A 72,089-nucleotide genomic window follows, 5' to 3' on the forward strand; every position below is an offset into this window, starting at 1 on the left:
TACCAGCAGATACTGTGTTTCTGTTACGGTTTGAGTGCTGAACACTCGACGGTCCCACGGTTGGCAAGTTGGAACTGTGAGATTCACTACGTGCACCACTGGTGTTTTGTGGAACAGCACATGTAAGATTCTGCAACAGTCTCTGCTGATACTCCTGCATGCGTGCATCCCTTTCTATGGCAGGAATAATTTCTGCAAATTTACTTTTGTACCGGGGATCTAACAGTGTAGCAACCCAGTAGTCAGGATTATTTCTAATTCTCACAATTCGAGGGTCATGTTGCAGGTAGTGCAGCAAGAAGGCACTCATGTGTCTTGCGTATCCAGGAGCACCAAGTCCCTGTTGTGTTGGTGGCAAGGTAACAATCATGCTTCCTTCCTCTGTCCTCTCCCCCCAACCTCGCACAACCGAAATGTGATCAAGGTCTCCCTCATCTGATGAGTCTTCCATCAGTTCGTCCTCCACTTCTTCCTGGGCTCCTGCATCTTCCTCACTAGTTTGGCTGCTACCATGCACCCTGGTAAAACCATCTCCCCCACCCTCACATGCCTGCCGCCTTGGTGCTGCCGACCGTCTGGACCTTGCAGATGTTAGCCCTTCCGCATACAACTCCTCCTCCTCTACTTCCTCCACCTCCTCTTGTGCCACTACCTGACTCCGAATTCTGTTTAACATGTGCTCCAGCATGTAAATCACCGGAATAGTCATGCTGATAATGGCATCGTCAGCACTAAACATCTTCGTCGCCATTTCAAAACTGTGCAGAAGGGTGCATAGGTCCCTGATCTGAGACCACTCCTCCAGCATGATTTGCCCCACCTCTGGATCTCATTGTCCCAGGCAATACGTTAGAACGTATTGCACCAGGCCATGTCGGTGCTGCCACAGTCGCTGCAACATGTGCAGAGTTGAATTCCACCGGGTAGGCACATCGCATTTTAGCCGGTGAAGTGGCAAGCCCAACGACTTCTGTAGAGATATAGGTCGCTGAGCTGCGGGATGCGAACGGCGGAAGTGAGCACACAGCGACCGTGCCCTCTGCAGTAGGCCATCTAGTCCGGGATAGTGGGCTAAAAATTGCTGGACAACCAGGTTCAACATGTGAGCCATACAAGGCACGTGTGTGACATTGCCCCGGCGAAGGGCCGCACCCAAGTTTGCAGCATTGTCGCACACGGCCTTCCCTGGTTTCAGGTCCAGTGGAGACAACCATTCATGAAATTTGTTCTCCAGAGCTGACCACAACTCCTCAGCTGTGTGACTCACATTTCCCAGACATTTCAAAGTAAAAACCGCCTGATGACGTTGAGCCCTACTGCCAGCATAGTAAGGAGGTGTGCAGGATCCCTTCTGCGCAGTTAGAAAGCTTGTGGCATGACCAGACAGGCTTTGGATGCAGGTGGAGGACGAGAGGAGGTTGAGGAGGCAGAAGTAGTGGAGGAACTTTGAGATAAAGAGGATTGACGCACAACTCGTGGGGACGGCAAGACTTGGACAGCAGCCCCTTGTCTTACTGTCACCATAGTTACCCAGTGCCCAGTCAGCGACATGTAACGCCCCTGTCCATGCCTACTCGTACAAGTGTCTGTGGTTAAATGCACCCTGTCACACACAGAGTTTCTCAAAGAAGCGGTGATGTTGTGTGCGACATGCTGGTGGAGCGCAGGCACTCCTTTCTTTTAGAAGTAGTGCCAACTGCGCTTCTGGTACTGGGGCACTGCGACGGACATAAGGTCTCAAAAATCCTCTGTGTCCACCAGGCGGAAAGGCAGCATTTCTGTAGCCAAGTGCTTGCAGATGGTGAAATTCAACCTCTTAGCTTTCTCATGGCTAGGAGGAAATGGTCTTTTACTTGTCCACATCTGAGGGACCGAGGGCTGGCTGTTGTACTTAGACGGGGTTGATAAGGGTGTCCCTGGCAAACTGCCAGTCTGTGAGGAAGATGCAGGCGGACATGTTAGGTTGCCTTGATCCAAAGGTGGTGCTATCGATGTCGGACAGCGCTCAACACCAGCTGGTGTTGCCACCTCCGAAGAAAATGATGACCTGCCAATCACGCTGGCTGTTGCGGGTAAAGAGGTGGCAGGTCTGCGTCCCAAAACAGGTGTGACTGCTGTCCCCCCAGTCACAGAGGATGAAGAGGCCGCGGATGCACAAGATGTGGCAGATGGTGGCTGGCCCGGCCGGCTAGGCTGCATTGTAGCACAGTGAGCTTCCCACTGCAACTTATGCTTCATGTCCATGTGCCGGTTCTTGAATGAAGTACTCAAACTATGTATTTTTTGGCCTCTACTTAGCTTTTGCTGACAAATGTTACAGATAACACGAGTTGGGTCATCTTTATCGATCTGAAAAAATGACCAGGCTATGCAAGGCTTAGCACCCATGCGACCTGAAGAGCCACTACGACTTGTGGTGAGAGGCAGAGTTGTGTTTGAGGATGCAGTTGTTGACGTGCTTCCAGTACTACGTCTCTGTCAAGGAAGGCGCAACCTGACCTCGTCGTCACTAGAATTCTCCTCCACCTCCTCTGCTGACCTCATCTCTTGGCTGACTGTGGGTTGACAGTAAGTGGGATCTCCATCCTCATCATCATCACCCTGTGTGTTATCACACCCGTTGTCCTCAGAACCAACCTGTTCCTGCCCTGACAAAAAACTAAAGTTGTCGCTCCAATCAAGCATTTGAGTCTCATCATCGTCTTCTTCATTGTCTCCACCAACAGGAGTTACAGTTTGGGAATGAGGGTCTACACTATGGTCAGAACATTCTGCGTCTGGTCCTGGATCCGACACATAAAGATTTTGGGCATCAGTGCAGATCATTTCCTCGTCTGGATTCACAGAAGCTCTGGAGCCGACCTCTGATTCCCAGGCTATAGTATGAGTAAACAGCTCTGCAGACTCAACCATCTGTTCTACCTCATACTCAGACGGGCAGCTGGAGATTTGGGAGCTGTGAGGAAGCAAGTGCGATTGGGGTGACACCTCTGAGGACTGGAGTATTTGTGATTTTGAAGTTGAGGTGGAGGAGAGCCCAAATAAAGGAGCACTTGATATCCGTTGAAGCACCTGCTGTTTTTGTGCCTCATCTGGAATTTGTAGCGATTGGCGTAACCATAAGAAAGGGATCTTATCACATTGTCCACTAAAAGAAGTAGACATCTTAGTTTGGCTGGAATATGGTCTTTCTTCTGCAGATGTTACTGTTGCTTTAACACCTACTCTACGGATAGAACCTTTTTTCCCCTTCCCAACATGCCTATTCCCCTTTCCATCAGCAGCATGCCTTTTTCCACTCATTTTGGTGGTTAACTAATTCACAACTCTGGAGTGCTTGCACAAAAAAACAATGGATGGGAACAGAGCAGAGCTGAGTATCCAAACTGTGGTATTAGGCCAAAAGTATTGGCTGGGTTAGATTCAGAAAAAAATTATATTGAATTTGCTACCTGATGGAGGTCAGTATAGATGGACTAATAGACCAAGTCCCACACACTGCTAGAAGCCCAAATATTTTTTCAGAGCTAGATGCAGAAAAAAATTATAATGAATTTGCAATCTGATGGAGGTCAGTATAGATGGACTAATAGACCGAGTCCCACACACTGCTAGAAGCCCAAATTTTTTTTCAGAGATAGATGCAGAAAAAATTATATTCAATTTGCAACCTGATGGAGGTCAGTATAGATGGACTATTAGAACAAGTCCCACACACTGCTAGAAGCCCAAATATTTTTTCAGAGCTAGATGCAGAAAAAAATTATATTGAATTTGCATCCTGATGGAGGTCAGTATAGATGGACTAATAGAACAAGTCCCACACACTGCTAGAAGCCCAAATATTTTTTCAGAGCTAGATGCAGAAAAAAATTATATTGAATTTGCAACCTAATGGAGGTCAGTATAGATGGACTAATAGATCAAGTCCCACACACTGCTAGAAGCCAAAATATTTTTTCAGAGCTAGATGCAGAAAAAAATTAAATTCAATTTGCAACCTGATGGAGGTCAGTCTAGATGAACTAATAGACCAAGTCCCACACACTGCTAGAAGCCCAAATATTTTTTCAGAGCTAGATGCAGAAAAAAATTATATTCAATTTGCAACCTGATGGAGGTCAGTATAGATGGACTAATAGACCAAGTCCCACACACTGCTAGAAGCCCAAATATTTTTTCAGAGCTAGATGCAGAAAAAAATTATAATGAATTTGCAATCTGATGGAGGTCAGTATAGATGGACTAATAGACCGAGTCCCACACACTGCTAGAAGCCCAAATTTTTTTTCAGAGATAGATGCAGAAAAAATTATATTCAATTTGCAACCTGATGGAGGTCAGTATAGATGGACTATTAGAACAAGTCCCACACACTGCTAGAAGCCCAAATATTTTTTCAGAGCTAGATGCAGAAAAAAATTATATTGAATTTGCATCCTGATGGAGGTCAGTATAGATGGACTAATAGAACAAGTCCCACACACTGCTAGAAGCCCAAATATTTTTTCAGAGCTAGATGCAGAAAAAAATTATATTGAATTTGCAACCTAATGGAGGTCAGTATAGATGGACTAATAGATCAAGTCCCACACACTGCTAGAAGCCAAAATATTTTTTCAGAGCTAGATGCAGAAAAAAATTAAATTCAATTTGCAACCTGATGGAGGTCAGTCTAGATGAACTAATAGACCAAGTCCCACACACTGCTAGAAGCCCAAATATTTTTTCAGAGCTAGATGCAGAAAAAAATTATATTCAATTTGCAACCTGATGGAGGTCAGTATAGATGAACTAATAGAACAAGTCCCACACACTGCTAGAATCCCAAATATTTTTTCATAGCTAGATGCAGAAAAAAATTATATTGAATTTGCAACCTGGTAGAGGTCAGTATAGATGGACTAATGGAACAAGTCCCACACACTGCTAGAAGCCCAAATACATTTTCAGAGCTAGATGCAGATAAAAATTATTTTTAATTTGCAACCTGGTGGAGGTTAGTATAGATGGATTAATAGACCAATTCCCACACACTGCTAGAAGCCCAAATATTTTTTCAGAGCTAGATGCAGAAAAAAATTATATTCAATTTGCAACCTGATGGAGGACAGTACAGATGAACTAATAGAACAAGTCCCACACACTGCTAGAATCCTAAATATTTTTTCATAGCTAGATGCAGAAAAAAATTATATTGAATTTGCAACCTGGTGGAGGTCAGTATAGATGGACTAATGGAACAAGTCCCACACACTGCTAGAAGCCCAAATATTTTTTCAGAGCTAGATGCAGAAAAAAATTATATTGAATTTGCAACCTGATGGAGGTCAGTATAGATGGACTAATAGAACAAGTCCCACACACTGCTAGAAGCCCAAATATTTTTTCAGAGCTAGATGCAGAAAAAAATTATATTGAATTTGCAACCTTATGGAGGTCAGTATAGATGGACTAATAGAATGATTCTATGCCCAAAAGGTTTTACTTCACTAGGTGTAGTAAAAAAATTGGTATTCTATACACAGGTGGTGTAGCTTGCAACACAGATAGGCTTCTCCACTAACTAACACACTCTGCAATAGGCCAAAAAGGATTAGCTTTGCTAGATTTAGCCAAATGCTGTGAAAAAAACTTGCACAGCACTGGCACAGACCTGCCTGGCAAAAACTGATAGGAACTGATGTAACTTAGTCCTGAAAAGGACTGCAATTACAATTAGTCTTTACTCCCAACCTATCTATTTAAGAGCACAGACCTGCCTGCTAAAAGTCGTAGGAAATGCTGTAACCTAGTCCTTAAGAGGCTGCAATCACAACTATTCCCTACTCCCAAGCTATCTGTAGATTTGTGCGAAAATTGGCTTGAAATTAATAAGGTATAGTGCACACAGCAACAGCGGTGCTGTCTAACACGCAGCTGCAGCAGTGAGAAAATGGTGGCGACGGGGAAAATGGCTGGGTCTTATAGGGCAAGGACATGTGACATACACTGCCAATGACACATGCCCTTGCTTGTGTGAAAAAAAGCACTTCGCTCCGTGTGTGCGCTGCTGAGAGGCTGACAGATTGCACCTCCCCACTGTAAATGCGGGAAAGAGAAAAAAAAATGGAGATCTTCATTATTCCTGCAGAGATCCATCCCCTGCCCCTCCCCCCACCACGCTGTACACTCAAACTGCGGATTAACATTAATTTTCATCATTACTGAGAAAAAATCCTGTTATGATTTTGGTGCACGAACAGTTATCGAACATAACCTCGAACAGCCGAATTTTTTTCAAATTGTTCGTGTTCGCCGAACTGCTCGAACACCGCCCAAAGCAGCTCGAATTTGAGATTGGCGAACAGTTCGAGTCGAACAACGCTCATCTCTAGTCACGTGATCTGTGGGCGGACACGTGGCCTGCAAGTTTGGAACCTGGAAGCGGTAAGCACGAGCGGCTGTCTGCAGCACACGGCACGTGGTGTGCCAAGCTACCTGTACCTTGCGGTGAGACGTGCCTGCTCCTTCCATTTTCACACTAACACCGGAGTTGTGCAGGGGTGCACAACTCCAACAGGTGAGTGGCCTTTTGGCTGTTTCCGTCACATCTACCTATCAGGTCCTTCATATAGCACGCTTTTTCTCTTTTTCTCATCCTACAATTGTAAGCATTCAGATTGGTTCTTAATGTATTTGCGTTGTTTATGTCAGATATTTGGTGACAATTTTTCAATATTGAGTAATTTTTGAGTGTTATTATTATTATTATTATTATATATATTTTTTAAATATATGGTTATTGTCAAGTCGACCATTACTAGATTTTACATTGGAATATTGATGAATATTGATGTTCTGTGTTTTAAACAGACAACTAGTTATATGTTATGAATGGTTAGCTGCTGGACCTACAGCTAATGCTTAATAGATTCACTAAGAAGTTCTGGTTCTAAATAATTGTGATGTTGCTAACAGTTTAATTGGGAATCTTGGATTGTATGTACATTTGTGATCCGGGATATAAATCATCATGATCCATCCCTTATACTGCCAAATGGACTTAAGTTGCAATCACAATAATAAAAAAAGTGTTTACCAATAATTGACATGATTTATGAGTAAATAAACTAAATGTCAGTGTGAAGTAAGCAAGTTGTCTGCTTTATGTGTACCTTTGGAGGAACCACTATGCCTCCAAGGCTGACCAAGTAGGCTTATTGTAAAATTCTTTTCGCATGGAACATCTAGACAACTCCATTGTGTTACTGACTACGAGCACAAATTAAATGCAAATATATAAAAATTCCCAGGAGCTAAAGTCTTAATGGTCATAAGATAACACCCTGGAACAAATTGTTCCACCATCACCATCAATCATCAATGTTTATTCATCTCCTCCCTAGTTGGTGAGAATATATAAATCACTGTTATCTAGCAGAAGGCATCGCTATTGAGAAATCTCAGAAGTACAGGATTGCTCAAAGTGTTCAGACTCAGCAAAAAATGAAACCCGTTATAATCAGCATCTTTCTTCTTTCCTTCTCACTTCACATTGGTAAGTCTGATCCAAGAGCTTTAGTTGTAACGCTTGTTTTACAGTTCAGCCAAAAAGAACAAAGAAATTGAGCTGTGGAATTGATTACATTGTTAAGAGTTTCATGGGTTAATATTCTAATTTGGATTAAGGAATTAAAGATTTCTTGCTAAATATGTATAGTCTACTGAGAGACGAGACATTAGATAAAAAAGCCGGAATAAGCCAAATTGATAACAAGAAGAAGAAATATTCCAATTTTATTTTTTACTTTATGCCATGAGCATCAGGCACAACACTAATGCAAAGATTGCTAAAATTACCAATGAATTAAAAGATGTCCTCGAGATGTGATGAAGAAGGTACTGGTGCTTTTTAGTATTGATTATGCTTCTAAACAAAAAAGTTTGTAAATCTACAATGTATTTGCAATTTTTGTTTTGGGAAGATGTTGACGTTATGTAAAGCTTCTGAATGTAACATGTTGATTCTTTAAAAATATGAAGATATTATCTGGTGGAGTTGTGTTGGTACCCATGGCAGTGCCAAATCTATGATTGATTTTCATTCAATAGTTTGTAAAATGATATTGCCACTCTGATCATAGGCTCTTTATTTTCTTAGTTTTTATTTTGTCTTTACTTGTCACGCTTTCTTTGGTAGATAATATTATTTTATTTTGAATCCTAGCTGCTGCTCTCAAATGCTTCCAATGTCGAGCAAACAACACAGATACGTGCCAGCATGAAGCAATAGATTGTCCAGAGGGTGGACAATGTGTAACAGTTTCTGAGGAATATAAATACTGTGAGTATCAATTTGTGCACTTTGGGCATAATTGCTCATTTTAGTTACTAGTATATCTTTTTAGTCTGTTCATTAAAGCTTCATTTCCAAGTGCAAGTTGCCCTTTAGCAAATATATTTGCAAGTTTTAGTTCCGCTTGTTGTTGTTGCTATTTTATTTAATAAAGATAAATTAAATTATTTAATTTCAAATATTTTTTGCAGATAACATTTATCCCTCAATTATGAAGGGTTGCTCTTCTTATACAACGTGTAATACGACTGAATATGGTTGGGTGAATGATGAGCTCTATGTTTTGAATGGCATAAAGTGCTGTTCTACAGACTTCTGTAATGAAGCAATGTTTTAACGTAAGTACTTTAGAAAAGTATTTGGATATTGAAATATTTGAAAGGGGGAATGCATTTTCGATCTGATACTTCATAGGTTCTTGGTTTTGTCGAATGTACATTTGTTGTCAACATGGAAGCAGGGAGCAAGACACATATGATGATTTATCTCAATAGAAAATGATCCGGCATGTTGAAATTCAATATACTCCATCATTTCTCCACAACTAATATTCCAAACAAATTTCATGTGAACATTTCATACACATTATGACCTAAGTCTACAGTATATGGTCTCTTTTTACACTTAAAGGGATTGCCCAGGACCTTAGCATTAATCTTCAATACCAGATGGCTATGGGTCCAACACCCAGCACCAAGATGGATCCAGAGCCTTGATGTAAAACAGTACAGAGCTGAATAGAACAGTGTAAATGCCCCCAGACTTTTTTCTTCCCAGTGTGTTGATAACCCCCCAGTGTACTTTTGGCCTGATTTGTATCTAGTTACTACATCAGATTTTCATGATTGGTACATCGGATCTCTACAAAATTTTTGTTTTTTTATTTTGGGTAATAAGTGTTTATACAACAAAAAACAAAGTGTCTGCTCACCATTTAGAGTGTGGAGCAATCCAGCCTCGCTGGGATCCAGTCAGAGAAGCCGTAGTCCAGGGATAAGTAAAAAGGAAGGAATGATGATCCAGCATATCAGGCTAATATATCTGAATAAAATATATATTTTATTGATTCATTTAAAACAATGCTCCACAATGGTTATACATATTGTGCATTACAAGGATCAGGATAAATGCCTTTCGACGTTCAGTCTTATTTATGGTCTAACTGACCTGAAGGCTGGTGGACATATAAAGGTACTATGCAATAAAGGGCGTAATGTGTACAATTAGCATGTGAAAAGAAATTTATAAAAACAAACACTTATAAATAACAAAAAATTAAACATACTAAATATAAAATCTAAAATATGAACATGACAAGCATAAGCAGCAAGTTATTTCTTTTAATATTATAATATCAAATCTTGCCTAAGGTTGAGGCCAAAGGGTGAACGAGTTTCCAACATGAAAATCCAATTGGATTCCCCGTTGAGCAGCTTGCGTCTATAATTCCCCCCCTAATGGGTTTAAAAACTTTATCTATACCTTGAAATCTAAGGGCAGAAACATCCCCTTTATGAATTGTTGAAAAGTGTTTAGAGACTGCTGAGACTTCAGTGGCAAGTGAATTTATTGCATCCGATAGGGGCCTCCTTATGCGCACCTTAAGGGGCCCCGTAGTACAGCGGATATATTGCACTTTGCATAGCGAACATTCAACAAGATCTATAACCCGAGGTGTGTTACAATTTATAAAATCATGTATTTTAAGAGATTGTTTGTTGTGAGCAAGCTTTGCAGCAGTTTGCTCCTCATTTAAAAAAGCCGTTAAGATTAAGCCAAGTAGTTGATCTGGAGTGGCTATGGTGTTCACTTTGGAAAGACTCGGAGACAAGGCGGTGCCTAACGTAAACGATTTTCTAGCAACAAATCTAATTTAATTTGTGAGCATATTATTAAAACAGGTATTCCAGTACAACATCGGAATATATTTCTTAATAATATTAACCATTCTATTATACTGCGTGCTATACGTTTTAGAGAATGTGATATTAAAACTCTAAAGTCTTATATTTTTTTTCCCATTGTTCCTAAGCAGATCTTTACGATTCAAGTTAGATAACAGATTGTGCATTTTTAAAGGGCCTAATATGGATAGCCTCTTGCAGACAATCTATCGCAGACTTTATTGGCTTCAATGTCAAAGGTTTTTATGTCCATACAATTGCATCTAGTTCTAATGAGTTCCCCATAAGGGATATTGCGTTTAATATGTGGGGGATGGCAGAATTTTGCTTGTAGAAAAGTGTTACTTGCTGTCTGCTTTCTACAAGGTGCTATCTTAACCAAGCTATTATCATTAACCCCGATTAGTACTAAGTCCAAGAAATTAATAAGTACACAATCAAAACTACATGTGAATTTTAGATTGAATTCATTACAGTCCAGGATTTTCACAAAGTCTGATTCCTCCTCCTGTGTGCCCCCCACCCCCACACCAGGAGGAGGTCGTCGATGAAATGACCATACCATAAGATTTTAGAACTATGTACAGTTATATGAAAAAGTTTGGGCACCCCTATTAATCTTAAGCTTATTGTTTTATAAAAATTGGTGTTTTTGCAACAGTTATTTCAGTTTGATATATGTAATAACTGTTGGACACAGTAATGTTTCTGACTTGAAATGAGGTTTATTGTACTAACAGAAAATGTGCAATATGCATTCAAACAAAATTTGACAGGTGCATAAGTATGGGCACCTCACCAGAAAAGTGACATTAATATTTAGTAGATCCTCCTTTTGCAAAAATAACAGCCTCTAGTCGCTTCCTGTAGCTTTTAATGAGTTCCTGGATCCTGGATGAAGGTATTTTTGACCATTCCTCTTTACAAAACAATTCCAGTTCAGTTAAGTTTGATGGTCGCCGAGCATGGACAGCCCTCTTCAAATGATCCCACCAATGTTCAATGATATTCAGGTCTGGGGAATGGGATGGCCATTCCAGAACATTGTAATTGTTCCTCTGCATGAATGCCTGAGTAGATTTGGAGCTGTGTTTTGGATCATTGTCTTGCTGAAAGATCCATCCCCTGCGTAACTTCAACTTTATCACTGATTCTTGAACATTATTGTCAAGAATCAGCTGATACTGAGTGGAATCCATGTGTCCCTCAACTTTAACAAGATTCCCAGTGCCGGCATTCGCCACACAGCCCCAAATCATGTTGGAACCTCCACCAAATTTTAATGTGGGTAGCAAGTGTTTTTCTTGGAATGCTGTGTTTTTTTGCCGTCATGCATAACGCCTTTTTGTATGACCAAACAACTCAATCTTGGTTTCATCAGTCCACATGACCTTCTTCCAAAAGGAAATTGGCTTCTCCAAATGTGCTTTTGCATACCTCAGCCGACTCTGTTTGTGGCGTGCTTGCAGAAACGACTTCTTTCACATCACTCTCCCATACAGCTTCCCCTTGTGCAAAGTGCGTTGTATAGTTGACCGATGCACAGCTCTCTGGAGGTGGTGTTATGTTCTGCTACCAGAGCTAAGGAAAGAGAGGAGATCTGTCCCTACGATAGAACTCAGCTTAATCCCTACGATGTAACAGGGGACCTGATCCTGCGATCAGACCTGCTAAAGTCCTAAGCTAGTCTGTACGGAGACCTATAGATGTGGGGAAGGAATCCCTACAAGTACTAAGGACTGGGAGGAAAATGGGACACCTCCTAACAGAAATAGTAGCAGACAGACGAACAAACAAAATATATAGAACATAGAGGTCCGTAGACCAAGCAAACTAACAGAGTTAGATACAGAGCACAGGCTAGCTAGAAAGTAGTTAAACAATGAAGTCCAGCAAAGCCAGAAGGGCGGAGCAGGATTAAATAGGCCAACAAGGTCATGTGACCAGCAAAGGAAAAAACCTAAGAACAAGGTTCTAACATTACCCCCCCTTCTAAGAGGATCCTCCGGATCCCCTAGGACCAGGCTTATCAGGAAATCTCCTGTGAAACGCTCTAATAAGTCTGGACGCGGAAACATCATCCGACCTCACCCAAGAGTTATCCTCGGGTCCGAAACCTTTCCAGGCCACAAGATACTGCAAACTACCTCTATACTGTCTAGAGTTAAGGATGCGAGAAATTTCATATTCCCCGTCCTCCACCACCGGAGGAACAGAGGCAGAGGCGTCACAATCCGATACAACAGCTTTTTTCAACAGAGAGACATGAAATACCGGATTAATTCTCCAGGAGGTAGGAACCTCCAACCTAACAGCAGATTGGTTGACAACCTGAAGCACCTTAAAGGGCCCTACAAACTTGGGACCCAATTTCTTAGAAGGAATCCTCAACCGCAGATTCCTAGAGGACAACCAAACCATGTCACCAACAGCGAACAAAACCTCCTGTCGTTTCCTATCAAAGTAGTCTTTAGATTTTCTGTTGGCCTCCTGAAGATTACCACGCACATCCGTCCAAACTCTCTCCAAATCACCGGAAAAATTCTCCTCCTCAGGCACGGCAGATCCCAACTTGGAGAACGACCCAAACGACGGATGTCTCCCAGAACAACAAAAAAAAGGCGAACAACCAGCAGAAGAAGATGTATGATTGTTCAGAGCAAATTCAGCAAGTGGCAGAAACTCAGACCACACCTCTTGATTGTCTGCCACAAAACAACGCAAGAACTGCTCAACATCCTGGTTTTTCCTTTCTGTCTGGCCATTAGATTCAGGATGATATCCGGACGAGAACGACAAATGAACTCCCAACCTGTCACAAAAGGCACGCCAAAAACGAGCCACGAACTGAGGACCCCTATCAGAAACAATGTCAGTAGGAACGCCATGAAGTCTGACAATTTCCTTGACAAAGGCCTTAGTGAGAGTTTTAGCGCAGGGCAGTATGACGAAGGGAACCAAGTGACACATCTTGCTAAAACGGTCCACGACCACCCAGATGACAGTAAAACCCTCAGAGGGGGGAAGGTCAGTTATAAAGTCCATAGCCAAATGTGTCCAAGGAGCACTGGGAACCTCCAAAGGACAAAGCAACCCCGCAGCAGGAGTATGTGAGGACTTAGATCTAGCACAAATTGTACATTGGTGCACCCACTTAATGACTTCCTTCTGCCATCCAGGCCACCAAAAACTGTGACCCACCAGTCTCTTGGTCTCAGAGATTCCGGGATGACCTGCCAACCGAGATTCGTGACACTCAACAAACAAATCTCTCCTAAAGGTCCCAGGCACAAACAACCTCCCATGAGGAGTGTTAGATGGGGCATTCTCCTGTGCTTTAAGAATCTCATCTTCCAAAACGGAGTCCAAAGCAGCTATCACAACACCTTCTTGTAAAATGTTCTCCTCTTTCTCAGCACCGACTATGGGAGAAAAACTGCGAGACAAGGCATCCGCCTTAACATTCTTAGTACCAGGGATGTAAGTAACGGAGAAATTAAACCGCGAGAAAAACAGTGCCCACCTAGCCTGACGGGCATTCAGGCGCTTGGCAGCATCAAGATATATCAGATTTTTATGATCCGTAAGAACCTGAACGGGAAATTCCGCACCTTCCAAGAAGTGGCGCCAGTGTTCAAATGCGAGTTTAATAGCCAATAATTCCCGATTACCAATATCGTAATTCAGTTCAGTCTCCGAAAATTTTTTTGAAAAAAAGGCACAGGGATGTAATCCATCCCCGTTATCCTGAGACAATACTGTGCCAACCCCCACAGAGGAAGCATCAACCTCAACCAAAAACGGCTTAGTCACATCAGGCTGCATAAGGATGGGAGCAGAGGTGAACCTCTCCTTGAGATACACAAAAGCATCAATGGCCTCAGAAGACCACTGAAACGCATCAGCACCTTTCCTGGTGAGATCGGTCAGAGGTTTGACAATACTAGAAACATTTTTTATGAATTTTCTGTAATAATTGGCGAAACCCAAAAACCTCTGTATCGATTTCAAACCAATAGGCCTAGGCCATTCCTGTACAGCTTGAACTTTAACCGGGTCCATCTCAAAACCTTCGCTGGAGATAATGTAGCCCAAAAAACTAATTCTCTGTACAGCGAACTCACATTTCTCCAGCTTAGCAAAAAGCGAATTGTCCATTAATAACTGTAATACCTCACGTACGCTCCGCCAATGAGACTCCAGATCCGGCGAATAAATCAAAATGTCATCCAAATACACAACCACATTTTTGCCGATCAAAGGTCTAAGGATGTCATTAATAAGATTCTGAAAAAATGCAGGAGCATTAGTAAGACCAAAAGGCATAACCAGATTCTCAAAATGACCCACAGGAGTGTTAAAAGCAGTCTTCCATTCGTCACCCTCCTTCATGCGCAACAGATTGTATGCCCCCTTAAGGTCAATTTTAGAGAACCACTTGGCCCCCATTAACTGGTTAAACAGATCAGGAATCAATGGCAGTGGGTAAGGATTGCGTACAGTAATTTTGTTAATCTCACGAAAATCCAGACAAGGACGTAAACCGCCGTCCTTTTTTTTTACAAAAAAAAATCCAACCGCCACAGGAGACTTAGAAGGCCTAATGTGACCGGCGGCCAAACTTGTCTGTATGTATTCCTCCAAAGCCTTTCTCTCAGGAATAGTAAGGTTAAATAAACGACTTTTAGGAAGAGTCGCTCCAGGGACAAATTCAATAGAACAATCATAGTCTCTATGGGGAGGCAAAACCTGCGATTCCATCTCAGAAAAAACTCTCCAAAAATCCTGAATAGGAACAGGCAATTCTCCCCTATCCAAAGCTGCAATACGCCCGTTACAACACTTGTCATAACATTTATGGCTCCAGGATTTAATTTCACTGGTAGACCAATCCAGTACAGGATTGTGAAATTTTAACCAGGGCAATCCCAATATTACTGGAGAAGGCAAGTTATTCAACACTACCAAATCCAATTTCTCATGGTGAACACCATTAATAGTGAGAGGAAATTCACAGACCTTGAGAGTAATATTCTTCAAAGGGGAACCATCCACAGAAACCACAGCAATGGGGGATGATAAAGGTTCGGGTTTTAAATTGAGTCTTTCCAAGAATCCCCCATCAGTAACATTCAGAGTAGACCCACAATCAACAAACACCCGAAAGTCCATTAATTTTTCCTGAGCAATCGTGGAAGCAGCTAAAAATACACCCTTGGAATTTAAACTGGCAATACGGGCATGACTGACCATTTTTTTTTCTTTCTTGATACGAAGCTCACAGTCTTTAATTAAATGACCAGATTTTCCGCAATAGAAACACAAGCCTTCAGAAAATCTGCGATCTTATTCTTGAGAGCGAGGTGCCATCGCTCCAATCTCCATCGATTTACCACTGTTAGTACACACATTCTCATAACCAGAAACTGACATAGCAGAGGATTTGCTCTCATTAACCCTTGCACGCAGTCTCCTATCCACCCGTATAGCTAATTGCATAGCCTGTTGCAAATCTTCAGGTGTAGGATAAGCAATTAGCAGGTCTTTAACCCTTTCACTGAGCCCAGCAAGAAATAGACTTTTCAGAGCAGAATCGTTCCACCCTGTTTGAGTAGACCATCGACGGAAATAAGTACAATATTTTTCCACATTACCTGATCCCTGTCTCAAACGTCTTAACTCAGTCTCAGCTGATGAGACACGGTCAGGATCATCATATAATAGTCCCAAAGCAGAAAAAAAACTATCCACTGAACTGAAGCATGTATCACTAGGTTGCAAAGAAAAGGCCCACTCCTGAGGCTCTTTGCGCAAAAGTGACATTATAAACCCTATGCGCTGGGAATCATCCCCAGAGGACTTGGGTCTCAAACGAAAATACAATAAGCAAGCATTTTTAAATGAAAAAAATTCTCGGTGTTCACCAAAAAATAAATCCGGCAAACGTACCTTAGGCTCCAAGAAATGTGCTCCAGGACAGTTACTCACGTGCTGACGGAGCTCAGTCACCTCCAAAGAGAGTCCCTGCAGGTGTTTAGCCAAATCCAGAACCAACACCATGATGGAACAGAAAAAAAAATCTTTCCTTAGAGCATTTGCTGGGCTGGACTTACTGTTATGTTCTGCTACCAGAGCTAAGGAAAGAGAGGAGATCTGTCCCTACGATAGAACTCAGCTTAATCCCTACGATGTAACAGGGGACCTGATCCTGCGATCAGACCTGCTAAAGTCCTAAGCTAGTCTGTACGGAGACCTATAGATGTGGGGAAGGAATCCCTACAAGTACTAAGGACTGGGAGGAAAATGGGACACCTCCTAACAGAAATAGTAGCAGACAGACGAACAAACAAAATATATAGAACATAGAGGTCCGTAGACCAAGCAAACTAACAGAGTTAGATACAGAGCACAGGCTAGCTAGAAAGTAGTTAAACAATGAAGTCCAGCAAAGCCAGAAGGGCGGAGCAGGATTAAATAGGCCAACAAGGTCATGTGACCAGCAAAGGAAAAAAACCTAAGAACAAGGTTCTAACAGGTGGTCTGAGGATTGTCCTTGACTGATCTCACCGTTCTTCTTCTCTGCCTTTCTGATGTTTTTCTTGGCCTGCCACTTCTGGCCTTAACAAGAACTGTCCCTGTGTTCTTCCATTTCCTTACTATGTTCCTCACAGTGGAAACTGACAGGTTAAATCTCTGAGACAGCTTTTTGTATCCTTCCCCTGAACAACTATGTTGAATAATCTTTGTTTTCAGATCATTTGACAGTTGTTTTGAGGAGCCCATGATGCCACTCTTCAGAGGAGATTCAAACAGGAGAACAACTTGCAAGTGGCCACTTTAAGTAGCTTTTCTCATGATTGCATACACCTGGCTATGAAGTTCAAAGCTCGATGAGGTTACAAAACCAAAAAAAGTGCTTTAGTAAGTCAGTAAAATGTAGGTAGGAGTATTTAAAACAAGAAAATGATAAGGGTGCCCATACTTATGCACCTGTCAAATTTTGTTTGAATGCAGATTGCACATTCTCTGTTAGTACAGTAAACCTCATTTCAAGGCTGAAAAATTACTGTGTCCAACAGTTATTACATATATCAAACTGAAATAGCTATTGCTAAAACACCAATTTTTATAAAACAATAAGCTTAAGATTAATAGGGGTGCCCAAACTTTTTCATATAACTGTATATTAGTATCACTATAAATATACAATTCCTACCACCTGGACATTACAATATTAGCCAATGAAGATGAGAATTTACTTCCCATGCTAACTACTCTCCTTTGTAAATAAAAATGACCATCAAATCGGATCTCTACAAAATTTTTGTCTTTTTATTTTGGATAAGTGTTTATACTTCCATGTCACTACTTAGTTACAACTGTAAAAATGTGATGACATGTTCCCTTTAATACTGGGCTGTTGTTTGTCTTTCAACTATTATTTAGGACCCAAATATGATAAGCCTAATGGACCTAGTGGGGTTATGTGTCCAACCTGCCTGAAAAATAACACTTTAGAAGAATGTGAAGAGGACAAGAAAATGATGTGCAGATCAAAAGATGACAAATGTTTAACTTTTTCTGAAATAGTAACTAAACCAGGTAATTCTTAATAAGACAAACCTAGAACTCATTTTGAACCATTTCAGAAAGGACATATTAAAATTACAACAAGTAGTCAAGTAAGTGACACATTGCTGGAATTAGGGTGTCAGTCCCTACAATATACTACTCTCAGATTAGGTGGAAAAGAAAAAACATGCTGACAGATTCTCTTTAATAAGCAGATACAAGATATGGAAGAAAAAGAGGAGTACAAAATTTCTCATCACTTACTAGACATCAACTGTCACAGACAAATGCATTTTTTCAGTGGTGAACCCAAGAACACGGGCTTTACTCTTTCCGTCTGAGTTCAATGTCTTTATTAGAGGTCAGATTCCATTATTTGCAGATTGACAGCATCATTTTTAGAATTTTGCATATGTTGATGGTAGCCTTGTTTTCTCAGATTATTTGGTGGTGGATGAAAGATTTTTTTTGCGATAGCATCTCTGCCAAAAATGGCTAAGTTCCCATGATGCAGAAATGCTCTGGATTTTTCCTGAGCGTTTCTGCATCTCCCTGGCAGAAAAAATGCATGCTGATTTTACATACGTTTTTTCTGCCAGGGACAAGCGTACGTCACGCTTTTTGCACATGTGATTTCTCATGCGGGTTGTCAAGCTCTTTTCCAATTTCCTCAGCATGTGCACAGCACATGCGGATTAACATTGGGAACATTGCAGACCTTCTACCAAGCGTTTTTTTAGCGTTTCTGCAGCGGAATTACTACTGCGGAAAAGCTTAAAAAATGCATCGTGGGCATGCAGCCTAAAGATCACAATTTGTTCCGGATCAGCACAATTGAATGTATTCCTTGACAAATCAAATCGTATTGTCACAGGGATATCGCAACAGAGAGAGGCTAGAAGACCGCGATTAGTGATGAGAGAATATGTTCGAAAAACAATCGTAAATTTCAAATTTGGCACTAATATGGCACATTCGGATTTGTGATCGGAAACACGAGCATTTTTTCTTAAAATCGGTAAAAATCAGTAACATTCGATGAAAAAGTGCAGGAAAAACTAAAGAATTTTTAACAATTTGGCTAGCATAGTGGTGGTGTATGATTAGGGGGGGGCGTGTTTGATGAGGGAAGGGGCAGGGGAGAGCTCAAAAGTTCTCAGAGGAGCGGCGTGCTTGTAATCTTTTTTTTTTTTTCTGCCCTAACTTTATTTGTGCAAATTGCGGCTAACCAATCAGGGGATGTGGAAGCATTCACACTCTCCAGACACAATGGCTTTTGCCACTGGCTGCTGAAATCACATGTCCTCTCTATAAAAAGAGCGGACATGTTGTGTTAGAGCCATTTTGTGATTATAACATGTCACTGAGGCTGCTGCTTACGCTGCTCCTGCATACTGAGAGATTTTAGCTAGATTTTAGCTAGATAAGCGGTTGCTTCTAAGTCAGATAATTTACATAGCTAGTGTCCTGTGTGGCTGTGAAATCGACCTTCCAGCAGAATTTTTTTTTTCTTGTGCCATTGCTGAGGTCCATACAAAGACTGCAGAGCACATGTCATAGAAGTCTGTTGTGCACTGCTTCTATTGTGCTCCATGCACAAGTACATCTTTAAAAATCTATTTTTTTCACTTGCTAATGTGATACAGCAAGCTATAGTAGCTCACCATATCATTTTGTGGGGGTGGAATTCAACTGTATGCAGAGTAAAAAAATCTATTTTTATTCTGTGAGTAAAGTGACGCAGAACGCCATAAGCCACCTTGTCATTTTGTGACATTGAAATTCAGCTGTGTGCAGACTAAACAAAATATTTTTTTCTGTGACTAACATGACGCATCACACCGTAGGCCACCTTGTCATTCTGTGGCAGTGAAATTAAGCTATATGCAGAATAAAAAAAAAAGCAATTTTTTTCTGTGAGAAACATGATACAGTACGCCATATGTCACCTCGTCATTTTGTGGTGTTGAAATTCAGCTGTGTGCAGACTGAGTAAAAAAACAAATTTTTTCAGGTGCTAACAAAAGTAAAAAAATATTTTTTTTCTGTGAGAAACGTGACACAGTGCGCCATATGTCATCTTGTCATTTTGTGGCGTTGAAATTCATCAGTATGCAGAGTAAAAAAAACTATTTTTTTCTTTGACAAACGTGATTCAGCATGCTAGGTCTGAGTTTGAAATTATTTGGATCATACCTTCTCTGTTATACAGGCCTTATCCACACTAAAAAAATAAATTTCTTCTGTTACTAATGTGATACAGTAGGGGAGATCTCAGTTGAAATTGTTTGGAGCATATCTTGTATGTTATACAGGCCTCATTCACACAAAAAAATGGTTTTCTTCTGTTACTAATGTGATACAGCAGGGGACATTTCAGGGTACCAAGGGAGGGTGAATTAGTGCGATCGAGGGGGACTGGTGATACCAGACAAGCTGTTAGTAAAGGTACAAGAGCCGAGTAACAAATGGAGGAGGAAGAGATGATGGGCGAGCAATAGTGATGAGCGACCATTAAAATACTCAGGTACTCGAGTCAAGCAAATTGGAATGCTTGAGTGCTCAGTCCGAGTAGCGAGCCCAATGTAAGTCTATGGGAAACTCAAGCATTATTCTGGCGCCCCCCCCGGCGGTCTGCAGAGGGCCTAAAAATTGCCCAAATCGATGCGAACAGTTCCCAAATGGCACGGGAACAGCATGGGGAAGACCCCTGGAAGCATTTCTGACTCACAGGTCACTGCTGTCAACAATGTTGTCAGAGGTATTATGCCACTTTTACGGACTCACAATAAAACATGCAAAAACAAAACCAAAATGGATTTTCCTGGGAAATATATTAAGGAACATCATTTCCAGGGTAATGACTTGTATATAAGTCAAAATAAATATCCAAAAACAAAAATGCTCTTCCAGACCTTGGACTATGTTTACATGTAGCATTTTTTATGTCATTGCAGACTTGCAACAATCACCATCCACGTCCTTGTCCCAGCGCAGTGTTCAATTGTCCCTACCCCATTCCTTGGAATTCAAGCACAAGTATGTAGCCAGCCACAAACTCACAGGCTGCAATAGTAAACTGCCAGATTTCTGGGCAGCTGCTTGCACTTGAAATGTGGCCTTTTAGGCTTGAGGAGGTGGAAGCTGTACACAACCTCATGTTGGCGGTCGGGTGTCCATACTCGGTCCCCAGACAAAACTATTTCTCCCGGTGTTGACTTCCACAAGCATGGGTCCCACAACATTACCCATGCTCAGTAGACTTAAGTGGGAAGGACCGCGTAATCAGAAACACGTGGACAGGTGAATGTGGCCATGGATGGTACATCTCACTAGAGCCAAGTCCACAGTGAAAAAGCAGCCATAAAGTGTCCGGAAACCTTCCCACACACTTTTCTTAGCCAGGGCTGCTTCTCGACAGGGTTGGACGGGCCCACCAGAGATCCTGAGAATGTTCCGGTGGGCCCTGACTTCTCCATCAGGAGAGTTCATAGTGCAAACCTTTCAGGTTGTGATGAAGCCATCCATCTCCTTTTTTTTCTGTTACTTGGAGTGTAAGTATGCAGCTAGCCATTCACTCACCCATAGGCCGCAATACAATACTGCCACATTTTTGGACAGCTGCTTGCACTTGTAATGTTGCCTTTTAGGCTCGTGGAGGCTGAAGATTTTCACAACCTCATGGTGGAGGCTGGGTCTCCATACTTGGTCCCCAGCCACCACTATTTCTCCCGGTGTCTTCCCCACCTCCCACAAGCACGGGTCCCAGTGAATGTGGCCAGAGATGGTATGGAGCCAGTCCACAGTAAAGCAGCCATAGAGTGTCCGGGAACCTTCCCACACACTTTTCTTAGCCTGGAAGCTTCTCGTCACGGTTGGACGGTCCCACCACAGAATCCTTGGGTGGACCCTGGCTTCTCCATCAGGAGAGTTCATAATAGCGCAAACTCTTGAGCGGGGGAGAAAGGTGGGCTCTCTGAATCAAATCCTCTGGTGGGCCCAATGTTTTTCAGTCTGACACTGCTTCTCGGTGAGAGTTGTATTTCACCACAGCCATATTCTTTAGCTTGGTGAAAGGCCTGGCATAGAGGGAAACCATATCTACTCCTGCTGTCATTTCTCTACCACCAGGTTCCGCCCATTGTCACACACGACCATGCCTGGAGACACAGATCAGGCTGCTGTGTTACAGCTTTCAACAACTCTGCAGCAGTGTTGATTTGTCACCTGAGAATTAAGCATGCTATTTTCAGCACAGCCTGTTGCCACTTGGCCAAGGAAGTGCTGCAGTGCTTTCAGGCTGTGACTGATGTGGTCATTTCGGAGATGGTGGCCGAACTGGAGGTGGAGGTGCAGGAGCTGAACAATGTGATTACATTGAGGTTACATTGGAGAGTCTGGTTTTTATACTTATGAATGATCCTACTGTGTTTCTATTTATTTATTTTTTACGTCTCTTCAAATGTGTATTGGAGTGCATCCTAATTTTTTGGCAGCCCTTGAAATTGTTGCATATGCAATAACAGTATAGGAGATACTCTCCTTAAAAATGGGAAGGACAATACAAATAGATTCTATATTCTAGAATATTAACTGTCTTATCTGAAATCCTTGTACGTGTGAGGTATCACAGTATGGATAGCGTATTACACCGATCCAGCCTGATATTATTGCCTTATACCGCGTGCTGCTGGTGCTTCCCAAATAAAATGTAAAATCTATTCTATTCCCTATTGATAATGCTGTTAGATGCATTTACAATAGGAAGAGGTACTGCTGCTAGGTGGTATCATCACCAGCTACAGATGAGTGTTCATTCTGGTCGCATAAATGTCTTCTACAGTCCATAAATTTATTTTTTTTAATTTCTTTGGCCTTATATATAAGTCATTACCCTGGAAAGAATGTTTCTTAACATTTTTTCCATTTTAGCTTGTTTTTTGTATGTTTTTTTTTGTCAGTCCGCAAAAGTGGCGTAATACTCTGACAACATTGTTTACAGATATGCTATTTGCCTGTGGCCAACTGAGAATAGGTTTGAAACCTCAACTACAATATTTTAAATGGAGTGTAATATTTAACACGCTCACAATAATTGCTGGATTATTAGGGCAGTCATATGAGATAACGTCTGATGGCCACGGTTTCAGACAGTCTCCTAATAGTATGGTCTTTGTCAGTGACCAAGTGTCAATTGCTTCAACAAAACACAGGTGGCTGACTTTAAAAGGAGTGGAATATTTGGCACGCTCCACAAAATTTCTGTATTATTATGGCAGTCATATGGATAATGTGCGTTTAATCATTGAAAAAAGTTCCTCTGCTTTCACAATACAGTAATATGAATAAAACTAAAAATATCTGGCTATATTCTGCGAACAAGCAAATGAAGCTGTAAAATGGTGTACACTGACACTCTGCTACAGTCCATAAATGGAGGACAATATTTTCCACGTTCACTGCAAATGGCTGGATTTGAACCGCAGTTATATGTTATACGTCTGCGACAACCAACATGCCTATGGCATTGCAGTGCAGTCAATCCTTGCATGTTCATTGGCTTCCTAAAGAGTGTCAAACATGCAGGGAGGGGACCCGAGTTCCTGCCTGAGCAACCCGTAAATACTCGCCGAGCTTGTCGAGCACAGTGATGCTTGGGCGAGTACCGAGCAGTGGCGAGCACGTTCGCTCATCACTAGCTAGCAACTGTCAGGAAATGAAGAGGATAATCATCCCCTCTGTGTTGTTCCTGATTGGCAGGAGGAGACAGAGGAAATATGCATCAGAGTTACCCAGCCACCAACACAGCATGGGCTTGGAGCTCAAGGAAGAGCCTGACATATAAGTACCTTCTTGCTGCACTATCTGTAACATGATCCCCATAAAGTTAGGATTCAAAATAATGCTGACTACTGGGCTGCCATTCTGTTAGATCCACTTTATAAGAGTACATTTTTCCAGATGCTTCCTGCCCTGGAAAGGGACCCGCTAATGTTGAAGTATCGAAACAAAACTTTTAAGTAACGTTAATAGAATTTTGCCTCAAGAAAGCAGTGAGACACACAGTGTGCATTGCAGCTGTAGTCTTTCAACCTCCGGCACATCAGTTCATCAACAACAAAACATTAGCAGCAGCAGAGTAAGTGGCAGAAGCAATTTCTGTGAGTCCTTTCACACACTTTTTAGACCAGTTAGTGCACCAGCACAACAGAGTTCAAGTCTGACATGTGGTGAACGACTGGAGAGGATGGTGGAGGAGTATCTAGACCTCAATATGAATACCATCAGGGAGGATTTTTACCCTTTTACATTTTGTTCTTCAAAAAGGGATGAATGACCTGAGCTCAGCTGTCATGCCTTGGAGGTTTTATCATGCCTGGCAGCCAGCGTTTTCTCAGAACGTGTGTTCAGCGCTGCTGGTGGTGTCCTCATGGATAAGCGCAGCCGACTGTCCCCTGAAAGTGTAGACTGCCTCACTTTCATCAAGATGAACAAGTCATGCATCTACAAGGACTTTTGCACCTCAATCGCAGACTATACAGACTAGCCGATGATGTATATTTAGTGTGCTGCACTGATCTTCCATAATTGCAGTCTATGATATGTTTAGTGTGGATTCTGTGCCTGCTGTTGCTGCTACTGCTGCAGATGTTAACACTAATTTTTTGAAGTGTGAACACTCCTGGCTGGGTCTCTATCTGCTGGGTTGGCTGTAGTGTAAGAGACGTCGGTCCCCATTATAATATTTATACTCTAGTGAAATTTAATTTTTGGTGTAGATATTGTTCTCCACACAGGAATAAACAGACATGATAAAATCAAAATTAGTTTTCTTACTACTGTGATACATAAAGCAAACTACTTCTCAGCATTAAATTTTTTGGTGCAGATATTTTTCCCAGAGGGGTGCACAGGCATGATAAAATCAAAATTGGTTTTCTTACTAAAGTGGTACATAGAGCAGGCTACATCACAGCTTTAAATTCTTGGGTGCAGATATTGTTCTCACAGAGGTACACAGACATGATGAAATTTAATTTTTGTTTCTTACTACCGTGGTATATAAAGCAGGCTACATCTCAGCTTTAAATTCTTTGGTGAAAATATTGATCGCCATACAGGGGAAAAAATACGAAGTAGGATCCGAGCAGCTTCTTGACCCTCGTCACCAGACGTTAACCCCCAGGGTACGGAGGTGATCCTGATGAGACTCAGATGCTTGAGGGTCATGCGGACTGTACTGTGCTGTCAGGGAAAGAAGAGGAGGAAGGTGATTCTCAGGGTGAGGAATGGGAGAAACACATTGGATAATGATGAGATTGTGGATCTCACTTGGTGTGAACCCACAGGCATGCAGCTGAGTAGCTCATCTGAGGAGGTGGAGGAGAAGGAAGGCGAGAAGGTTACGCTGCATCCTACGGTGCAGACACAGAGTCATTCAACCGCAATGAGCCCTGCATTATTAGCCTCAACTGTGGCAGTGACCAGCACGATCACTGGTCTACAGTTTGCAGGGGCGGAAAGGGTTGACCTAGCCTGGACCTTTTTTGACACCGCAAAGGATGAGTTAACTCATGTTATCTGGCATGTTTGCAAGAAAAAATTAAGTAGAGGGAAAAAGTGCAATAATTTGACTACTACATGCATGAACCTTCACATGCGCAATTAACATGCATTACTCTGGCAATCTCACTGCAATAACAGGCAGATCAGCGGACCTCAACAACCATCAGCCACCCCATCAACTGCATCTGCTGTTTCTTCCTCTTCCTCTTTTACTGTGCCAAGTATTGTTACGCAGGTCTCCAAACGCAGAACCTCCGGTTCTTTTCCTGCTCCAGTCAGGTTGAGTAGAGCCCGTCAGCTGTAATGGAAGTGGACATACCTGCTGTTTTTGACTCATCTCAGAGAACGAGCACATCACAACTTTATCAATCCACCATAACATCTCCGCCTGCATCTCAATAACCAGCAGTTTGTTTACTTCACCGTACTCTGCCCTCTCTCAGCACTGCAGCCCGCCCTCGGTCCCATAGTTGTAGTTACGGAAAAAATTGTTTCCGCCTACACATGACAAAGCTAAGAGGTAGAACTCCACCATGTAAAATCTGTTGACCACGGAAATGGTGGTGTCCAGCCCTAATTGTTTTCAATTTAAGACTCCTGGTTGGGTCTCCATCTGTTGGCATGGCTGTCGTTCAAGAGGTGTTAGTCCCAATTATAATAGTCCTACTTTAGTAAAATTAATTCTTTGGTGCAGATATTGTTCTCCACAAAGGGGTACACATGATAAAATCAAAATTGGTTTTATCAGTACCGTGGTGTAGAAAGCAGGCTACATTTCATCTTTTATTTCTTTGGTGCAGATATTGTTCTCCACACAGGGATGCACATGATAAAATCAAAATTGGTTTTCTGTGGTATATATAGCAGGCTACATTTCATCTTTTATTTTTTTGGTACTAATATTGTTCTCCATACAGGCGTATGGAGAACAATATTATATGGAGCATGGAGAATATCACATTAGTGATGAGTGAGCACTAAATGTGCTCAACTTAGTGGTTCAGCTGTTTCTCAAAACCTATCCAGATCTGCCAGAGCTGCTTGTGAATATACGCCGTATGTGTGCCCATTTGAGAATGTCAGCTATAGCTTACACCACCCTGGCAGTGCTTCAGAAGCATTTGCAGCTTCCAGCACACTGACTGGTGTGCGATGTCACCACACGTTGGAAATCAACTTTGCAGCTGTTGGGAAATATTTGTGAGAAGTGGAGGGCAGTTGTTGAGTACCAGCTTCCACACGCCCGTTGGAATTCAGGTCAGCCTCCACACATAAGAGCTGATGAGTGGGCATGGATGTCTGACTTTGAGGACTCCACCAAGATGGTGAGCAGCAATGACGCCATAATTAGCGTCACCATCCCTCTTCTGTGTCTATTGAAACACTCGCTGCTCACAATTAAACAGGAGGAATTGTAGGCGGAGCAAGTAACTATGCTAGGTGATGCTACACAGTCCAGCCTCATCTCATCTCAATGTAGACTGTGTCCTCATTCATCCCTTGTTGATTGTTTGTGCACCTTCGCAGGCAGGGTCTAACTCCTCTCTCCTCTTGTACCAGTTGGTGACCCCTTTTCACATGTAAGACGCCAATGGTGCTATGATAATAAATAATAATTATACAACTTGCACTGTGGGTCAATTGATTGCACTTTCCTGGTGCCACCATTTTTTTCTCAATATAAAAGGTGCAGTCACCTAAAGAGATTAATTCAGACTGGCTCATCTGACTCCTCCCTTCCTTGTGATAAGCAGCTCACTGTCTATAAACTATATACATACAAAGCCTGGTGAGGGCAGAGTCAGCAATGATGTGGGCGGGGCTAGCTTTCTCTGCTCTGCTTCATTACTAAATCTAAAAAATCTGATTGTGTCAGAACCACACCACCCAGTAAACTAAGTGAGATGTCATTGCTGCTCTCTGACGAGGTCGCAAAAACCTGGTGACAGATTCCCTTTAAATTAAGTATCCATCCTCTAACACAGCTTCTTTTACACCACTGTGATTACTATTTTTCATTGTATCATTTCAGTTTTGAATGTTACCATTTAATTTGTCATCCTGCACTAAAATTGGAAAAATAATTCTGTGAAAGGCAGTAAAGCATATTTATTAGGATCGTCAGTCATTGGCACAGAAATGCAACCCTTAGTTAATGAACCATCCATCACCACTGTAATCTTGTGAAAGGTCTCTATCATTACAAGTGGCAAAGTTCACTAAACATTAATTCAATGTATTATATAAAAGTGATTCTTGATTACAGTTGTTTATAGCTTTGATTTTTATGTTTAACAGATGATGTTAAAGCCACTTACTCAGCCAAAGGATGCATGTCTGCCGTGGCATGTAAATTTGACCCAAGTCAGATGATTGGATTCACTATAAACAACGCAACATTTGTATGTGCGAATCCACATAATACTTCGGAGTGAAGAAGAGGAGAACCAGAAAACAACTAACCCTTAACCAAATTATTAAAATAAAATTCTGTACTGGAATTAAGAAGCTGAATCAACACAAGTCTTAAAAATGTTCTTTCTGCTGCCTATAAAATCTAAACAGAATTCTGAAAATATTAATCAAATAATCGTTATATTTTCTTCTAAATATAAAATTAAATTTAAAATTCTACTCATGTACTTCATATCATATTTTTAGAGTGGTTGGAGACATTTTAGTTCATTTCCAGAGCAAAATAATTTGTATAGTCATAAAATTAAAAGATACAACCCTGCATCCATCACTAGCGGAAAGTTTAAAACTTTAGGCTTGTGCCATTCTGTAGTACTTTTGTAGTAAGCTCCCGAGCTCTTGCTAGTGGAGAAGGCAGGCAGACAGAATTTTTTGCCAACACCTAAAGTGAAGAACTACATATTTTCCAATTTACTAATTTAGTATGTAATCATCTTGAAACATGACTAGGAATTTAAGACAAACCAGGTACACATTTGTAGACAACTAGCTATATGTGGAACTTGATTGATATTTTTCTTTCTCTAGAAAGAGAGCTAATTTGAAGACAATTTACGCCCTTTTGGAGGAGCGCTAATTTGTAGACAGTTTATGTCCCTCTCAAAGGCATAGCTAGGGGTTCAGCTCAGAGGGGGCCAAACATCTGAGTGGGCCCCTAACCAGGTAACCATGGGTACAACTATGGTGGTGAACCCTACTCGTCGGATCCTCCGGAGATGAGCGCTCTGAAAATGAATCTCTACACAAAGACCAACACTGATATTATCACCATATAGTGGTAGATAGTAGTGCTGCAGAATATACAAGCAATCACTTACAGCTGATGTTCTTTCTGGTGGAGTCATTAATTTTCCCTTCTGTTCCATTTGGCCCAGACCGACATGACAACTTCTCCAGCCACAACTCGTCTGCAGAGATTACAGCACAGACACATTTGACTGCTCCCATCTCCAGAAACATCCTCATCTATCCCCCACCTGCACAAATGCCTCATCCTGCTGAAACCCTAATACTGAGCATCTGCTGTCGAATGTGTCCCTATTACTGCACCTGCTGTGTGGTACAAAAACAAAGCTCATCTTAGTGCTCCACATATTAATGCCACCACTGTGCCCCTTGAAAAATAATGCCTCCTTTTTGCCCTATAGATGGTAAAATTGTTGCCTTAAAAAGATTAATGCCCTGTGCAAATGGCCTAAAAAGCAGTCCACAGTTTGCCCCTTTGATGATTACAATACTCTGAGTGCCCCTATATCAATAATGCTTCAATAGTGTCCACTTGACATTTAATAATGTCCTCTGGGTCCCCCAATATACAGCTCCTCTATATACAGTATAGTGGACCCATAGCTCCCTTATACAGAGTATGATATCCCCACAGCTCCCCTATATACAGTATGATGGGCCCATTGCTCCCTTATACACAATATAATGCCCGCAGCTTCCCTATACACAGTATGGTGGGTGGGCCCACAGCTCCTATATACACAGAACCACCGTCAGTACATGAATGCAGCACCAGAACCACAAATGGTAAATGCCAGTGCCATAACCAGTAGATGAATATAGCACTAGAATACAGCACATGTTGAGTATTTTAGACTTGCACATTTGGTGCAGAAAATAATCTGCATCATGTCAATTCTTCATGTATTTTTGCCTGTGTTATTTACCGATTTAATGAGCTGAAAAAACGCAAGCAAAATTCAACGTTTTTGAGGGTACGTTTTCCTGCCAAGAGATGCAGAAACGTTGCAGAAATTTCTCCAATCAAATACTCAACGTGTGCACATAGCCTTAGGAGCGAGTGTATAAAAAACTCGAGCGTATAAAAAAATCGAGCGTATAAAAAAATAATATTGTTCAGCGTTTCATCCAGAAAAGTGAGAGTTTTTTTCTTTTCATCTATGTGTTATACAGTTATTACAGCAGCACCTACTAATCATTTACATTACCATTTACAGTTTCCTATGTTTCAGAATTGCAATGAAAAAAAATGGGACGGTATACTGTTGCTCCGTATGGGATCCAATTTTTTTTTTGCACATCCATAGACTTTAAGAGGGGGAGAGTCTCAACCAACTTATTGGGGAAACTAGTGCATGCTGAGATTTTTTTCCCAAGCAGATTAGATCAATGAAAACAAAAATGGCCATTGAATAACATTGGTCGGAGTGCAGTCCAGCAGTCGGACTGAAAATACGGTCATGCGAACATGCCCTGATAACCAAAGAGGCTACACGGACTCTACACTGATGCCATCCATAAGCTGTCCATGATTTTCCTGGACCCATAGACTAGTCTGGCTGCAGACAAGTGTATGAAAAATCATGATATTTAATCCAACTCGGACAATTTTCAACTAATTTCCATCCTTGTGTCTGTCTTTTAGAGCCCTGTGACGTCAGTGAGAGATCCAGTTTCATACCTCTACACTAAAAAATATACATGATCAAATACAGTTTATAATAGATTTTTTTTATAATAGAAATGTTCTGTGTGGGATATGTTTTTTTTACGCACCCATAGACTTGAACGGGTGAATTTCATCCGAGACTCAGAAGAAAGTAGTGCGCGCTGCAATTTTTTTTTTCTCAGGGACTGTCGGGCCTAAAAAAAAGATGGTTCATCTGAACAGCACTATTGAATAACATGGGTCAGTGGACAGCACACGTCCGATTTATACGCCGGTCTGCATAATCTCTAATGTTAATCAGTGACGTTGATCAAAAACAGACATGTCTGTGTTTTTTAAGACCACTCACTGTGTAAAAACATGGACATGTGAAAAATCCAATAGACTTTAATGGTTAGGTGTTCCATCATTGAAAAATATGGATAAAACACATATGTAATTCACAGATGTCAGAATCAAGCCTACTTGCTTGGGTCACACCTGCACCACAGGTTATAAATGGAGGCAACAACACAAATCTGAACTAATCCGTTTGTGTGGGTTTCATTGTATAACAGATAGCAGGCTTCTAACAGACATGATGCTTCCCTTGCACCATATCAATAAAGACCGGTGTAACAGGACAGATTAACCCCCCGCCCAGAATATACCCGGGGTTAAAGTGGCCTAGGCCACTTTATACCCCTCTGGGCCAGAATATACCCCGGGTATATTATGGCCTAGGCCAAACTATACCCCGGGGAATACATTGGCCTAGGCCAGATTATACCCCTCCGGGTCAGATATACCCCAGCTGCTGTAGATCAGATTTTTTAGGCTTTTGAGAACCATTGAGTGATATACTCAATAACAGAGCCCCAGACAGCGCACGGGGCCCCAAGCAGCACACGGGAGGTAGAGACAGCACGCAAGGGGAGGAAGAGACATCGTGCAGGGCCCCTGTGTGCTGTTTCTGCCCCCCTGTGCCCTGTCTCTGCCCCCCTGTGCGCTGTCTCTGCCCCCCTGTACGCTGTTTGGTACCCCCTGTGTGATGTCTGGGGCCCCATTCCTGAGTATATCACTCAATCCTGTACGCTGCCTGGGGCCCCTGTCTGCTGCCTGGGACTCCGTTGTTAAATATATCACTCATTGGTTCTCAAAAGCATAAAAAATCTGATCTACAGCAGCTGGGGTATATTCTGAACCGGAGGAGTATAATCTGGCCTAGGCCAATTTATACCCCGGGGTATATTCCGACCCGGAGAGGTATAATCTGGCATAGGCCACTTTAACCCCGGGTATATTCTGGGCGGGGGGGTTAATCTGGCCTGTTACATTGGCACAGAGCAGAGGACGGGTGGAGCTGGAATTAAGGAGGAATTTTTTTTGGTGGACGAAAGGGTTCAAAGAAAGCTTGTATTTAATATGTGAGCAGAAAAACCTCTTTAAAGAAAACTGATCACTTTTTAGAAAAAACTGACATTAGATGAAATTATATCACTTTTGCCAAACACATACTGTATAATTAACAAATCAGCCAGACTGTTCTTGCCATGTAAAACCTGGTCTGACCACAATTAAATGCTTCATACCTGCTCACTCTCACAATTTTCCCCACTGTGACTGCCCCATAACGTGCCAGCACGATGCGTCCTTTGCCGCTCTACGGCTCAGTGATCGCAGCAGAGTGATGAGGTCAGCTGTGTGCGACCTCTTCACTCTACTGCACAACGGGGCGGGGGGATGATGAGAGCTCCCCTACGTCCCCTCACTGCAGCGTTGCTCAGATGTATCCAAGTGAATACATCTGAGCACAGGCAGAAGGGAGCCGGCGGCGAGTCGCTTGCTGTGGCTGCAGGAGCTGTGCACTCCAATATAATTAAGCATTGCATAGCCCCTGGTCGGCGCCCCATGGTGGGCCCCCCTGAGCACTGGGCCCGGGGCGACCGCACCCTCTGCCTCCCAGTAGATATGCTACTGGTCCCTCTGGAGTAAAGCTAATTTGCACACTTTGTCAATCTAATTGATTTAAAACTGGAGCTTTGACCACAATAATGATATATTTTGAAATGAACATGCATAGATCGTTGGACTTAAAATTATATTCTTTTACAGCTGGAAGTTTTATTTTAAGTCTTTATTTTAAGCAGGTATTTAATTTCATAACAAATTTATAGTTTCTAGTTCACATTTATATATACAAAAGAATCATTTTTAATTTAAAGGTTATTGATAAAGTCTTTAGTTGATTCTTACTTCTATTAGTTTCATAAAAAGAAAGGAAGTTTGGTGACAGTCAATTTAGCTAACAGGCATGGGGCTTCATTAACCAGTGCACTCTGCACTTCGAACTGTTGGCACACCAGTTTTCCACCGACCGAGCCAAAGTAGCCTTCATCATGTCCCATCTCACGGGAGAGGCACTGGCTTGGCTAAATCCTCTATGGGAGAGAGGAGACCCCCTGGTGTCCAACCTGCCAGCCTTTCTCTCGGCTTTCCGGAAAGTCTTCGACGAACCAGGACGGAAGACCTCATCTGCATCATCTCTGCTACGCCTCCGTCAAGGAAATCTCACCGTGGGCCAATATGCCATACGGTTCCGTACCCTTGCTTCGGAGCTGGCCTGGGATAACGACGCCCTGGTGTCTGTCTTTTGGGAGGGTCTGTCCGGCCGTGTTAAAGATGAACTCGCCGGTCGGGACATTCCCACCACTCTCGATGACTTAATCACTCTGGTCACCCGGATTGACATCCGGTTCAAGGAGCGCGCCAAAGAGGTCAACCGTGAGAGGAGGTTTCCACGTCTAGCCCCTACCTTCCAGAAACCCGTCACTTCTCCCGTTACTCCCCAGGCGCACTCACCCGAGCCTATGCAGGTCGACCAGACCAAGATGGTCAAGACCCGTCAAGAGTTACGCCGAGCCGATGGGAGCTGCTTCTACTGTGGCAGTAAGGAGCACCGGATCCGTTCCTGCCCGGAGAGGTCGGGAAATGCCTGTGTCTAGGATCGCTCAGAGAGGTCGTCCTAGATAAGAGTAAACCCTCTCCATCTCTGTTGCTGTCGGTCTCTATCATCTGCGGGGAGGACCGTTATTTTGAACTAGCCCAACTTGACTCTGGAGCTGCCGGAAATCTCATTTCTCAGTCCCTGGTAGAGAAATACCGCATTCCCACCAAACCCCTAGCTGTACCCTTATCTGTCGCTGCCGTAGATGGGGGCCTCTTACCACATCCCATCCAACTCATCACCGAATCCATAACCCTGCAGGTGGGAATGCTGCACTCTGAGAGCATCTTCTTTCATGTTCTGCCTGGACTCTCTCACGCCCTCTTGCTAGGCCTACCTTGGCTTCAGAGACATGCACCCGTGCTTGATTGGCAGACCGGAGAAGTCCTTCGCTGGGGACAGGACTGCCATAAGACTTGTTTAGTTCCCGTCCATCCTGTCCGTCCTTCTCCTACCCCAGCCAATGTACCTGGTCTTCCGGTTCCCTATTGGTCTTATGCAGACGTCTTTAATAAAAAGGAGGCAGAGACATTACCCCCTCATAGACCATACGACTGCCCAATCGACCTGATGCCCGGCGCTACTCCTCCCCGTGGGCGTATTTACCCTTTGTCCGCTGCTGAGACCCGGTCCATGTCTGAATATATTGAGGAGAATCTGGCCCGGGGATCTATCTGGAAATCGACCTGCCCGGCGGGAGCAGGCTTCTTCTTCGTCAAAAAGAAGGACGGCTCACTCCTTCCCTCTATAGACTATAGAGGCCTTAACCAGATCACGGTGAAGAATAAATACCCACTTCCGCTCATTCCTGAATTAATTGACCGTCTGAGGGGGGCTAGAATCTTCACCTAGCTGGACCTCCGTGGGGCGTATAACCTGGTCCGTATCCATCAGGGGGATGAATGGAAGACGGCATTCAACACTCGAGACGGCCACTATGAATGCCTGGTAATGCCTTTCTGTCTCTGTAACGCTCCCGCTGTCTTTCAAGAGTTGGTCAATGACATCTTCCGGGACCTTCTCTACTCCTGCGTAGTGGTGTACCTGGACGACATCTTGGTCTTCTCTCCAGATCTTCTCACTCACCGGAGGGATGTTCGTCAGGTCCTGCTCAGGCTCAGGCAGAACCACCTCTACGCCAAATATGAGAAGTGCCTCTTTGAGCAGAACTCGCTTCCGTTTTTGGGCTACATAATCTCTCAGACCGGCCTACGAATGGATCCTGAGAAACTGTCTGCCATCCAGAAGTGGCCCCGACCAGAGGGGTTGAAGGCTATTCAGCGGTTCCTGGGCTTCGCCAACTATTACCGCCTCTTCATACCGCACTTCTCTTCCCGGACTGCCCCAATCTCTACGCTCACCCGTAAGGGCACTAATCCCAGAGAATGGCCGCCCGAAGCAGAGGAAGCCTTTCTTTCCTTAAAACAGGCTTTCTCTTCCGCCCCGGTGCTGCATCGTCCGGACAGCAACAAACAATTCTTCCTGGAAGTGGACGCCTCCTCCTCTGGAGCCGGAGCGGTACTTACCCAAAAGTCGTCTTCCGGAACATTGGTAACTTGCGGCTTCTTCTCCAAACTCTTCTCCCCTTCTGAGCGCAATTATTCTATAGGAGACCGAGAGTTATTGGCCATTAAGCTGGCACTGGAGGTGTGGCGATACCTGCTCGAGGGGGCTCTTCACCCGGTAATTATTTACACGGACCACAAGAACTTGGCTTACCTCCAGAGCGCCCAGAGACTTAACCCGCACCAAGCCCGGTGGTCCTTGTTTTTTGCCCGCTTTGATTTCGTTCTTCATTTTGATTTCGTTCTTCATTTTCGCCCGGCAGACAAAAACATCAAAGCTGACGCCTTGTCCCGATCCTTCCTGGTGTCTGATCTAGAGGAGGAGCCTAAGCACATCATTGATCCCACCAGAGTAATGCAGGTGGCCCCCGTGAATCTAAATCGTCTCCCTCCCGGTAAGACGTTCGTAACAGTACCTGATCGGAAGAAGGTCCTACACTGGGGTCACTCGTCTAAGCTAGCTGGCCACGCCGGTCAGAAAAAGACCCTCCAGCTCATTGCCCGGCATTACTGGTGGCCTACCCTGCACAAGGACATAATAGACTTTGTTTCAGCCTGTGTGTCTTGCGCCCGCAACAAGGTGCCGAGACATCTGCCAGCCGGTCGCCTCCTTCCTCTTCCAGTACCTGCTGCCCCGTGGCAGCATATAGCTATGGACTTTATAACGGATCTCCCTGTCTCTGCCGGTTGTACGGTCATTTGGGTGGTCGCTGACCGCTTTTCCAAGATGGCTCACTTCATTTCGCTGCCGGGCCTCCCGTCTGCACCCGCCACATCTTCCGTCTCCATGGCCTGCCCCTCCACATCGTGTCGGATCGTGGGGTTCAGTTCACCTCACGCTTCTGGAGAGCCACATGTAAGCTGCTTAACGTCACCCTGGACTTCTCCTCCGCTTACCACCCACAGTCCAATGGTCAAGTGGAGCGGATCAATCAGATCCTGACCAGTTACCTCCGGCACTTCGTTAATGCCCATCATTCGGACTGGGTGGATCTCCTACCATGGGCCGAGTTCTATTACAATAATCACGAGAGCGAATCTTCCTCCAAATCCCCGTTTTTTGTAGTCTTCGGTCAGCATCCTCGGATCCCATTTCCCTTCTCCACCTCGGTGGACAATCCGGCTGCGGAATCTCTCGTTAGCGAATTCTCCTCCATTTGGGAGAGTACCCGATCCGCACTCCTTCAGTCGTCCGAGCGGATGAAAAAACACGCTGACAAAAATTGCCTGGATCCTCCACAATTCCGTCCGGGAGATAAAGTCTGGCTCTCGTCCAAGTATGTCCGGCTCAAGATTCCTTCCTACAAGTTAGGGCCTCGGTTTATCGGCCCACTGGAAGTTATCAAACAAATCAATCCGGTGGCCTATAAATTGAAACTCCCGGCCAACTTGCGGATCCCTAACTCCTTCCATGTATCTCTCCTCAAACCCGTGGTACTTAACTCTTTTTCCAAGTCTACAGGTACGCCTCCTGCTCTGGTTTCCGCTGAAAACGAGTTTGTGGTAGAGAACATTCTGGCCACCAAAAGGGTAAGAGGAAAAACCTTTTTTCTAGTAAATTGGAAGGGGTTTGGTCCTGAGGAGAGAACGTGGGAGCCCCGGGAGAACATCCATGCCCCTCTCATCCTTGATAAATTTCTGTCTGGCCTAAAAAAGGGGGGGCCTAAAGGGGGGGGTACTGTAGCATCGGCGTCCCTGCCCCCTGCTAGGCAGGGATGCTGTTCCCATCACCTCTCCGCTCCTTGCCCGGCGTCTTCCTCCCGCTCTACTGGCAGCGCACGCTGCTTCCCGGCCACTGTGCTTAGGGCGCGCGCGCTCCCCCTCTCTAGAAGGGGCCGCGCGCGCCGTCCTAAGGAGTCCCCGGCCAATGGCCGGAGGACCTCACCATATTTAAGGCACCTCCTCCAAAATGGAGGTGCCCGAGCAATGTTGTTGCATAGCCTTTCACTCTGCTTCAGCCCTAAGGTCCCATTACCAGATACCTGCCAGTTACCTGCCAGTTACCTGCCAGATTCCTGCTTGATACCTGCCTGATGCTTGTCTATCTACTTGCATTCCTGTGGTCCGACAGTCTGCCCACCAGCCCTGCCAGTCTGTCTATGGATCTGATTGCCCGCTCACCTGGGAGCGCTCATCTGCTACCTGCCTGCTAGCCTACCTGGAGGCTCTGCCGTCATGTGCTGTGACCACCTGCCTGTCCAGAGACTCTTACCCGCTCACCTGGGAGCGTCCATCTGCTACCTGCCTGCTAGCGTACCTGGAGGCTCTGCCGTCACGTGCTGTGACCACCTGCCTGTCCAGAGACTCTTACCCGCTCACCTGGGAGCGTCCGCCTGCTACCTGCCTGCTAGCCTACCTGGAGGCTCGGCCGTCATGTGCTGTGACCACCTGCCTGTCCAGAGACTCTTACCCGCTCACCTGGGAGCGTCCGCCTGCTACCTGCCTGCTAGCCTACCTGGAGGCTCTACCGTCACCTGCTGTGACCACCTTCCTGTCCAGAGACTCTTGCCCGCTCACCTGGGAGCGTCCACCTGCTACCCGCCTGCTAGCCTATCTGGAGGCTTAGCCGTCACTTGCTGTGACCCCCCGCCTGTCAAGAGACTTCCCGTCACTTGCCGTGACCTCCTGCCCTTTCTAGCCAGAGACTGTCCCAGTCACTTGCCGTGACCTCCAGCCCTTTCTACCCAGAGACTGTCCCCGTCACTTGCCGCGACTACCTGCCCGCCTACACTGGGAGCCACCCACTTCCTTACAAGGACTGCCCCTTTGTATCATTGCTCAGAGGTTCCACCTCCCAGACCCGTTACAACTGTAATGCCGCAGCCATGTTGGTTGTGGGCATTACAGTGATTGGCTGGCCGCACAGCGTCCTCAGGTCTATATCAGACCTGGCGCCGCCATGCTTGTCACAGTCACTCTGGAATCAGACAGTGTAGGGAGACGTGCTGCTAAGCTAGAGAGAGATTTGCTTGTTTCTAGTTAGTGTGGGTGTACCAAACTATATTAGAAACACATATCCATCTCAACTAACAGTCCTTCTGAGGACTAATCCATCAGCAGAGATATCAGTGCTAGGCAGGCAGGCAGTGTTTAAAGGCAGGCAGGGTATATAGCAGACTGCAGTGCATATAGCACAAGAGGTTCTATTGCAGTTTTGTCTGCTGCTGCTGTTAGATATATCTAGAAATAGGCCCAGGTCTCAGGGGCCAGGAATAATTTTTTTGGGGATCCTAATCCTCCTTAAAAAGCAATCCAGAGAACACCGTTTTTCTGCGCCATTTGCTTGTTGTCACTGCAGAATACAGCCAGGTCCTTTCCATAATACAGCACTAAAAATCCAACTATTTAAAACTGTGGTTTGTCCGTCACACGGATCACATATAATTGCGCTGAAAATACTGCCATTTGTGGCCTCCATTAAAAATTTGTTTCAGTGTGTCAGTGAAGCTATTGACACCAGTTTGCTGTTAAAAATATTTACCTACAGGCCAGGTATTTAAAACTGTGGTTGATATACTTAACAAAAAAGTGTGAAACAACTGAAAATATGTCTTATATTCTAGGTCCTTCAAAGTAGCCACCTTTTGCTTTGATGACTGCTTTGCACACTCTTGGCATTCTCTTGATGAGCTTCAAGAGGTAGTCACTGGAAATGGTTTTCACGTCACAGGTGGGCCCTGTCAAGTTTAATAAGTGGGATTTCTTGCCTTATAAATGGGGTTGGGACAATCAGTTGTGTTGTGCAGAATTCTGGTGGATACACAGCTGATAGTCCTACTGAATAGACTGTTAGAATTTGTATTATGGCAAGAAAAAAGCAGCTAAGTAAAAAAAAACGAGTGGCCATCATTACTTTAAGAAATGAAGGTCAGTCAGTGCGAAAAATTGGGAAAACTTTGAAAGTGTCCCCAAGTGCAGTTGCAATAACCATCAAGCGCTACAAAGAAACTGGCTCATATGAGGACCGCCCCAGGAAAGGAAGACCAAGAGTCACCTCTGCTTCTGAGGATAAGTTTATCTGAGTCACCAGCCTCAGAAATCGCAGGTTAACAGCACCTCAGATTAGAGACCAGGTCAATGCCACACAGAGTTCAAGCAGCAGACACATCTCTACAACAACTGTTAAGAGGAGACATTGTGCAGCAGGCCTTCATGGTAAAATAGCTGCTAGTAAACCACTGCTAAGGACAGGCAGCAAGCAGAAGAGACTTATTTGGGCTAAAGCACAGCCTGTTGCCGCTTAGCCGAGGCAGTGCTGCTGTGCTTCCAGCTTGTGACTGAAGTGGTCATTTCGGAGATGGAGGCTGAAGAGGAGTAGGAGGCTGAGGAGGAGGAGGTGCAGGAGCTGTAGACTGGGGGGGCAACCCTGATTGACCCAGGGACCGCAATCCTTGGCATCGGGAGGACGTGTTCCATCCCAAGGTCCGACTGGGTCCAGGCTTCCACTATGTTAACCCAGTGTGCCGACAGCGAGATGCACCATCCCTTCCCACAAGCACTTGTCCACCTGTCCGTGGTTAGGTGAGATGGAGAAAACACAGTTTTAAATACCTGGCCTGTAGGTAACTATTTTGAACAGCAAACTGGTGTCAATTGCTCCACTGACACACTGAAACAAATTTTTAATGGAGGCCAGAAATGGTAGTATTTTCTGAAAACATATATGTGATCCGTGTGATGGAGAAATCACAGTTTTCAATAGCTGGATTTTTAGCGCTGTAATATGGAAAGGACCTGGCTGTATTCTGCAGTGACAACAAGCAAATGGCGCAGAACAACTGTGTTCTCTGGATTGCTTTTTGAGCAAATAATGAGAATTAATATCCAAAAAAAAATTATTCCTGGCCCCTGAGACCTGGGCCTATTTCTAGAAATATCTAACAGCAGCGGGCAAAACTGGAATGGAGCCTCTTGTGCTATATGCACTGCAGTCTTCTATATACAGTACACTGCCAAACTGCCTATATACACTGCCTGCATGATATCTCTGCAGATGGATTGGTCCTCATAAGGACTGTTTGTTGAGATGGACATGTGTCTCTATTAGTGTTGAGCGAGCATGCTCGACACTGCTCGGTACTCGCCCGAGCATTTCACTACTCGGGATGTTCGGCGAGCACCCAGCATTTCCGGGTTACTAGGGCGGGAGCTCGGGTCTCCGCCCTGCACGTTTGGCTCTCTTTACAGAGCCAATGAACATGCAGAGATTGCCAGCCAGTCACTGTAATGCCGCAGCCATGTTATTTGTGGGCATTACAGTGATTGGCAGGCCGCACAGCGTCACCTTGAGTTTTTAAAACCGGGCACCGCCATCTTGGACACAGTCGCTCCAGATCAGACAGTGTAGGGAGAGTTCTGCAGAGCTAGGGAGAGATTTAGACTGCAAAATAGTTAGTGTAGGGTCGCTAAAGCCAGTCAAATCAAACAAACAGTTCTTCTCAGGACTAATATCCATCCCAGATATCAGGCAGGCAGGCTGTATAGGAGACGCAGTGGTTATACCAGCAAACGCTGCATTACAGTCCTGGGTGCTCCTGTTGGTTAAATTGCTAGACTAATCCCCCGGTCTCAGGAGCCAGGAAAAATCCTTTTTTTTTCATCTAAATCCTGTATTTTTTTTTTCCTCAGTCAAACTGTACAAATACGCGTCTTATTAACCTTTTGGTATCCCCCCCCCCAACAAAAAAAAAATTGAGTGTGTCTGTGACTGTTCAGACACCAATATATCTGTTTAAAAGAGTCTGGTGTAGGCCAGATAACTAGAACTGTGGTTTTGCCGTTCCACGGGTCAAATCTCTGTATTATCCTGCTTTTGGTATTTTTTCCGTAAAAAAAACTGTAATAGTGTCTCCCTGACTGTTCTGACACAAATATATCTGTTTAAAAGAGTCTGGTGTAGGCCAGGTAACTAGAACTGTGGTTTTGCAGTTCCGCGGTTCAAATCTCTGTATTATCCTGCTTTTGGCATTTTTTCCGTAAAAAAATAACAGTAATAGTGTCTCCCTGACTGTTCAGACACAAATATATCTGTTTAAAAGAGTCTGGTGTAGGCCAGATAACTACAACTGTGCTTTTGCAATTCCACCGTTCAAATCTCTGTATTATCCTGTTTTTGGCATTTTTTCCATAAAAAAAAAACAGTAATAGTGTCTCCCTGACTGTTCAGACTCAAATATATCTGTTTAAAAGAGTCTGGTGTAGGCCACATAACTACAACTGTGGTTTTTCAGTTCCACGGTTCAAATCTCTGTATTATCCTGCTTTTGGAATTTTTTCCGTAAAAAAAAATGTAATAGTGTCTCCCTGACTGTTCAGACACAAATATATCTGTTTAAAAGAGTCTGGTGTAGGTCACATAACTATAACTGTGGTTTTGCAGTTCCACAGTTCAAATCTCTGTATTATCCACCTTTTTGCCTTTTTTACATTATAAATAAAAAAATTGATTGTCTCGCTCAGTGTTCAGACACAAATATATCTGTTTAAAAGATTCTGGTGTAGGCCAGAGAAATAGAACTGTGGTTTTCCTCTGCCACGGATCTAATCTCCTATTTATTACCCTTTTACCATTGCGATTGTAGTGCAAGTGTAAGCTTTTTTACTTCATTTACAATGGGCATGGCGCGTGGCAAGGGACGTGGAAGTGGACATTCTGGTGATGGTGCGTGTAGAGGACAGGGCCGTGGCCAAGGTGAAAATGTGCCACAACCAACAGCTGTAACGGGTCTGGGAGGTGGAACCTCTGTGCAACTATACAAGGGGGCAGTCCATGTAAGGAAGCGGGTGGCTCCCAGGGAAGACGGGCAGGTAGTCACGGCAAGTGACAGGGACAGTCTCTGGGTAAAAGGACGGGTACTCACGGCAAGTGACAGGGACAGTCTCTGGGTAGAAGGACAGCAGGCAGGTGGCTGGTGAGCGCTCCCAGGTGAGCGGGCGAGAGTCTCTGGACGGGCAGGTGGTCACGGCAAGTGACGGCAGAGCCTCCAGGTAGGCTAGCAGACAGGTAGCAGGTGAGCGCTCCCAGGTGAGCAGGCAAGAGTCTCTGGACAGGCAGGTGGTCATGGCAAGTGACAGCAGAGCCTCCAGGTAGGCTAGCAGACAGGTAGCAGATGAGCGCTCCTAGGTGAGCAGACGAGAGTCTCTGGACAGGCAGGTGGTCACGGCAAGTGACGGCGGAGCCTCCAGGTAGGCTAGCAGGCAGGTAGCAGATGAGCGCTCCCAGGTGAGCGAGCAGGCTGGTCCATAGACAGACTGACAGGTGTAGGAAAGCAGACCGTCGGACCGCAGGCTTGCAAGCAGGTAAACGGATATCAGGCAGGTATCAAGCAGGAATCAGGCAGGTAACTGGCAGGTAATAGACAGGAATCCGGCAGGTGACTGGCAGGTAACAAGCAGGAATATGGCAGGTGACTGGCTGGTAAGTGGTAACGGGACCTGAGGGCTGAAGCAGAGTGAAGGCTTTGCAACAACATTGCTCGGGCACCTCCATTTTGGAGGAGGTGCCTTAAATATGGGAGGTCCTCCGGCAATTGGCCGGGGACTCCTTAGGACGGCGCGCGCGGTCCCTTTAAGAGAGGGGGAGCGCGCGCGCGCCCTAAGCACACTGCCGGGGAAGGAGCGCGTGCCAGAAGCAGCGGGGTGAGAAGCGCTGGAGGACGCCGCGCCAGGAGCGGGGAGGTGAGAGGGACGGCATCTCTGCCTAGTACGGGGCAGAGACGCCGATGCTACAGTACCCCCCCCTTAAGGCCCCCTCTTTTTTTTGGCCAGAAAGAAATTTTTCAAGGAGAAGTGGGGCGTTGATGTTCTCCCTCGGTTCCCAAGTTCTCTCCTCAGGACCAAACCCCTTCCAATCTACCAGAAAAAAGGTCTTTCCTCTTACCCTCTTGGAGGCCAGAATACTCTCTACCTCAAAGACGTCATCAGCGGAAACCGGAGCAGGAGGGGCACCTGGATTTTTGGAAAAAGAGTTAAAGACAACGGGTTTGAGGAGAGATACGTGGAAGGAGTTGGGAATCCGTAGGGTGGCCGGGAGTTTTAATTTGTAGGCCACAGGGTTAATTTGCCTGAGGACTTCGAAGGGACCGATTAATCGAGGGCCCAACTTGAAGGAGGGTACTTTGACCCGCACATGTTTGGACGAGAGCCAAACCTTGTCTCCCAGACGGAATTGAGGCGGATCCAGACGTCTCTTATCAGCATATCTCTTCATCCGCTCAGAGGACAGAAGAAGAGTGGACCTGGTACTCTCCCAAATAGTAGAAAATTCGCTGACAAGAGACTCCGCAGCAGGTTTGTCCACAGAAACGGAGACAGGGAGCGGAATCCGGAGGTGCTGGCCATAGACAATAAAGAACGGGGACTTGGAAGAGGATTCGCTCTCGTGGTTATTATAAGAGAACTCGGCCCAAGGAAGGAGGTCCACCCAATCAGAATGGTGGGCATTAACAAAGTGCCGGAGATAGCTGATAAGGGTCTGATTGATCCGCTCCACTTGACCATTGGACTGAAGGTGGTAAGCGGAGGAGAAGTCCAGGGTGACGTCCAGCAGTTTACCTGTGGCTCTCCAGAAGCGTGAGGTAAACTGAACCCCTCGATCCGACACGATGTGGAGGGGTAGGCCATGGAGACGGAAGATATGGCGAATAAAGTCCTTAGCCAGCTCAGGTGCAGACGGAAGACCAGGCAGGGGAATGAAGTGGGCCATTTTAGAGAAGCGGTCCGCGACCACCCAAATGACAGTACACCCGGCAGAGACAGGAAGATCGGTAATGAAGTCCATAGCGATGTGTTGCCACGGGGCAACAGGTATGGGAAGCGGCAGGAGATGACCAGCTGGTAAGTGTCTGGGAATTTTGTTGCGGTCACAAGATGAACAGGCAGAGACGAAGTCTACCACATCCTTACGCAGGGTAGACCACCAGTAATGCTGGGAAATGAGTAGGAAGGTCTTCTTTTGGCCGGCATGGCCAGCTAGTTTAGAAGAATGACCCCAGCGAAGAACCCTCTCACGGTCTGGAGGCGCCACGAACGTCTTGCTGGGTGGAAGACGAGTCAAATCCAAGGGGGCCACATTCATCACCTTGGAGGGGTCGATAATGTGCATAGGCTCCTCCTCTTGGTCGGAGGACAGGAAGGATCGGGACAAGGCATCAGATTTGACATTTTTGTCCGCCGGGCAGAAATGAAGGATGAAATCGAAGCGGGCAAAGAACGAAGACCACCGGGCTTGACGTGGATTAAGTCTCTGGGCATTTTGGAGATATGCCAGGTTCTTGTGATCTGTATAGATGATCACCGGGTATAGAGCCCCTTCAAGCAGGTAACGCCACTCCTCCAGCGCCAATTTAACGGCAAGCAGTTCTCGGTCTCCTATGGAGTAATTGCGCCCAGAGGAGGAGAAGATTTTAGAGAAAAACCCGCAGGTTACCATTCTCCCGGAGGAAGACTTCTGGGTGAGCACCGCTCCGGCTCCAGAGGAGGAGGCATCAAGCTCCAGGTAGAACTGTTTGTTGCAGTCCAGACGGTGCAGCACAGGGGCAGAGGAGAAGGCTTGTTTCAGGGAAAGGAAGGCCTCCTCAGCTTCGGATGACCATACCTTGGGATTTGCTCCCTTACGGGTGAGCGCAGATATGGGCGCAGTCCGTGACGAGAAGTGAGGAATGAAGAGACGATAGTAATTAGCGAAGCCCAGGAATCGCTGTATCGCCTTAAAGCCCTCCGGACGGGGCCACTTTAGGACAGCAGAGAGCTTCTCGGGATCCATTCGCAAGCCTGTCTGGGAGATAACATAGCCCAAGAAAGGAAGAGAGGTCTGCTCAAAAAGGCACTTCTCGTATTTAGCATAGAGGTGGTTCTGCCTGAGCCTAAGCAGGACCTGACAAACATCCCTCCGGTGTGTGGGAAGATCCAGAGAGAAGACCAAGATGTCGTCCAGGTATACCACCACGCAGGAGTAAATAAGGTCACGGAAGATGTCGTTGACCAGTTCTTGGAAGACGGCGGGAGCATTGCAGAGACTGAAGGGCATCACACGGTACTCATAGTGTCCGTCCCGGGTATTAAATGCTGTTTTCCACTCGTTTCCCTGACGGATACGGACCAGGTTATAAGCTCCACGTAGATCCAGCTTGGAGAAGATCCTGGCGCCTTTAAGACGATCAAATAACTCAGAGATGAGCGGAAGGGGGTATTTATTTTTAACCGTGATCTGATTGAGTCCTCTATAGTCAATACAGGGGCGTAGCGAGCCGTCTTTCTTTTTGACAAAGAAGAATCCGGCTCCAGCCGGGGAGGTAGATTTCCGGATAAATCCCCTAGCCAGATTCTCTTCAATGTACTCAGACATGGCCCGGGTCTCGGCTGCAGACAACGGGTAGATACGCCCACGGGGAGGAGTGGTGCCAGGTACCAGGTCGATCAGGCAGTCATATGGCCTATGGGGTGGCAACGTCTCTGCTTCCTTCTTACCGAAGACGTCCGCATAGGGCCAGTAAGGAGCCGGGAGACCTGGTAAATTAGCTGGAGTAGGCGGAGGGCGAACTGGGCGGACCGGAATCAGGCAGGTCCTATGGCAGTCTGGACCCCATCGGAGTACTTCACCGGATCGCCAGTTCAATACGGGTTCGTGTGTCTGGAGCCAAGGTAGACCTAGCAACAGGGAGTGAGAAAGTCCGGACAACACATGGAATGAGATTTCCTCAGAGTGCAGCATTCCCACCTGCAGGGTTATGGGTTCAGTGACGAGCAGGATGGTCTCCGAGAGAAGTCTTCCATCCACGGAGGCGACTGATAATGGTTCAGCCAGGGACTTGGTGGGAATACGGTATCTCTCTACCAGAGACTGGGAGATGAGGTTTCCAGCAGCTCCAGAATCCAGGTGGGCAAGTTCAAAGTGACGGTTTTCTCCCCAAGCAATAGAGACCGGTAAAGTCAGAGACAGAGAGGGCTTACTTTAGTCTAGGACGACCTCTCCGAGCGGTCCTAGACACTGGCGTTTCCCGGCTTCTCCGGGCAGGAATGGATGAAGTGCTCCATACTGCCACAATAGAAACAGCTTCCCTCGGCTCGGCGAGATTCTTGGCGAGATTTGACCATCTTGGTCTGGTCGATCTGCATAGGTTCAGGCGAGGGCACCCGCGGAGTGACTGATTGAGAGGCAGGTCTCAGGGAAGTAGGAACAGAGCAAGAAAAGTCTTTCTCCCAGGTAGTCTCTTTGGCACGTTCTTGGAACCGGATGCCAATCCGGGTAGCTAGTGACACCAGGTCATCCAGAGTGGTAGGAATGTCCCGACCAGCTAACTCGTCCTTAATCCGACCGGAAAGACCCTCCCAGAAGACGGACACCAGAGCCTCATTTTCCCAGGCAAGCTCAGAAGCGAGGGTGCGAAACCGTATGGCATATTGGCGCACGGTGAGACTCCCTTGGCGGAGACGTAGCAGTGAAGAGGCAGAAGAGGTTTTCCGTCCAGGTTCATCGAAGACTTTCCGGAAAGCAGCGAGGAAAGACGGCAGGTCGGACACCAGGGGATCCCCTCTATCCCACAGGGGATTTAGCCATGCCAGTGCCTCCCCAGTAAGATGGGACATGATGAAGGCCACCTTGGCTCGGTCAGAGATGAACTGGTATGCCAATAGCTCAAAGTGCAGGGTGCACTGGTTTATGAAACCCCGAGCTAAAGTAGGTTCGCCGGCAAAGAGTGGAGGTGCCAGAAGCCGAGGTCCATAGTCGGGTACCATGAAGGGACTGGATTGCGGTACCGCAGGAAGGGGAACGGCTGGACCAGAGGTAGACATAGACAAGTTACACAATGCGCCTAGACGAGAGTTAACGGACCGTAGATAGGACAGTACCACCTCCTGCTGAGTTTTCTGACGTAAGACTTCCTGGTGCAGATCGGAGATCTGGGGGCCACCGGGTTCCATGGCCCGAGCAAACTGTAACGGGTCTGGGAGGTGGAACCTCTGTGCAACTATACAAGGGGGCAGTCCATGTAAGGAAGCGGGTGGCTCCCAGGGAAGACGGGCAGGTAGTCACGGCAAGTGACAGGGACAGTCTCTGGGTAAAAGGACGGGTACTCACGGCAAGTGACAGGGACAGTCTCTGGGTAGAAGGACAGCAGGCAGGTGGCTGGTGAGCGCTCCCAGGTGAGCGGGCGAGAGTCTCTGGATGGGCAGGTGGTCACGGCAAGTGACGGCAGAGCCTCCAGGTAGGCTAGCAGACAGGTAGCAGGTGAGCGCTCCCAGGTGAGCAGGCAAGAGTCTCTGGACAGGCAGGTGGTCATGGCAAGTGACAGCAGAGCCTCCAGGTAGGCTAGCAGACAGGTAGCAGATGAGCGCTCCCAGGTGAGCAGGCGAGAGTCTCTGGACAGGCAGGTGGTCACGGCAAGTGACGGCGGAGCCTCCAGGTAGGCTAGCAGGCAGGTAGCAGATGAGCGCTCCCAGGTGAGCGAGCAGGCTGGTCCATAGACAGACTGACAGGTGTAGGAAAGCAGACCGTCGGACCGCAGGCTTGCAAGCAGGTAAACGGATATCAGGCAGGTATCAAGCAGGAATCAGGCAGGTAACTGGCAGGTAAAAGACAAGAATCCGACAGGTGACTGGCAGGTAACAAGCAGGAATCTGGCAGGTGACTGGCTGGTAACTGGTAACGGGACCTGAGGGCTGAAGCAGAGTGAAGGCTTTGCAGCAACATTGCTCGGGCACCTCCATTTTGGAGGAGGTGCCTTAAATATGGGAGGTCCTCCGGCAATTGGCCGGGGACTCCTTAGGACGGCGCGCGCGGTCCCTTTAAGAGAGGGGGAGCGCGTGCGCGCGCCCTAAGCACACTGCCGGGGAAGGAGCGCGTGCCGGAAGCAGCGGGGAGAGAAGCGCTGGAGGACGCCGCGCCAGGAGCGGGGAGATGAGAGGGACGGCGTCTCTGCCTAGTATGGGGCAGAGACACCGATGCTACAACAGCCACATCTTCTCGCTCCCTCTTCTTGACCGAATTACTAGGGAAGCACACTACAACACCAGTATTGCGAACTGATCAGTGTGAATAGGTTATTAATTGGATAGCAGATAATACTTCCAGTTACCTGGGCACCACCACCTCCGGTCTGTCTTCCACACGGTCAAGTTTTAGTAGCTGTGAGTCTCGACCGCATACTCCTCCTCACCCTGATGCTCCTTCCTCCCACCATGCCGAGTGTCGTCAGACAGCAACTGATCCCACACTTGGACACTCTGAAGAGCTGTTCACTGGTCCATTTCCATATTTGTGCCCCTCGCCTGCTCCGCTTGAAGTGGTGGAAGAGGAGATCCCATGTAGCGATGCCCAAATAATTGAACAGCCACGGCCAGAGGAAGTCGATGCTGGCAATTTGTCACAAGAGGTGAACATTGACGAGACACAATTGCCACGAAGTGAGGAGGAGGATCGTGGTGCGCAAGTGGAAGAGGAGGAGGTGGTGGATGATATAGTAACTGACCCAACGTGGCAGGAGGACACGCAGAGCGAGGCCAGCAGCGCACAGTGGGAGGGAGGCAGTGTACTCCAAAAGGCAGGAAGAAGCAGTGTGGTGGCCACACACAGAAGGCGGGCAACAGTTCCCCGTAACACCAACACGAGGGACATTGCCAGTACAACCGGTAGGTCTTCCAGAGTCTGGAATTTTTTTAAAGACACTGCTGATAACCCCAAAAAGGCCATTCGTACCACCTGCCATGCCAGCATCAGCAGGGGTGACAAAACTATGAGCCTGACCACCACATGCATGATCAGGCACATATCAGCAAAGCACCCGACTTTGTGGGGCGAACCCCAGGGTCCACGACCAGTGTCAGCGGGTGTCACCACTGCTTCTTCCGCTGTTGTGCGTGTAAGAGAACCCCCTGTTTTGCGTGCAAGGCAATCCCCTGTCCATACTGCATGCAAAGATGCACCCTCCTCTCAGTCTTCACTTGTTTTGGCAGTTTCTCAAGAAACAGCGTCAACGTCCACGCCCACGTCCCACTGCAGCGTTCAATGGTCCTTATCCCAGATCTTTGAACGAAAGCGCAAATTCGCAGCCAACGCCCCACCGGCCACAGTCCTAAATTTGCACATTTCACGACTGCTGGCTTTGGAAATGCTGCCTTTTAGGCTGGTGGAGACGGAATCCTTCCGCAATCTTAAGGCAGTGGACCTGGATGTCTGACATATGTACCATCCTGACAAACTCTGAGGAGTCCACCCAGAGGGTGAGTGGCGAAGACGCCATTATTAGCATCAGCATCCCACTTGTCTGTCTTTTGCAATGCTCTCTGCAGAGAATTAAAGAGAAGGCATTGCAGCCAGAGTATGATGAGATGGATCAAGAAGCCGCAATAGGCGATTACACACAGCCCAGCCTCATCTCATCCCAATGTGCATTGGGGGACAATGAGGGAGAGGAGGAGGAGGAGGAAGAACAGGAGCTGGTATCATGCGCTGTAGACGGTAGCAACTGTACAACTGTCATACAGTCGGTTCAGCGTGGGTGGCCTGAGGACAGGGGGGAGGAGGAGGAGGAGGAGGAGGAGGAGAGCATGGTCAGTTGTCATCTTGGTGAGGACACGGATGTCTTGCCCGTTACCAGTCTGGCACGCATGGTTGACTTTATGTTATGCTGCCTTAACCGTGACCCTCGTGTTGTCAAAATGTTGGGTGACCATCATTAATGGTTGGTGACACTTTTAGACCATCGCTACAAGGAGAACTTTCACTCTCTTATTCCTGAGGTGGAGAGGTCTACAAAAATGTGGCAGTACCAGAAGGCCCTTGTTGCTGAACTGTTAAAAAAATTCCCATCAGAACATGCGAGCGGCAGAGGTCACAGTTCGTTGACCAACCAAGGCATGCAGGCGAGAGAGACGCAATTCCAACCCAGCAAAGGTAGGGGTACACTGTCAACATTCTGGGACAGTTTTCTGAGACCCGCCCAGCATACAGGCGCTGAGGCGCGGCGTACTCTCACAAGGAGTGGAAAGTTTCAAAAGATGGTGAGGGAGTACCTTGTCGACCGTACCAGCGTCCTCCGTGATTCCTCTGTTCCTTTAATTTATTGAGTATCCAAGCTGGACACTTGGAATGAACTCGCTCTGTACGCCTTGGAGGTCCTGGCCTGCCCTGCCGTTAGCGTGTTATCAGAGCGTGTTTTTAGTGCTGCTGGGGGAATTAAAACTGATAAGCGCACTCGCCTGTCAACTGACAATGCTGATTGGGCCAGACTTCTCATTACCACCAAATGACAGCAGAGTAACAAAAAGTCAAATCCACTGTGTTATTTCGGGAGGTGTATTCCCATGCACGCTTCACACCGACACATGGGTATACGCTTCCTCATTTTGGCTGTTTTTGCTCTTCTCCTTATCCTCAGCCTCCACCAACAATATACCAGCAGGGTGACCATGGCCAGTGTTGCCAGCATTGCAAGTTCCTCTGTCCTAATTTTTGGCAGCTTTTGCTTGGAAGGCATAGGCAAAGACTATGGAAGACCCACTCCCCAATAATGGGAATAATATTTTTAATATGCTGTACTGCATGGCTCTTGTAAGGGGCATTAAAACCATCTTGTTAAGCTACTGCGACTTCCACCACTCTTCCAAGGGGCATTAAAACCGTCTTGTTAAGCTACTGTGACCATCACGTCTCTTCCAAGGGGCATTAAAACAGTCTTGTTTAGCTACTGCGACCTCCACCAATTTGCAAGGGGCATTAAAACCATCTTGTTAAACCACTCGGATCTCCACGTCTCTTCCAAGGGGCATTAAAATCGTCTTGATAAGCTACTGCAACCTCCACTTTTCTTCCAAGGGGCATTAAAACCATCTTGTTAAGCTACTGCGACCTCCACCACTCTTCCAAGGGGCATTGATATTGTCTTTTTATTCCACTGCGACCCCCACCATTCTTCAAAGGGGCATTAAAACCTTCTTGTTAAGCTACTGCAACCTCCAACACTACTGCAAGGGGCATTAAAACCGTCTTGTTAAGCTACTGCAACCTCCACCACTTTCCCAAAGGGCATTAAAACCGTCTTGTTAAGCTACTGCAACCTCCACCACTTTTCCAAGGGGAATTAAAACCATCTTGTTAATCTACTGCGACCGCCACGTCTCTTCCAAGGGGCAATAAAACCGTCTTTTTAAGCTACTGTGGCCTCCACAACTTTTCCAAGTGGCATTAAAACCGTCTTGTTAAGCTCCTGCGACCTCCATGTCTCTTCCAAGTAGCATTAAAATAGTCTTGTTAAGCTACTGCGACCTCCACGTCTCTTCCAAGGGGCATTAAAACCATCTTGTTAAGCTACTTCCAACTCCACCACTTCTCCAAGGGGCATTAAAACCGTCTTGTTAAGCTACTGCGATCTCCACATCTCTTCGAACGGGCATTAAAACCATATTGTTAAGCTACTGCGACCTCCACCACTTTTTCAAGGGGCATTGATATTGTCTTTTTATTCCACTGCGACCTCCAACATTCTTCCAAGGGGCATTAAAACCATCTTCTTAAGCTACTGCGACCTCCACGTCTCTTCTAAGGGGCATTAAAACCATCTTGTTAAGCTACTGCGACCTCCACCACTTTTCCAAGGGGCATTAAAACCGTCTTGTTAAGCTACAGCGACCTCCATGTCTCTTCCAAGGGGCATTAAAACCGTCTTGTTAAGCTACTGTGACCTCCACGTCTCTTCCAAAGGGCATTAAAACCATCATGTTAAGCTACTGCGACCTCCACATATCTTCCAAAAGGCATTAAAACAGTCTTAATAAGCTACTGCGACCTCCACCACTTTTCAAAAGGGCATTAAAACCGTGTGTTTAAGCTACTGCGACCTCCACGTCTCTTCCAAGGGGCATTAACACCGTCTTGTTAAGCTACTGCGACCTCCACCACTCTTCCAAGGGGCATTGATATTGTCTTGTTATTCCACTGCGACCTCCACCATTCTTCCAAGGGCATTAAAACCATCTTGTTGAGCTACTGGAACCTCCACCACTTTTCCAAGGGGCATTAAAACCATCTTGTTAAGCTACTGCGACCTCCACGTCTCTTCCAAGGGACATTAAAACCTTCTTGTTAAGCCACTGTGACCTCCACCACTCTTCCAAGGGGCATTGATATTGTCTTTTTATTCCACTGCGACCTCCACTATTCTTCAAAGGGGCATTAAAACCGTCTTGTTAAGGTTCTGCGACCTCCAACACTTCTCCAAGGGGCTTTAAAACCATCTTGTTAAGCTACTGCGACCTTCACCGCTTTTCCAAGGGGCATTAAAACCATCTTTTTAAGCTACTGTGACCACCACCACTTTTCCAAGGGTCATTAAAACCGTCTTGTTAAGCTACTGCAACCTCCACGTCTCTTCAAAGTAGCATTAAAACCGTCTTGTTAAGCTACTGAGACCTCCACGTCCTTTCCAAGGGGCATTAAAACCGTCTTGTTAAGCTACTGCGACCTCCACCACTATTCCAAGGGGCATTAAAACCATCTTGGTAAACCACTCTCACCTCCACGTCTCTTCCAAGGGGCATTAAAACCGTCTTGCTAAGCTACTGCGGCCTCCACCTCTCTTCCAAGGGGCATTGATATTGTCTTTTTATTCTACTGCGACCTCCACCATTTTTCCAAGGGGCATTAAAGCTGTCTTGTTAAGCTACTGCGACCTCCAGCACTTCTCCAAGGGGCATTAAAACCATCTTGTTAAGCTTCTGCGACCTCCACGTCTCTTCCAAGGGGCATTAAAACCGTCTTGTTAAGCTACTGCGACCTCCACCACTCTTCCAAGGGGCATTGATTTTGTCTTTTTATTCCACTGCGACCTCCACCATTCTTCCAAGGGGCATTAAAACCGTCTTGTTAAGCTACTGCTGTTATGATCTGCTCAAGAACTAAGGAAAGAAAGGAAAACTGTCCCTACAATAGGACTAAGCTGATTCCCTATGATGCAGCGGGCAACCTGTTCCTTGTGAACAGACCCGCCTTTGTCCTCAGCTTGTCTGAACGCAGACCTATAGATATAAGGAAGGGGTCCCTAAAAGTACTAAGGACTGGGACAAAATTGGACACCTCCTAGCAGAAGTTGTAGAGGAGCAAAAAGACAAACAGACAAAAAGTACTTAGAGGTCCAAGGACCAAGCAAACGATAGAGATAGGTACAAAGCACCAGGCTAGATTAAGAGTCAAAGTCACACTGAAGTCCAGCAAAGCCAGGAGGGCGGAGCTGGAATAAATAGGCAGCAGGTCACGTGACCACAAAATAGAAAAAAACTAACAGGAGGGTTCTAACAGTACTCCCTCTTCTATGAGGATCCTCCAGATCTTCCTTGCCCAGGCCTATCAGGAAACCTCCTGTGAAACGCTCTCATAAGTCTAGGAGCAGAGACATCACCCGCCCTTACCCAGGAGTTATCCTCAGGACCAAAACCTTTCCAAGTGATGAGATACTGCAATCTCCCTCTATGCCTTCTGGAATTCAGGATACGAGAAATTTCATATTCACCGTCTTCCACCACCGGAGGAACTGTGACAGTGGCATCCCTATCCGATACATCAGCTTTTTTCAACAAGGAAACATGAAACACCGGATTAATCTTCTAGGAGGTGGGAACCTCCAACCTAACAGCAGACTGGTTCATCACCTGAAGCACCTTAAATGGTCCCACAAACTTCGGACCCAATTTCTTAGAAGGAATCCTCAACCGCAGATTCTTTGAGGACAACCAAACCATGTCATCAACCGTAAACAAAACCTCTTGACGTTTCCTGTTAAAATACTTCTTGGACTTTTTGTTAGCCTCTTGAAGGTTACAGCGTACATCAGTCCAAACTCTCTCCAAATCACCGGAAAAATTCTCCTCCTCCGGCACGGCCGACACCAATTTGGAGAACGAACCAAATGACGGATGTCTCCCAGTACAACAAAAAAACAGAGAACACCCAGCAGAAAAGGATGTATGGTTGTTAAGAGCAAATTCAGCAAGTGGCAGAAACTCAGACCACCCCTCTTGATTGTCTGCTACAAAATAACGCAAAAACTATTCAACATCCTGGTTCTTTCTTTCTGTCTGTCCATTAGACTCAGGATGATAACCAGACGAAAATGACAAATAGACTCCCAACCTGTCACAAAAGGCACGCCAAAAACTAGCCACAAACTTGGGTCCCGTATCAGAAACAATGTCGGTGGGAACGCCATGGAGCTTGACAATTTCCTTAACAAAAGCCTTAGCGAGTGTCTTAGCGCAGGGTAGTTTAATGAAAGGAAACAAGTGACACATCTTGCTAAAACGGTCCACGACTATCCAGATGACAGCGAAACCCTCGGACACAGGAAGGTCAGTAATAAAATCCATTGTAAGATGCGTCCAAGGTGCACTAGGAACCTCCAGAGGGCAAAGCAACCCCGCAGCAGGAGCATGTGAAGCCTTTGATCTAGCACACACAGTACATTGACGCACCCACTTAATGACTTCCTTCTGCCACCCAGGCCACCAAAAACTGTGACCTACAAGTCTCTTGGTCTCAGAAATTCCTGGATGACCTGCCAACCGAGACTCATGATACTCAACAAACAAATCTCTCCTAAAGGTCTTAGGCACAAACAACCTCCCATGAGGAGTGTTAGATGGGGCATCCTCCTGGGCTTTCAGAATCCCATCTTCCAAAATGGAGTCCAATGCTGCTATCACAACTCCTTCCTGTAAAATGCTCTCCTCCTCCTCGGTACCAACCATGGGAGAAAAGCTGCGAGATAAAGCATTGGCTTTAACATTCTTAGTACCCGGGATGTAAGTAACAGAAAAATTAAACCGCGAAAAAAAAAGTGCCCACCTAGCCTGACTGGCATTCAAGCACTTGGCAGCATCTAGATAGATCAGATTCTTATGATCAGTGAAAACCTGAATGGTAAATTTAGCACCTTCCAAGAAATGACGCCAATGTTCAAATGCGAGTTTAGTAGCCAGCAATTCCCGATTACCAGCATCGTAATTAAGTTCGGTTTCAGAAAATTTTTTCGAAAAAAAGGCACAGGGATGAACTCCATCCTTGATCTCTTGAGACAAAACGGCACCGACCCCCACCGAAGAAGCATCAACCTCGACCAAAAAAGGCTTGGTCTCATCAGGCTGCATAAGGATGGGAGCAGAACTGAACCTCTCCTTGAGATACACAAAAGCTTCAATGGCCTCAGTAGTCCACTGGACCGTATTTGCACCTTTCCTGGTGAGATCGGTCAGTGGCTTAAAAATTATAGAAAAATTCTTATTGAATTTTCTGTAATAATTGGCGAAACCCAAAAATTTCTGTATCGATTTCAAACCAATAGGCCTAGACCATTCCTGCACAGCCTGAACCTTCACCGGGTCCATCTCAAAGCCCTCGCTGGAGATAATGTAGCCCAAAAAACTAATCCTCTGCACAGCGAACTCGCATTTCTCCAGCTTAGCAAAAAGTGAATTGTCACTTAATAACTGCAATACCTCACGTACGCTCTGCCAATGAGACTCCAGATCCGGCGAATAAATCAAAATGTCATCCAAATACACAACCACATTCTTACCAATCAAAGGTCTCAGGATGTCATTAATAAGGCTCTGAAAAATCGCTGGTGCATTGGTAAGACCAAAAGGCATAACCAGATTCTCAAAATGACCCACAGGAGTGTTAAAGGCAGTTTTCCATTCATCACCCTCCTTCATTCGCAACAAATTGTATGCCCCCCGGAGATCAATTTTAGAGAACCACTTGGCCCCTACTAACTGGTTAAACAAGTCAGGAATTAACGGCAGTGGGTAGGAATTGCGTACTGTAATTTTATTAATTTCGCGAAAGTCCAGACATGGACGTAGACCGCCGTCCTTTTTTTTTACAAAAAAAAATCCAACAGCCACAGGTGACTTAGAAGGTCTAATGTGACCAGCAGCCAAGCTCGCTTGTATGTATTCCTCCAAGGCCTTTCTTTCAGGGATAGTCAGATTAATAAACAACTCTTGGGAAGAGTAGCTCCCTGAAAAAACTCAATGGTGCAATCATAATCCCTATGAGGAGGTAAAATTTGCGACTCCTCCTCTGAAAAAACCTTCCAAAAATCCTGAATGGGTACAGGTAATTCCCCTTTTTCCACAGCAGCAATGCGACCGTTACAACATTTATCATAACACTTAGGACTCCAAGACTTAATCTCATTAGTAGACCAGTCTAGTAAAGGATTGTGCAGTTTTTACCAAGGCAAACCTAAAACTCTTGGTGAATACCATTAATAGTGAGGGGAAATTCAGCAACCTTGTGAGTAATACAATTCAATGGAGTGTTATTAACAGCAACCACAGAAATAGGAAATGACAAAGGTTTGGATTCTAATTTAAGTTTTTCCAAAAATCCCTTATCAATCACATTCAGTGTTGAACCACAATCCACAAATACCTGAAATTCAATCAACTCCTACTGCAATGAGGTACTCCCTGAAAGAAATACTCCCTTAAAGTTTAAACAAGCAATACGGTCGTAACTGACCTTTTTTTTTTCTTTGTTTAACCGAAGCTCACAGTTCTTAACAAAATGGTCAGATTTACCACAGTAAAAACACAATCCCTTTGAAAACCTGCGGTCTTTGTCCTGAGAGCGGAGTGACATCGCCCCAATCTCCATCGGTTCTCCGTCGTCCGAGCAGACCCTCTGATGACTAGGAGCTGCCATAGCAGGAGTTTTCTCCTCATTAACTCTGGCACGCAGTCTCCTGTCCACACGTATAGCTAATTGCATGGCTTCTTGTAAGGTTCCAGGTGCAGGCAAAGCAATCAGCAGATCCTTAACCCTTTCACTTAGACCAGCAAGAAATAAACATTTAAACGCCGAATCATTACATTCCACTTCAGAAGACCACCTTCTGAAGTGTGTACAATAATTTTCAACATCACCTGACCCCTGCTTCAAACGTCTCAGTTCTGTCTCAGCAGATGAGACTCGATCAGTATCGTCATACAACAACCCCATAGCAGAAAAAAAGTCTTCCACTGATCTAAAACACGGATCATTAGGTTGGAGAGAAAAGGACCATTCCTGTGGTTCCTTGCACAAAAGTGACATGATAAACCCAATGCACTGTGATTCATTCCCAGAGGACCCGGGTCTCAAACAAAGATATAATAAACAAGCATTTTTAAAGGAAAAAAAATCTTGCTGTTTACCATAAAAAAAATCAGGCAGTCCTACCTTCGGTTCCACAAAATGTGCTCCAGGACAGCTACTCACGTGTTGCTGGAGCTCGGCCACCTCAAGAGACAATCCCTGCAGGCGTTGAGCCAATTCCTGAGCAGACACCATGTTGATCTCCGGATTTCTTTCCTAAGAGTTTTTTTTGTTTTGGGCTGGACTTACTGTTATGATCTGCTACAAGAACTAAGGAAAGAAAGGAAAACTGTCCCTACAATAGGACTAAGCTGATTTCCTTCGATGCAGCGGGCAACCTGTTCCTTGTGAACAGACCCACCTTCTTCCTCAGCTAGTCTGAACGCAGACCTATAGATATAAGGAAGGGGTCCCTAAAAGTACTAAGGACTGGGACAAAATTGGACACCTCCTAGCAGAAGTTGTAGTGGAGCAAAAAGACAAACAGACAAAAAGTACTTAGAGGTCCAAGGACCAAGCAAACTATAGAGATAGGTACAAAGTACCTGGCTAGATTAAGAGTCAAAGTAACACTGAAGTCCAGCAAAGCAAGGAGGGCGGAGCTGGAATAAATAGGCAGCAGGTCACGTGACCACAAAATAGAAAAAAACTAACAGGAGGGTTCTAACAACTGCGACCTCCACCAATTTTCCAAGGGGCATTAAAACCATGATGTTAAGCTACTGCGACCTCCACCACTTTTCCAAGGGGCATTAAAACCGTCTTGTTAAGCTATTGTGACCTCCACGTCTCTTTCAAGGGGCATTAAAACCGTCTTGCTAAGCTACTGCGACCTCCACCACTTTTCCAAGGGGCATTAAAACCGTTTTGTTAAGCTACTGCGACCTCCACCACTCTTCCAAGGTGCATTGATATTGTCTTATTATTCCACTGCGACCTCCACCATTCTTCCAAGTAGCATTAAAACCATCTTGTTAAGCTACTGCGACCTCCACCACTCTTTCAAGGGGCATTAAAACTGTCTTGTTAAGCTACTGCGACCTCCACCACTTTTCCAAGGGGCATTAAAACCGTCTTGTTAAGCTACTGCAACCTCCACGTCTCTTCCAAGGGGCATTAAAACCGACTTGTTAAGCTATTGCGAACTCCACCTCTTTTCCAATGGGCATTAAAACCGTCTTGTTAAGCTACTGCGACCTCCACGTCTCTTCCAAGGGGCATTAAAACCGTCTTGTTAAGGTACTGAGACCTCCACGTCTCTTCCAAGGGGCATTTAAACCATCTTGTTATGCCACTGCGACCTCCACCACTTTGCCAAGGGGCATTAAAACCATCTTGTTAAGCTACTGCGACCTCCACCACTTTTCCAAGGGGCATTAAAACTGCCTTGTTAAAACACTCTGAACTCCACAGCTCTTCCAAGGGGCATTGAAATGTTGTTTTTAATTACCTCTAACCTTCACGACTCTTCCAACGGGCATTGCATTTCCTCCTAATTTTAGTCAGCTTTTGCTTTTCAATGCATAGGCGAACACTAAGGGAGACCCACTCCACAATTATGGGTAGAAGGTTTTAAGTATGCTGTAATCCACATCTGTTTCAAGGGGCATTGCAGTTCCTCATATTTTTTATCAAAGACTTCCATTCAATGCTTAGGCCAACAGTGTACAGGAGACCCAGTTGCTATAAATGGAAAAAACGGTTTAGTTAATGCCCTCTGACCTCCATGTCACTTCCAAGGGGCATTTGAGTGCTTCGAAATTTTTGGTAGGCATTGCACTCACTGTATGCATTATAACTGTGTAGCCGAACCACTCCCTTTGGAACAGAAACATATCCTACAAGACATGTGTGGTTGACTGGCCCGATATTGATGTGCATGGTCCCTGTTCCTCCTGCTCTTTCTCCTTTACCACCACCTCATCCATCATTCATCACCTGAAGCTTTGTTTTAACGGGAGTCATAGAACTGGGATAGTAGCAGGAAAACATCCATCAATCCTCGGAGGAGGTAGGATATGTGCCAAAACGCTTACCAACTCAGGCCTAGCCGCTGCTACATACATGCACTTGCATTCCAAGGAACAGAAAGCTAAGGAGATGGATGGCCTCATGATCATGAATAATTTACTCGTTGTGTAGGAGGTCAACCACTGCTGCTGTCTACCTTCTGAACTTTGTGTTGAAGCCGGATTGACCCAGGACCCGCAATCCTCTATGTCTGGAGGGCTTGTTGCATCCCAGTGTCCAACTGTGTCCCGGCTTCCACAATATTAACCCAGTGTGAAGGCGTCAGTAAGATGGACCATCCCTTGCCACATTCACTTGTACACGTGTTTGTGGTTAGGCTGTCCTTCAAATAGGGGCAGCTGGGGACCGTTTATGGACACCCGGCCGCCCCCAGGCGGCTGGGGACCATGTGTGGGCACCCGGCAGCGGGGCGGCTGGGGACCGAGTATGGACACCAGGCCGCCCCTTGGAGGCTGGGGACCGAGCGTGGACACCCAACCACAGGGAGGCTGGGGGCTGAGTATGGATACCAGGCCACTGACGCAGCCATTACATGGTGGCCGGCGTCTGCCTCCACATGCCTAAAAGGCCCAATTTCAAGTGAAAGCAAGTTAGCAGTATGGTATTGCAGCCTGGGGGTGGGTGGGTGGCAGGTTGCACACTTACGCTTGCATTCCAAGAAAACAAAGCAAATGCTATCTTCTATCATCATCATCATGCTACTCATCTTGGCACTCTCAACTCCCCTGATGGAGAAGCCATGGCCCCCCAGAGTATTCTGGTTCTCTGGTGGGCTCGTCCAATGCGGCCCTAAAGCAGGACAGGCTAATAAAAGTGTGGGGGAAGTTCCCAGGAGAAATAGGGGTGGCTGGGGACCGTTTATGGACACCTGGCCGCCCCCAGGTGGTTGGTGACCGTGTGTGGGCACCTGGCCGCGGGGTGGCTGGAGACCGAGTATGGACACCCAGCCGCCCCCTGGCAGCTGGGGACCGAGCATGGACACCCGGCTGCCAGGCGGCTGGGGACTGAGTATGGATACCAGGCCGCCGATGCAGCCATGACGTGGTGGCCAGATTCCACCTCCACATGCCTAAAATGCCCAATTTCAAGTGCAATCAAGCTAGCAGTATGGTATTGCAGCCTGGGGGTGGGTGCGTGGCAGGCTGCATACTTGAGCTTGCATTGCAAGGAATGGGGGAGGTACAATTGAACACTGCCCTTGGACAAGGACTTGCACGGGGATAGTTGCAAGTCTGCATCTTCTGATTCTGCAAGGATCACTTCTGATGGGCATACTTTTAGGCTGTGACCTGGGTGTCAGAGATGTTTCCAGGGGTCTTCCCCATGCTGTCCCCATGTCTTTTCAGCACTGTATGCATGTGTCACACAGCACATGGCCAGATAAGGTTGTAAAATGTTAAAATTACATTTCCCTGTGAATGCATTTGTCATGGTTGAGAGCAATACAAATGTGCAAAAACTCATAAAAAATGCTACTTGTGAACATAGCCCATAGTGTGGAGGAGAATTTTTGTTTTTGGTTATTTATTTTAACATATACACAAGTCTTTACCCTGGAAAGGAAGTTTCTTAACATATTTCACAGGAAAACTGTTTGTTTAGTTTTTGAACGTTTTATTGTGAGCCCGTAAAGTGGCTTAATACCTCTGACCATGTTGTTGACAGCAGTGACCTGGGGGTCAGAAATGCTCCCTGGGGTGATCCCCATGCTGTCCCCTTGTCATTTGAACACTGTCACTATCGTTTTGGGCACTTTTTAGGCTTTCTACAGACTGCCGGGGGTGCCGCCGCAAAAATACTCGGGTCTCCCATTGACTAACATTGGGCTCGTTGCTCGCTGCTCGGGTCGAGCTCACGGTGAGCTCGGCCCGAGCTTCGAGCACCCGAGCATTTTAGTCTCTATTACAGTTTGGTACACCTACACTAACTTCAAACAAGCAACTCTCTCCCTAGATCAGCAGCACCTCTCCCTACACTGTCTGATTTCGGAGTGACTGTGACGAGCATGGCCAATCACTGTAATGCCACAACCAACATAGCTGCGGCATTAAAGTGTATGGCAGACAGTCCCTGCATGCAGCGAGGGGACCCGAGCTCCCGCTGAGCAACCCCGGAAATACTCGGCGAGCGCTGAGCATCTCGAGCAGTACGATGCTCAGGCGAGCACCTAGCAGTAGCGAGCATGCTTGCTCATCACTACTTCTAAGGACTAATACAGCTGCATATATTACTAGAGATAACAGGAGCTAGGCAGGCAGGGTTTGTGGACAGTGTATACAGCAGAACAGGGTTCATTGCATGTTCTGTCTGCTGCTGTTACAGATATCCATAGCTCTAGATATAAAGGCTAATTTTTTTTTTGCTCCTAACCCTGATTATTTACAGTATATCTATAACGCCACTGCCTAAAATCATGGTCATCAGACGTGATCCAATATTACTCCGGTATTAATCGTCAAATTTTTTTAGAGTGTGCCAAATATTACCCTCCATTTAAGTCTGCCAGTTGTGTGTTGTTCAACCTATTCACACTTAGTCTCTGACCAATACCACATCTATAAGGCCACTGCCCAAAACCGTGATCATCAGACGTGATCCGATATTACTGCGGTAATAATCGTCACATTTTTTGGATGTATTTTATGTTGGAATTTTGATGAATATTGATGTTCTGTGCTTTAAATAGACAATTAGTTATATGTTATGAATGATTAGCCACTGAACCTACAGCTAATGCTAAATAGATTCACTAAGAAGTTCTGGTTCTAAATAATTGTTATGTTGCTAACAGTTTAATCAGAAATCTTGGATTTTATGTGCATTTGTAATCCGGGATGTAAATCATCACCATCCATCTCTTATACTGGCAAATGGAGTTAATTTGCAATCACAATAATAAAAAATTTTTTTACTAATTATTAACATGATTTATGAGTCAATAAAATAAATGTCAGTGTGAAATTAGCAAATTGTCTGCATTATGTGTACTTTTGGAGGAACCACTAAGCCTCCAAGGCTGATCAAGTAGGCTTATTGGAAAATTCTTTTGGCACAGAACATCTAGACAACTCCATTGTGTTACTGACTATGAGCACAAATTAAATGCAAATATATAAAAATAATCAGGAGCTGAAGTCTTAATGCTCAAAAGATACCACCCTGGAACAAATTGTTCTACCATCAGCATTAATCATCAATTTTTTATCATCTCCTCGTCTGTTGAGAATATATAAATCACTGTTATCCGGCAGAAGGCATCTCTATTGAGAAATCTCAGAAGTACAGGGTTACTCAAAGTGTTCAGACACAGTAAAAGATGAAGCCAGTTATAATCAGCATCTTTCTTCTCTCCTTATCACATCACATTGGTAAGTCTGATCCAAGAGCATTAGTTGAAACGCTTGTTTTACAGTTCAGCCAAAAAGAACAAAGAAACTGAGCTGCGGACGTGATTACATTGTTAAGACTTTCCTGAGTTAATATTCTAATTCGGATTAAGAAATTAAAGATTTCTTGCTAAATACATATAGTTTACCGAGAGACAAGGCATTGGATAAAAAAGCCGGAATAAGCCAAATTGATAACAAAAAGAAGAATTATTTCAATTTCATTTTCAAAACTTCGACTTTTTGCCATGAGCATCAGACCTAACACAAATGCGAAGATCACTAAAATTACCAATGAATTACAAGATGTCATGGAGATGTGATGAAGAAGGTATTGGTGCTGTTTAGTACTGATTATGCTTCTAAACTTTTTTATAGTTTACAAAAAAATTGTAAATTTACATTTTTTTTACAATTTATGTTTTGGGAAGATGTTGATGTTTTATAAAGCTTCTGAATGTAACATGTTGATTCTTTCTTTAAAAAATATGAAAATATTATCTTATGGAGGTGTGTTGTTACCCATGGCAGTGCCTATTCTATGATTGATTTTTATTCAGTAGTTTACAAAATGATATCGCCACTCTGATCATAAGTTTTTTTTTTCCTAGTTTTATTTTGTCTTTCCTTGTCACTCTTTCTTTGGTAGAGAATATTATTTTATTTTCAATCCAAGCTGCTGCTCTTAAATGCTACTACTGTCATGAAAAAAACACAGCTACGTGCCAGCATGAAGTAAAAGAATGCCAAGATGGTGAACAATGTATAACAGTTTCTGAGGAATATAGATACAGTGAGTATCAATATGTGTAATTTGTGCATTTTTGCTTATTTTAGGTACTAGTATATCTTCTTAGTCTTTTCTTTAAAGCTCCATGTCCCAATGCAAGATTCCCTTTAGCAAATACATTTTTGAGTTTTAGTTCCGCTTGTTGTTGTTCTCATAACATGCTATTTTTTTAATATTGATAAATTAAATAATTAAATGTTAAATATTTTTTGCAGATCACACTTATCTCTCAATTATGAAGGGTTGCTCTTCTGACAAGACTTGTAATATGACTTCTTATGCAAGGGTGAATGATGATCTCTACATTTTGGTTTCGTTTCGCTTGTTGTTGTATTCTTTAATAATGATAAATTAAACTATTACATTTCCAAAAAAATTTTTGTAGATGAGACTTATCCCTCAATATTGAAGGGTTGCTCTTCTTTCATACCTTATAATACGACTGAATATGCATGGGTGAATGATTATCTCTATTTTTTGGTTGGCATAAAGTGCTGTGATACAGACTTCTGCAATAAAGAAATGTTTGAAAGTAAGTACTTTAGAAAATAACTTGATATGGAAATATTTTAAATGGGAATGCATTTTTCAATTACGTACTTCCTAGTTTCTTGGTTTTGCTGAGTGTACATTTGTTGTCAACAAGGAAACATGGAGAAAGACACCACTGGTGATTTATCTCAACATAAAAGGATCTGAAATGTTAAAATTCTATAGACTAAATCATTTCTCCACCACTCATATGCCAAACAAATTTACTGTAACCATGTCATACACATTAGAGGGAAATATGGTACAGATTAAATTAACAATTTTGGACAACCTACGTCTACAGTGTATGGTCTCTTTTGGCACTGAAAGGGATTGTCAAGCACCTTAATATTGATCTTCAATACCAGATGGCAATGGGTCCAACACCCAGCACCAAGATGGATCCAGAGCCTTGATGTAAAACAGTACAGAGCTGGAGTAGAACAGTGTTAATGCCGTCAGACTTATTTCCTCCCAGTGTGTGGACAAACCTCCAGTGCACTTTTGGCCTGACTTGTATCTAGCTTCTACTTCAGATTTTCATGATTAGTACATTGGATCTCTATAAATTTTTTGTCATTTTATTTTGGGTAATAAGTGTTTATACTTCCATATCACTACTTAGTTACAAATGCAGAAATGTGTTGCCAGGTTCCCCTTAACACTGGGCTGTTGTTTTGTCTTTTAATTATTATTTATGACCCAAATATGATAAGCCTAGTGAGCCTACAGGGGTTTATTGTCCAACCTGCCTGAAAACTAACACTATAGAAGAATGTGAAGTGGACAAGAAAATTATGTGCAGAGCAAAAGATAACAAATGTTTAACTTTTGCTGGAACAGTAAAGAAACCAGGTAATTCTTACAAAGACAAACCTAGAAGTCATTTTGTAACATTTCAGAAAGAACATATTAAAATTACAACAAGTAGTCCAGTAAGAGACACATCAGGGTGTCTGTCGCTACAATATACTACTCTAAGATTAAGTGGAAAAGAAAAAACATGGTGACAGATTCTCTAATAAGCAGATACAAGACATAGAAAAATATAGGAGTTCATAATTTCTCATCACTGACAAGCCGTCATCTGTCACAGACAAATACATTTTTTCCGTGGTGAACCCAAGACCAGAGGATGATAATCTTTCCGCCTGAGTTCAATGTCTTTATTAGAAATCAGATTCCATTATTTACATATGTTAATAGCTTAATTTCTAGAATTTTGCATAGATTAATAGTAGCCTTGTTGCTTAAAGTTTTGTTTGTGTGCACATCCTTATCCTCTCCCATTTGGTTTCTCCTTCCTTTACCTCCTCTGCTCTGTGTTCGGCGCTGTTGTTTGCTGTGTGTATTTTGTATGGTTGGTATTTTCATTTATCCATGTCTATCTTACCTTGCTTGTTTGGTTAGTGTGTTTCTATACACTTGAGCTTTCCACTATCCTGGGTTGGGGAAGGAGACAGATAAGGGTTGATCTAGGAAAATAGCAAGGCACATGAACCCGGTGTCTCCACCTTCAGGAGTAATCCGGGGGCCAGAGATAGACTAGGGAACCCCTAGCTCTAAGGACCTAAAACCAACTTAAACCACAAAAAAATCACGTTAAAACCAAATAGTCTCAAAGGTAACACTGATGTCTTTTTGTAATTCTTTGAGTGTCTCATTGAGTATATTTACCCAATGAAACTGAAACTCTGTAATAATAAAACCATCCTACAAAATAACCCCCATTCCATGTGACCTTCTGAATTGTTCTTATAAATGTGTTTTCTTACCATTTTTTTAAATACCACATTTTTAATTTTATTTATGTACAGTATATGTCTTTTGATAACTATATAATATCATGGTACCTTTAATATATTACTTCAAATGATATTTGGACTCACATTGACTTCATCCCTTGCTCTTCTATGTCATTTTTCTCTGTTCTACCTCTCTCTGCACGGCTTTTTCTGCAGCTGGTATGTATTTTTTCCCACCTACATCACAACTCTAGCCAGCCACTCACTTCACCAGCAGAGAAACCCCCAAGCTCTGGGTTCATGAGAGTTCACTACCTCCTGCTCCATAGTTTTTCCCACACTATATTTACAGCCATTTCTTCACCAAGTCTTGTAATATTTCCCATTTTTAATAAAAAAAAATTAACGTATTTTTTTAACCTTGATATGATAACACCCACATTTTAAGAAATTCTGTCAGGATAATTTTATTTTTGATACATCTCACCCGCTCTGACCTCATACCCATTGGAGTAATAGAATCATAGAATGATAGAATGTTAGAGTTGGAAGGGGCTTCCAGAGTCATCGTGTGCAACCAGCGGAAGGGAGCACACACCTTAAGTGCTTTTTGCAGCAGCACATCCAGGCCAGGATAGTGGCTGAGAAATTGCTATACCACCAGGTTGAGGACATGAGTCATGCAAGGCAGATGTGTGAGGTTGCTTCAGCATAGAGCCGCCACCAGTTTTGCATGGTTATCGCACACGGCCTTCCCTGGCTCCAGGTTCAGCAGAGATAGCCATTGCTCAAACTCAGCCTGGATTGTTGTCCACAACTCTTCACCTGTGTGACTGCAATCTCCAAGGCCTATTATTTTAGACTGCCTGATTGCAGAGAGCCCTGGCTGCGCAGTACAAAGGTGGTAGGGATTAGCTTCGCACTGTTGGAACATGTGATTCATTAAGGCAGAGGTTAAGGGTGCAGGTGGAGCCCCTTGAAGAGGTGGAGGAGGCAGAAGCAGTGCAGGAAGTGTGAATTACAAAGGTTTGTCCTGCAAGCCTAGGGTATTCCACGATTTGCAGAGCAGCCTTTTCCCTGCCTTCCCCCACAGCCACCAGAGGTACCCAGTGCCCAGTCAGCGAGATGTAACACCCCTTGCCATGCTTACCCGTCCAGGTGTCTGTGGTGAAATGCACCCTGGCAGACATAAATTTATTCTAGGAACGGGTGATGTTGTCTGGGACATGCTGGTGTCAGTTTTCTTAGAGAAGTAATGGCTATTGGGCAACTGGAACAGGGGGACTGCGACAGCCATCAGCTTTCGGAAACCATCTGTGTCTACCAGGCGGAAAGGCAGCATTTCCATGGCCAACAGATTGGAGATGGTGGATTTCAACCTCTTAGCTTTATAATGTGTAGTAGGAAACAATATTTTGCGTGACCACAACTGCGGGAAAGAGGTCTGGCTGCAATGCTGAGAGAGGGTGGAGTATGGTGAACCAGACAAACTGCTGGACCACGAGTGAGGTGCAGGTGGAGATGTTATGGTGGATTAAGAAAGATGTGGTGTGCTCGTTTTCTGAGATCGGTCAAAAACAGCAGGCAAGTCCGCTTCTGTTACAGGTGATGGGCTCTCACTCAGCCTGACTGGAGCGGGTAAACAACCAGAGGTTCTGCAGTCAGAGACCTGCATGACAATATGTGGCACAGTAACAGAAGAGCAGGAAGAAGCAGCGGATGTGGTTGATGAGGCGGCTGATTGTTGTTGAGGTCCGCATTTTATTGCAGTGAGATTGCCAGAGTAACGCATGTTGATTGCGCATGTGAAGGTTTATGCATGTAGTGATAAAATTATTGCAATTTTCCCTCTGCTGAGTTTTTTTGCAAAGATGGCAGATAACATGAGTTGGCTCATTCTTTGCGGTATCAAAAAAGGTCCAGGCTAGGCAACCCTTGCCACCCCTGCGATCTGCAGACCCATGACTACAACTGGCCACAGCTACAGTTGTGTCTAAGGATGCAGTGCTCATCGTGGTTGCATCAATCTGTATCCATGCCATAGGGCACAGCATAACCTCAACCGCCACCTCCAAAGATGAGCTACTCAGCTGCGGGCCTCTGGGTTCACACCAAGTGGTATCTACAACCTTATCATCATCCTCTGTGTTATCCTATTCCTCACCCTGAGAGTCACCCTCCTCCTCTTCCTGCCCTGATAGCACAGTACAGTCCACGTGAGCCTCAGGTATCTGAGTCTCATCAGAATCACCTCCCCACCGGGGGTTAACATCTGGAGACTGGAGTCAGGATGCTGCTCGGACCCTACTTCGTCCTGCCCTGAATCCAACCTAAAAAAATTTGGGCTTTGGTGCAGATGCTTTTTTCCTCTTGAGTCTGTGAATCTTTGGAGCAGACTTCTGCTGCCCATGGCATAAAATGTACACCTATATCATTAGATCCTATAGGCCAATTAAAAGATATCAACACCAAAATATGAAGCAAATAATTACCTGTATGGCCAAAAGTTAAAATTGCAAATACTTTATTGAATACTTGAAACAAAATATGTATAAAAACATGCTGAGAAAGGGGGGGAAGCACCACAGATGAAAAAAAATTGGGTTGATGAATCTGTACATAAAGATATGCATAAAGGTACTGACTACATATTTTTTGCATAAAACACAACATGTAAATAAATCACAATGTACATCAATATTGTATACAGTATCCTAAAAGAGAAAAAAATACGTGGCGCTATCTAAGCGTAGTGACTTTATGTCAAGTTGTAAAAGGCAAGTTGTATAAGAAAACTTGTTATTCCTGGAGAAACAAGGGAAACCGCTTCCAGGAGTTTCCCACAGTGGAAAAATCAGAAATAGAGACCAGGATCAATGCTGTATTCTGTTGCCACGATTGAATCAAGGATGGTGTTTTTTTGATTGAATAAGTAAAACCTGTATTTGTTTATTCAATCAATTGGATATACAGCTGCAAATTTTACCTATTCAATCAAAAAAGACACCGTACTTGATTCAATCGTGGCAACAGAAGAAAGCGCTGATCCTGGTCACCATTTCTGAATATGACGCCCGCCCTGGGGCACGGGGCACCTGGCAGCCGGGCGGGTCGCCGCTAGGGGAGATGTCACAGTGGCGGTTACCCGGTCCGTGACACAGGGCGGTCAATAAAAGAGGTTTTAAAGAAAAGGATTTTAGTTTTTATGGTTAATGTTCATGACGCCACCTGTGGTATGCGGCTATATGGAGCCGCCGCTGCGGAGCAGGTCCTCCGGAGCTGATGTTAACGCAGCAGAGTTGGTTCAGCTCTCCACAGGCAGAGCTAAGCTCCAGGGCGTTGCTCTGGTGATTATAGATAAGGTAGATGTTGTTGTTCAGTGTGGTGCAGGGGATGATGGCGCAGCAATAATTCACAGAGACAGTGGGGTGCAAACCTCAGGGTTTACTCACGATTATCACGTTGCTCCTGGTTACAACTGCAGATTATAACCACCCACGTCATCTTGTGCTCACCAGGGGAGGGGCTCAGCAATCCGTCAGGTAATTCAAGAGCACTCAACAGCACCCCTTTCCGTGTGCCTCTCTCGGTCATCCCCCCACGCTGTCTCTCACCCTCCTGCCCTGCAACTCGCAAACAGTGTCCCAAGCCGGTAACCTCAGATCTTGGCGGGCAACCTGGAGTTCCCTGGATCCTGTGTGGCCACCTTTTTGGCGATTAATTGCGGCTGTGGCAACTACACCCTGGAAATGTAGAAGCCTCCGGTTTCTAGTTGAATATTGCAATTCTCACTAGTTAGGGGCTGGTCCCCTCTGCGGCTTGATCCCACCACGTCCTGGTAGATTCGGGCGTATGGGTGGCCTCCAGCACTTCCCGTACGCCTAGGATCCCCTCTTTCCTTCTGGAGCCTTCCTTCCTGCTCCTGTCCTCTCTTCAGTCAGTCTCACCTCCTGGGTCTCTCTCACTCAGGCCCGCTCCTCCTGAGCAGAGCTCCTGCAAAGTTCCTGCTCCTCTCACTATCCTCCTCTGACTCAACCCCTTCTAGATGGTTCCATCCCTTCTTATACTACTTCTGAAGTGCTCCCCTAAACTCCTTCCTCCACCCACACCCACTACATGGTTCCCCCTCTCTTGGTTCCCCCCACTCCAGCCACGGACAGGGCTCAGCAGAGGAGCAGTGCATCTTTCCCCTCCTGCTGGTCTGGAGTAGTGTAGTGTTGGATGCAGGTGTTTGTGTTCCGGGCTGTACTCTATCCTTACCTGAGAGTGAGATACCACACCTCTGGGTGAGATGCAGTACCTCTGTGGCGACTAAACCTGCAGGGGTGCCACAAATGCACATGTGGCACCCTGCTACCACAGGTACCACAGGACCCAAAAGGGTGCATGGACGGACTTCTCCACAAGTGGCCCTCATTACATAACAGACACCTCCACCCTTCCACCTCATACCACCAGAGGGAGCCCTGTTAGGGATATATATACAGGAGGGTGGAGTTAGGTAGGCAGAGTGTTCTGGCACTGAGTCCAGTGAAGGAGAAGCACGTGAGCTGCTGTGTTGAGGGCCCCGAGTGTGGCTGAGGAATGGAGAGAGGAGAGAGGAGTTAAGGGGGCAGAGGAGCATCTGAAGCTCACCCCAGGACACAAGCCGGACACCGGGTCGGCGCCTACAGGGTCCTCCACACCCAGTAGGGACAACCGGCATACCAGGAGGATTCCAGACACCTGGTCAACCTGAAGCTACCATCATTTTACAGAATTAGGTACCATGAAGGCCCCAGCATCCAGGACTAGTGGTAGCCGGAGAAAAGTTCTATTACCAAGCAGACAGGTGAGAGAGTGAAACAGCACAGAAGCTTGGCCTAGTTCCAGGCTGGCCAAGAGCTTTAGAGATAGGAAGAAACGGATCAGGAGGCCTACTACCCGCTCACTGGGGAGAGTCCAGAAGTGAACCCTTCCTACTGAGTTCCCTGGACCATGCCAGCGTTACACCGGTAAAGGTACTGAAGCGAATCCCCTGTGTGCGTGTCCGTCTTTACCCCTGACCCGACCGGGCCACCTCTCACCTGCATCCCTTTCATCAACCCTGCCCCGGGGGACCGCTCCGCCTGTGGGGAGCAGAGATATCCCAGCTGCCATCCCATCACCCCCGGAGGTCTGCAGCAGCGCTGGTACCCCTTACCAGGAGCCACAGGTGGTGTCACGAGACAAAACTGTTAACAAAACCCCTTTTAAAGAGTGACCCCAGGGTACGGGCCCAAGAGCTGACTGCCGTGACATCCCACAGAAAATCAAGGTCCGGGTACCGAGTAACCCCCGTATCCCCTTGCGCGCGTCAGCTCTTCCTGGCGTCACAAACAGGATCTCGTGCCCGCTGCCACCGGGTACTGTGTGCCGTATTTGAACTGTGTTTGAACTGTGGTGAACATCGCCGCCATTCGCCATGCGGGAAGAAGAGGGGCGTATCCGCGAGAACCAGAGAGGTGTGACCGTTAGTGGCGCGCGAAGCTCAAACCCCGCCTTGCGCTCTGACGCAGCACCAGGAAGCGTCAGGTCCTGGAGGGAGACCGTGATCTGCGGACCGGCCTACCTGATGAAAGTAAAGAAGGTAGGCTACCATTTACTAGGGGGGCACAACCATGGCTGACGACCAGCAAAATGCCGGAGCACTGGTTAATGCTCCCGATGCTCAACTTGCGCCCGGCGCTGCTCATGCTGGAGCGGCCGCCCCACCCACAGGGGTCGTGACTCCAGTGATACCCATGGCCCTGCCGTACGTCCACGGAGTGAAATGGCTTCCCCAGTATGACGGCAAACCAGACACCCTGTCTGGGTTCAAAAGGAAAATATGCGGTGTATTAGACATGTACTCAATGACTGGTAAACAGAGAGCCGCTGTTGTGCTGGGACAATTGGCTGGTGCCGCAGAGCGGGAAGTTGAAACCAGGCCAGCCGCAGAGCAGGAATCAGTATCTATTATATTTAAGAGACTGCAAACTGTCTTTGAAAACCACACTGAGACAGATCTTCGGATGAGGTTCTACCACTGTACCCAGAAACCTGAGGACAGTATCCGGGACTATGCCTGGTGTCTACAAGAGGCCCTGTGGGCCCTGAAACAGGTTAGTCCAGCTAGCATACATGATGAGGACAAAATGCTGATAGAACAATTCATCCGGGGGTTAAGGTCCCAGGAGGAGAGCAGAACTGTACGGAGGTGGGCCTTAGATCATCCAAATGCCACCTTTGACACCCTGAAGGACATGGCTATTAAGGGCCTTCAGCCCATGGAAACATCAGATACTGCTATCCAGCTTTACCAGGGTGGGGCCACCCCAATGCCCACATCACTCACTGCCCCTTCATTAGCGGCTGAGGCAAAAGTGCAAGCAGCGTCCTCTAGCTAGCTGGACAGCCTGCGCTCTGAAGTGCATCAGCTAAGTAAAACCCTGGCCACTGTCCTGAGCGCCCTGCAGCTACAGACGGAGCCCGAGCCGGAAAGAATGATCCTTCTCACCGACAGTCCTGAGGATGTCCCCTGGATGAGGAGAAGAGGCAGGACAATGCCACCCCATGGGAATTCCAACGGCCGACCTCGCCCTCCAGGTGAACTCATTTGCTACCATTGCCACAAGGCAGGCCACACCACACG

The 72,089-nt window shown here is 45.4% G+C and overlaps 1 long non-coding RNA gene across 1 annotated transcript; it reads left to right on the forward strand.

The window, feature by feature from the left end:
* The first annotated feature begins 7,418 nt into the window (after positions 1 to 7,418).
* LOC141173048 (uncharacterized) lies at positions 7,419 to 27,872 on the forward strand. Its single transcript, XR_012252577.1, has 5 exons — positions 7,419 to 7,540; positions 8,210 to 8,326; positions 8,530 to 8,676; positions 17,689 to 17,844; positions 27,679 to 27,872. It is a non-coding gene; the product is annotated as an uncharacterized lncRNA (long non-coding RNA).
* The last annotated feature ends 44,217 nt before the right edge of the window (positions 27,873 to 72,089 follow it).

The sequence above is a fragment of the Phyllobates terribilis genome, unplaced genomic scaffold (genome assembly GCF_046119375.1).
Source record: "Phyllobates terribilis strain yellow unplaced genomic scaffold, ASM4611937v1 Scaffold_12__6_contigs__length_324123572, whole genome shotgun sequence".
NCBI lineage: Eukaryota > Metazoa > Chordata > Amphibia > Anura > Dendrobatidae > Phyllobates > Phyllobates terribilis.